At 45.9% G+C, this 72,089-nt stretch overlaps 2 protein-coding genes and 1 long non-coding RNA gene across 4 annotated transcripts; 1 reads left to right on the forward strand and 2 right to left on the reverse strand.

Moving 5' to 3' along the window:
- Positions 1–2,443: 2,443 nt before the first annotated feature.
- On the reverse strand, positions 2,444–5,927 carry LOC146075354 (uncharacterized). Its single transcript, XR_014473561.1, has 3 exons — positions 5,546–5,927; positions 3,512–3,722; positions 2,444–2,607 (listed from the first exon to the last, which is right to left on the reverse strand). It is a non-coding gene; the product is annotated as an uncharacterized LOC146075354 (long non-coding RNA).
- Positions 5,507–12,832, forward strand: BOLA3 (bolA family member 3). Its single transcript, XM_083184507.1, has 4 exons — positions 5,507–5,723; positions 6,495–6,618; positions 9,310–9,398; positions 12,223–12,832. Exons 1-4 carry the CDS (start codon positions 5,685–5,687, stop codon positions 12,286–12,288), a joined length of 318 nt encoding a protein of 105 aa, XP_083040633.1. The 5' UTR covers positions 5,507–5,684; the 3' UTR covers positions 12,289–12,832.
- Positions 12,833–25,645: 12,813 nt separating this feature from the next.
- On the reverse strand, positions 25,646–47,132 carry MOB1A (MOB kinase activator 1A). 2 transcript variants are annotated; one of them, XM_083184508.1, is made up of 6 exons: positions 46,973–47,132; positions 44,871–45,037; positions 39,489–39,582; positions 38,297–38,430; positions 30,012–30,175; positions 25,646–27,405 (listed from the first exon to the last, which is right to left on the reverse strand). In XM_083184508.1, the coding sequence occupies exons 1-6, from the start codon at positions 46,984–46,986 to the stop codon at positions 27,328–27,330; spliced, it is 651 nt and encodes a 216-aa protein (XP_083040634.1). In that variant the 5' UTR covers positions 46,987–47,132; the 3' UTR covers positions 25,646–27,327. The 2 variants fall into 2 exon arrangements, with proteins under 2 accessions (XP_083040634.1, XP_083040635.1); XM_083184509.1 differs by having other exon boundaries at positions 44,871–45,034; positions 46,973–47,131.
- Between the last annotated feature and the right edge of the window lie 24,957 nt (positions 47,133–72,089).

Genomic DNA, 72,089 nt, shown 5'->3' on the forward strand with positions numbered 1-72,089 from the left:
CAGTCCCTATTTGCTCTTACTCCCTCCATATCCAAAATGTTTGAAACAGATCAGTGTACCTGTAAAAATTGCTTTCACTTTCTGTTACATCTTTTAGCACACAAAGGAGTAAATTGGTCTGTCAAATGGCCTCTAGTGGTCAGTGGCGGTACTTCACCTCATAGAGGTGAGAAGTAGTTAGCCTATATATATATATATATATATATATATATATATCCGCCAGTGGTGTGGGCACCGGGGGCGGCCAGCTGACATCACCGGATTTCCCTGTACGAGAAGGAGCTCATTTGGGAGGATTCATCTGGTGCTATCTGTTTGGGATAATTATCCAATATAAGACTACACTAAAAGAATTGGTCCAGCACTGAATGCTAAGGATATTTGCATATTTGCACATTTATCAGATAATAGGCTAACATAATACTATCCTAATCCCCATTGAGAATACTATCCTAATCCCCATTGAGAAAAACTATCTCGGGATCCCCTTAAAGAATTAGGACGGTTAGCTGATCCAGTTCCAAGGAAACTTCACTGTAACGTTATAAGGTCAAAGTATAACACGTCTGGATACCTATTGGAAGAATTTGAACTATTTCCCCTGATGAAGTCTATATTAGACGAAACGCGTTGGGACATTGTTTGAACCACTTAAGAGTCAAATAAAGAACCTCTTGGAAATCCAACGTCTTTTGGTTTTATGAACTTTGATGTGACATATGGACATTTAATTCAGGCGCTATACCACCATTTGGGAAGTGTATTGTGGGTATTGTTTCCTAGCCCTCAGGAAACCTGGTGGTTAAGCAGCCGCAATTGAAGTATAAGTTGTTTCTAATATTATTGTGCATATAAGCGCGAGAGGAGTATTGGGGATAATATATATATATATATATATATATCCGCCAGTGGTGTGGGCACCGGGGTCGGCCAGCTGACATCACCGGATGTCAGCTGCATGCCCTCTTCCCTCAGAATATGCATGCATATCTCAGGTTGCTCTGAGCAACCTTAGATATGCGTGCACGTTCCACATCATTTGAGTGATGTGGGTGTTCCCCCCCCAGGCTACATAAGGATGTTTATGTAAAACATCCATTTGTAGCCAGTGCGTGCGAACACATGCTGCGAATGGGTGGTGGCCAGGCCACCATTCGCAAGGCGGGGTTTGGTTGACTCTCAAGTATGCAAATTGGCATCTGAACGAATCAACCAGAATAATCCGCTACAGCACCCCTCAGCCTCCACATACTAACTTAATAGGGGTTGGGGCTGCAGGAGACACTTGGTAGATCATAAAGCAGAGGATACAAATTGAGATCCACGCATGCACATGAGACCGCTTGCACTGTCTCGTGGGGGGGAGCTGCTTTTCAAAACAGGAGTGTGCCGCCACCAATTTGTAGGCCAAGCTCTGCATCTTCTAATGCACATTTCTGTTGCCTATTCTGAGTATGATTAGATTGAAGGTGGCCTTACTCTACTGCGAGAAGTTGCAGCAGTGTATAGCCATCCGATCCCTTTTGAGCCACCGGGACCTTAACAGGCGGCAGTATCACTAGCGATACATGACATGAGGTTCTTCTGCGTCTGATGCATCATATGTGACCATGGGGGTTATTCTAGTCCATTCTTTCTGACAAAATCCTTCTTAGATGGACAAAACCATGTGCACTTCGGGTGGGGCAGATGTTACTTGTGCAGAGAGAATTAGATTTGGGTGGGGTTTTTCTTCAAAGTGAGATCTATATTGAAGTGTAAAATCATGCAGTCAGTATTTTCCCTGCACAGAAACAAAATAACTCACCCAAATCTAATTCTCTCTGCACATGTTACATCTGCCCCCCTGCAGTGCACATGGTTTTGTCCATCTAAGAAGGATTTTGTCAGAAAGAATGAACTAGAATAAACCCCCATGTTCCTTGCCACAGGGAGGAGGGTCGAGTTGGAGGTCCAACCTCTGACGTCAAACGTATGCTATTTAGTCCACTTTTACCCAATTTCTCAGCCTGATCCCTCGGAATCAGGTGAAATCGTCCCATATCGCATAAGTGTATGGGGGTCTTAAAAGTGCCCATACATGTGGTAGTTTGGGTGCTACGTTTAAGCATTCAATGTGGAATTGCCCACTTACATCCCACTTTTGGAAACAAGTACAAGGGTTTTCAATGACTTTTCTGTTAAACCACCTTCCGCTGACAGCAGAATCGACACTTTTGGGAATCTTTCCCCCTAACGTCCCAATTTTACCAGATAGTAAGAAAATTATGTTAATCATCTCAGCGGGAGGCCCGTAAATGTATCTTCCACCAATGGATCCAAACGGAGCCCCCCACAGTTCAGTTATTTAGAGTGAAACTTTTCCACGTATTCCACATGGAGTGGGTGGAAGCCTCTCTCCATAAGAAAGAACGCACGGAACAATTCTTTCAGATTTGGGAGGGCTTTATCGACTCTTTATCAACTTTGCTCAAGACACAAATATATAAATGTTTTAGTTCAACGAAATGGTATGAGACCCAAATTGTTTCCACCAATTGCTCTTCAGGTTAGCTGACTCTAGAACTAATTGTATGTGGTTCTCCAGTCATGTCCATCCACAAAGATCTACAGACGAAAGTAACATGTTAAATACCTGTAAAAACATATTCAATTGTTCTTTAGCTAAATTTTATAATTTAAGAGAGCGCACTGAGTTGATTAAATAATTATTTAATGTATATAAGAAAATGTAATGTAGGGCTTGTAAATAAAGAATTTCATCTCAAACGAAGTCTACGTTTTATTGTTGAACATCAGAATTTCACTCCAATATATGATTGTAACATCATGTTTATTATGTAGTGGTGCTAGGTGGTACAATTAGAGCGCACTCCAGAAAAAAACCCCATTTGTACTTGTGTCTATCTTTGTGTCTCTCACTAACAGGAGAGCATTTCTTGGAGTTGCAGCTCGTTATTGGATGAGCGCAATACCTAAACCATATTTTGTGTTATTATATAAGAAAATGTATTAACATTTCACATGTATATTTGCACACATAGATAACAATTTATTATAAAGATAAAAAAGAATAATAGAAAAAATCAATATTCAAGTTAAATATAAAAGCATAACATATGTCCAGCAGCATCCACAGTTAACCTATAAATGTATCCACTTTAGGTTGGCTCTTACCCACTTTATATCAGTCTCCTTTAGGTGGGGAGCCTCTAGTGTTCTAATCTATGAAGTGCCAAGATAGGCACCGGGGGACAAACTCCTTAATGTTTGTTACTTTAAATGTTTGGGGATCCCAATTTGGAAAGAAAAAGTCTCCTTTTTATATACGGTGTCCGCTGTATAATGGGTGTAGTGAGCGAGGTTAGGGCTGTGTAGTGGGGGTGATTTGATGTTGGTGGCCCGCTACAACTGGCGTAGCTCTGTTGGAATATGAGCCTGCGCCGGGAGCAGATCCACACACCCCCACCTCTCGCTTTCTTCTCTGATGGCAAAGAGGCATCACACTCACCCGGCCAGGTGTCAGCACCGATGAGATCACCGCAGGTCACTCCTTGGTGCAGCCAAGCGGGTATCCGTGGGGAGATAAAGGGGTCCAGTTGTAAACGAGCAGCTTTGGGGTCAACTGGTGTTGCTGGATAGCAGATTCCATTAGGTTGACATGTTTCTCCATCCACACTATCTGATATCTGATGGTTTCCTCAGAAGCACTTGTTTCTGATCTGGATGAGAAATCAAGTGAAAAGTGTCAAACCATATGTGCTTTACCACTGAATTGTTATCTGATGTGCAAGAGATTGCAAGTGCTACACTAATGGTGCCCACACATGGGGGCAGATATATTAAGCCTGGTGATGAGATAAAGTGGAAGGTGATAATGCACCAGCCAATCAGCTCCTAACTGTCATTTTTCCTAACTGATTGGTGGGGCAGATGTAACATGTGCAGAGAGAGTTAAATTTGGGTGGGGTGTATCATATACCTTGTACCTATACCATACACTGTATGCATTAGTATACAGTAAGTGCATACAATGTATTGTGCGCGATCCTGTCGACCTGCAGTTGGCAGGGTACCGCATGCAAGGAAGCCATGCAATACCTCGCATAAGTGTATGGGCACCATTAGATACTGTGACTTTTTCCTCTGGCATCTCCTGCAACATTAGTAGATGCAGGAGAGAACTCAATAATTTTGTTAGGGCAATTGCTTCCTCAGGAGTAGGGTTACCACCCGTCTGGGATTACTCCAGACAGTCCGGTAATTATGCCGGGTGTCCGGAGTCCGGAGTCCGGTTGGGTGGCATTCCCGGACTATACAATGTCCGGGAACCGTGTTGCCACTAGGATGAGGTGAGGAGATGCGCCAGGACTGGAGTCGGGACACGGTAGATAGCAGCTGCGTGGACCTGGCTGCTCGACATGGCTGCTCGTCCTCGTATTTAAAATCTTGCAGCTCAGCAGCCAATCAGGAGTGGAGCCGGACCGCGAGCTGGCGCGAGATTTAAAATAGCCAGTGAGCGAGCAGCCAGGTCTGCACAGTGACTATCTCCCATGTCCCAGGCTGTTGCCTGATAGTGGTTGCCTGGCTGGCTGCCTGCTGCCTGCTTAAACTCACACTTGGCAACAAGCATTAACTAATGTAATGGGCATCGCAGTGTGTGGCGTAACATGTTATGGGCATCGGGTGTGTGGCATTACGGTGTGCAAAATGAAGAATAGAATTGAAAGAAATGTTAAAAAAATAAGAGTGGGCGACGCTGGTATTTATGGCAGATGTTTTGGGGATCTCTTGCAGCGATGTTGGCACTTTGGGGGATAATGACTCATTCTTGAGGGCACATGATGAGTGTACAGTAACATAGAAGCAATCCCTAGAATTACTTGTTTACTTTAGTTTCTGTACTGTTTTTTTGTATTGATAATAAAAAGTTCTTATTCAGCTGAAAAAAATAAATTAAAAAATGATGACAGGTCAAGGGGTGGGACTGGGGGCGGCTAAAATGTGTTGTGGGTGTGTCACTGTCTGGGAATCTATAAACACGGGATCTAGACACTACCATAAAACACAAAGGTGGTAACCGTACTCAGGAGAAAGGAAGTGGTGTGGTAATGGCTTATTTAATTATAAAGTGTGCAGCTGAAAGCTGTCTGGTGTCACTCACACAGAACGCAACTTCATGATTACTGCAGTAGCCCAATATGAAGCATATAGGGTTTTATAATCTACACTACACCAGCACATAGAAATACTGTAGCAGCACATAGCGCATGCGCATTCTCACTAACTCACTTGCTCCCTCTAGTGCCCTGGTGTGGCGATCGGCTGACATAGGATTAATTACGTCACTTCTCTCCGCCCTATAACCATTATATCATAACGTCAGTAATGGACGCCATGTTTTGATAGAGACGCCCGAGTGCTATCAACGGTCGAAGTGAAAAATAAAACAGAGTATACACTGCGCTTTTATGTCTCTCCTTAACCACCACTAGCGTCGTAGCTCGGGGTGGTTAAGGAGATAAAATAAAATGAGGTAGCTTGCCTTTCTTGCCCATAACAGACATGGCCGCCGTCGCGTCTGCAGGTGTCATAGTTGTGCGGCGCGAGGCTGTTAGGTCGGTGCATGGTTTTGTAGAGAGTTGACATTGAGAGTGGATCTCTCCCTGTGTGCCGGCAGGACAATGTGGGCAGCCGCCGCTCACATGCTGGCTAGGACGAGGGTGAGTAGCTCGTGGTATTGCCCCCCTGCTGAGGGCCACTCCTTTAGGGAGAGCGATTTGGGGGCTCAATAGCAGCCCAGGGTTGGTTGTGCTATTGGGTATTGCACATTTGACCATCAGATACTGGTATAGAACATACAGGCATACCTCCCAACATGACCCTCTTCAGGAGGGACACAATACAGGTACTGTCATGACTTGACCTTTCCGCAGACTGAGCAACCAGGTAAGCATTTCCCCTCTACCCCTTTTACACCAAAATCCCGGATCTGACCTGGTTTTTGGAAAACAGTTCCAATCCAGGTCGGATCCAGGATTTTTCCAGTTTACACTGCGGTGCTGACCCGCAGTTTAAATGGGGGTGGCGCTTGGAGATGACATCCTCTCCAAGCGCCGGGACCGCCGAACGCCAAGGCAAGGTAGACTGCTGGGCAGGTTTCAGCCTCTGTGCACTGCTAGCCCCCCCGTCTGCGAGGTGAATGGATGCTGCATACAGGCATTTATTCACCGCCTCTCTGACGCTGCTGTCTGCACAGTACAGCAGACAGCAGCGGAGGCTGTGTGCTCCCCCCACCCAACCTCCATACGGACTGCGGTCCGAAGGTTGGGCTCCCCCATTGCTGTAAATGGGAGCCAGGTCTGATGACCAGGCATACCCGTTTCCCTGCCCCTCAATTTATCCTGGAGAGAATTGTTTCATAGAAAGTATATAGCCGCTGTTTCCAGGTATCACAACATTTTCTTTAAAATAAATCTTTATTCCAAATACAGACGTGTGTCCTCTGCAGTGTTAGAAGATCATTTGCATCTGTGACTGAAGGGGAAGACAAGATTATGCAAGTGCTGAAAGACAAGTTTCCATTGGCCGCTTCTGTTCGGGTTGTTGATATTTCAGGTAATGTGCATTTATTTATGCTACATATAAAGAGACTGTCTACCTGCTGTAAATCCACTGTATTCCATCATTTATATGTTAGGGCAGTAGTTCTCAAACTGTGTGCCCTGGGGTGCATTTATGGTCCTTGCAATAGGCAAAACTTGTGCTTGCTGCAGTGGCGTAACTACTGTAGGTGCAGAGGATGCACCTGCTACTGGGTCAGAAATGACTGCAGTGCCTGCCACAGTCACGCTGCAGCACACAGACCATGATGCTACCAGCCCCAGACCAGTACTGATCAGTTTCCTGCACATGTGTTCTGGCTGGGCACACACAACCTGTGCTTACTCATGAGCACGGTACCTGGCTCCCAGGACTTTTCTACCGTTAAGCACTGTGGACCTTTTAACAGAGACTCCGGCAATTATTTGCTTTGGATACAAGATTTTGTGGTTCTCTCTTCTTCTTGGCTCTTCCCAAGGACAGGAGCTCTGAAAACAATGCGTGGTGCCGTGACTGTTGCGCATGCACAGTCCCCACTGACCGCTTTGCATGACGGACATATCCGATGGAAGGTATCTGGGGAACCCTGTTTAAACTATACCAGCAATGTGTAGCACAGACTTCGCATTCTGGATATTGTTATATCTGGCAGCATTTCATCCCCCACAGAAACCTATGATGTGGCTGCGAACGTGAATGGAGATATCGGAGATGCCTGCTGTGGTACCTAATATGAGGCTAAACCACCCCTTTTTTTTTTTTAATGCTTGATAAATGTACATCAGAGTCTTGTAATTCTGTAAAACAATAGTGCAGGCATGTCCAAACTATGGCCCTCCAGCTGTGGTGAAACTACAAGTCCCATCATGCCTTGCCACAGTTTTGCTATTAGGGAATGCTAAAACTGTGGCAAGGCATGCTGGGATGTGTACTTTCACAACAGCTGGAGGGCCACAGTTTGGACATGCCTGCAATAGTGCATTTAATACATTAAAGTATGGGTACTTTTGTACTATCACAGCACCCCCGATATGTGATCGCGCAATTTTTCATCGCATGCGATGCGATTTTAGCCCCCTATGCGATGAAAAATTGTATAAGCACCCTAATGGGTGCTTACAATGTTAAATGCACCCCCACGCCACCCCCCAGTATAAACGTGAACCCGAAGCGTGGCTAGCGCAGCGACTATCCACGTCGGCGTGGAGTTGATTTTATAAAGTGTGGCGAGCGCAGCGAGGGGACGCGTATACCTGTGAAGTTATGCGGGGCTCGCTGCGCTCGCCACACTTTATAAAATCAACTCCACTCCGACGTGGATAGTGGAGGTATGAAAAGGTCGGAGGACGCGTACCGCCGCCCCTCGCGGGCTCGCTGCGCTCGCCACGCTTAGGGTTCACGTTTATACTGGTGGGGTGGAGTGGGGGTGCATTTAAATTTTAAAATTGTATGACCTTGTAGAACATCGCGCGATATCACATACCATCGCATGCCTTATGATATGTGATGCGATGGGCTCCGTGATAATACACAAGTACCAAAGTATGTACTAAATGCAGTATTCTTTCATGGAATTACAAGACACTGGGGCTGATGTATTAAGCCTGGTGAAGAGATAAAGTAGAAGATCATGCACCAGCCAACTGTGTTTGAAAAATGATAGTTATGAGTTGATTGGCTGGTGCGTTATCACCTTCCACTTCATCCATTCACCAGGCTTAATGCATCTGTCCCACTGAGTGCTGTCTTCATTCCATAACTGACATATCAGTGTCCACCCTGTCTCCTAGCATCTTCCACCCTTGGTCTCCTCCTCTCTACTGTGCTGACTCCCCATTAAAGCACTAGTTACATCCCTATGTTGTTGGTTCCAATCATACAATATGTGAACAAACAGAAATTAACCTAAGGATATATAAGAACAATTTACTTTAATATTTGGTTCTTCATTTCTCAATAGGGAATGTTTGGCATAGGCGTACCTTGAAGAAAAATTCAGAATTTTTTTTTTCCTCAGTCTGATAGCACAATAAAACCTTTTCATTGCTTTCTCCATGTACATCATCTATATAATCATTAAACCATAATGTTATGATCACAGTATACATTATTTCAACTGTGTTTGAATGAAAACTCTTCACCAGAAGAATCAGATTAAGTTAATATGGACATCTAAAGGTGCGTACACACGGGGTGATATATCGCTCAATGCCCCCTTTTCATCAGCGACCAGAGATGGTCGCTGATGAAAAGAAACCTGCCGGCGGTGCCGCAGAGGTAATCAGCTGGTCGCAGGAGCAAGCTCCTGCGACCATCGATTAGAACGGGGCTGAAAACGGGAGCGCGCACCCGGCGATTTATCGCTGGGGCTCACTCCCATCACTGGCAATATGGTCGCCAGCGACCATATTCCCAGCGATATCAGCCCCTATGGCTGCCGTGTGTACACGGCTTTCATGTCATTGCTTGGGGTCAGTTGCTACCCAATCACATTCTCCATTACTCAGTTTGATGGAGAGAATACAGTTCTTCACTCTATCTTATCTCCAGAAATTCTGCATATTGTAGGTGACTAACATCTGATGTGGATACTAAAGCCCTTATTATAAGAAGTTACCCTCATAATAGTTGGTGTGATGAAGGTTGTTAAATGCTTTTCAGTAGATGTATTTTGAGCAGTATTTAAAAGAAGCCTATATTTTACAGGTGGGTGTGGGGCAATGTATGAAATCCATATAGAGTCTGAAGAGTTCAGAGAGAAACGCATAGTACAGCAGCATCAAATGATTAATGATGTGAGTATCCTTTTCTATGCTTAATCTAGGACTTGCTGACTAGCATATATATTTTTTTTTGTAAAGCTTTATTAACACACATGAAATACAAATAGACAATGGGGTAGATGTATGAAGGTTCGATATGGGGCAGAAACGGTATCAGCTGTTATCTGCACACGCTTCTCCATGTATGAAGAAGGAGAAATGCGTCCTTGTCATCGGCGCTGCAGTATACAAGATAGCGTGCTGATATGTGGGGCAGTGTATGAACGGTTGATAGCAGTGACCGTTCCGACAGGTGCAGCTATCTATATTAATAGCTGCAGGTGTCATTGACCATACACCGCACTGGGGACATCCCAGTCCTTGGCTACCTCATCTGCCGGCTCTGTGCTGCACAGGAGATCTCTCTCATGTCTGGAGAGCAGCACAGTGTATTGGCACTAGACTGATGCTATGTGGAGGGCTTTGGCACCTGTCCTGTGCACACAATCGTGTGTCTTTTTGCACTTATTAATAACTTCTCTTTACAATGAACCTCCAAAATTTCATACATTTGACTCCATTGCAGTTTGTGGACATAGTCTTTTCCCCTGAACATGGTGACACTCGCTCACTACTACTTAGTCATTTATTAAAGACTTTCGTTATGATATTGCTGCAAGCTCAAGGATCTATTACTAAGGCTTGGATGAAGATAAAGTACCGGCCAATCAACTTTTACCTGTCATTTTTTCAAACACAGCCTGTAACATCACAGTTAGGAGCTGATTGGCTAGGACTTTGGACCTGATTCAGTCCTACTTGCTGGGCTGCGAGTGTTCGGAGCCCAGGGAACAGGTAGCCCCCACCCCGCCAAAAGCATGCCCCCACCCCGCACTCCAAATACAGTCAACCTGCTAGCAACGAGTGAATGGCTCATACATGTGCACAGCGTACCTTGTGCATGCACGGTCGTTACCAACCCAGCCAAACGGGTCTAAATCGGTACCTTTATCTCTGTCCACCTCATCACCATCAAAGGCTTAGTAAATGGACCTCTCAATGTGAGGGGGGTTCACAGTTGTTCCAGTAGACACAAATGTAGATGTACATACGAAACAAGAAAAGTAAGTATAATGTAGGTGCACCGACAGTCACAATGTCTGTTTTTAAGATTTAACTTTTATTATTTATTCATTTAAAAAGGTGAAATATTAAAATATGAAAGAAATAAAGAAAGAAATATAGAAATTTAAAAATATCAATGACCACTGCTCCCCAACCTAAATTTTTGCAGGGTTCCTATTATCCCTGCATGTTTCCTATATGTTTGGATTATAGCACTTTCTCTTGTAGTTTTATACAGAGATGTCTGTGCTTATGTTGCGAACTCCTATTTTGTTACACTGATGTATCAGATTTTAATGTTACAATGCAGGTTCCTAATAATGTGTATCCATTCCTGTTTATTTAGTAAATTCTTACACATAAGGTCCTGACTATTAAATATTCGGTACTTATGAGTTATCCGGGCGCCCGATTTCTAAATCGGGTCGGATCGGGCACATCGCATCGCATCGCATGCGACCATCGGATGCGATGCGATGACCCGATTTTTCCATAGGAATCAATGTTAAAATGGACTGAGTCCATTTTAACATGGAATTCAATGGGAAAAAGGGGTCCTTTTCATACCCCTACTATCCAAGTGGGCATGGAGTCGGATATAAACCTGTGGCGAGCGTAGCGAGCCACCGAGCCCGAAGCGTGGCGAGCGGACACAGAATACCGTCCCCTCGCGGGGCTCGCTTCGGGCTCGGTGGCTCGCTACGCTCGCCACAGGTTTATATCCAACTCCATGCCCACTTGGATAGTAGGGGTATGAAAAGGACCCCTTTTTCCCATTGAATTCCATGTTAAAATGGACTCAGTCCATTTTAACATTGATTCCTATGGAAAAATCGGGTCATCGCATCCGATGGTCGCATGCGATGCGATATCGCATCGCATCTGATTGTATGCCTTAACTTAAGGCATACAATCAAAAAATCGGGCGCCCAGATAACTCATAAGTACCAAATATTCCTTATAGGGCGTTCAATTAATGAGCTGATGTGTAAATTGGAGCTCCAATTACACATCAGCTCATTAATTGAACGCCCTATAAGGAATATTTAATAGTCAGGACCTTATGTGTAAGAATTTACTAAATAAACAGGAATGGATACACATTATTTGGAACCTGCATTGTAACATTAAAATCTGATACATCAGTGTAACAAAATAGGAGTTCGCAACATAAGCACAGACATCTCTGTATAAAACTACAAGAGAAAGTGCTATAATCCAAACATATAGGAAACATACAGGGATAATAGGAACCCTGCAAAAATTTAGGTTGGGGAGCAGTGGTCATTGATATTTTTAAATTTCTATATTTCTTTCTTTATTTCTTTCATATTTTAATATTTCACCTTTTTAAATGAATAAATAATAAAAGTTAAATCTTAAAAACAGACATTGTGACTGTCGGTGCACCTACATTATACTTACTTTTCTTGTTTCGTATGTGTGTCTTTACCTAAGTAGTAGGTAGCACCTCCTCAAAACAGAAATCTAAGGAAATTTCCTACAAAATATTTACATTAGAGGAGATGTGACTGTCCCATAAATATAAGAGACTGGTGCGGGAATCATTTTTGTTTTTACAAATGTAGATGTGTCCAGATCAGTCAGGAAAACTTTTCAAATTTGGATAGATCTCCGTTCTGCTTAGAACCGTTGGCATGCTACAATTTTTCTTTAAACCAGCTCTTTATGTTATGTGGCGTTCCTTAATCCCCATTCTCTTCATTTCTAGGCTCTACAGCAAGAGATTAAAGGGATGCATGGGCTGAGAATATTCACGTCTGTCCCAAAACCCTGAAAGTGACAGAATCAGGATGTGTAATAACCACTGGGAAGAGCTGCAATATGTAAGCCCTCTATAGGGCTCTAGCGTAAGCTTGTGGTCACAAAGGGCCAGATGCACTAAGCTTCAAAGGTGATCAAATGGAGAGTGATCAACAACCAGCCAATCAGCTCCCAACTGCCATGTCAGACTGTGTTTTGAAAAATGTCAGGCAGGAGCTGATTGGCTGGCTGTTTATCACGCTCCATTTGATCACTTTTGAAGCTTCGTGCATCTGGCCCAAAGGCTGCTACAATAGAGTGTATGGAAATGTATTTATATGAAGCTACAGATATTGCACATCATAGTTGTCCTACCGAGCGAATGCTGTCATCTCCTAACAAGGTGACTACAATACAGTCTGCACACCTTTTATCTAGAATATTTCTATCTAGGTCCTAGAGCAGCTGCTGCAAAGAAACACTCAAATGATAGAGAAAATATTTTAGTACCTGTAAGCACTAATAAAGTTATAATACACTTTGCTCAACAACAAGTGTAATGTACAAAAACAAGAAGAGATACTGTGTGCCTTATTGTTTAATGACCCATGTCTGATTTCCAGTCTGTCTTATAGCCTGCCCTCCCTGCCAAGCAATCATTTCTTGCACCTTTACCATGCTGACCCCTAATTACCTAACAATCTATCCTGGGGCAGCACGGGTGGTGTAATGGTTAGCATTGCTACCACACAGCACAGAGGTCCTGGGTTTCATTTCCACCATAGTCCTAATTCCATATTCTCCCTGTACCTGTGTGGGTTTCTTTGCTCGGTACTTCTTTACTTTCACGGCGCCACTAGATAGGACAGATAGGATACTAGATAGGATACGATTTTGTATGCGATTTGACATAAGATATCGCATAAGATATAGGATAAGATTTACTATCCATTTCATTACCCCACTATCCACTAGGGTGTGGAGTTGATTTTATATAGCGTGGCGAGCGCAGCGAGCCACCGAAGCGTGGCGAGCGGACACGGAATGTATTTTATGGAATTGCATGCAAATGGCATGCAATATTGGGGACTTGCTTTGAAACAACATCCGTGTCCCCTCGCGGGGCTCGCTGCGCTCGCCACGCTTCGGGCTCGGTGGCTCGCTGCGCTCGCCACGCTATATAAAATCAACTCCACGCCCTAGTGGATAGTGGGGTAATGAAATGGATAGTAAATCTTATCCTATATCTTATGCGATATCTTATGTCAAATCGCATACAAAATCGTATCCTATCTGTCCTATCTAGTGGCGCCGTGAAAGTAAAGAAGTACCCTTTGCTCTTTATAGAAATACCCTGGTAGGTTAATTGGCTCCTGAGAGAAACTAACCCTAGTATGTAAGTGTGTCCGTCTACCTGGGTTGCCTAAATGGTTCTTATCCACCATCAAGTTCTATGATGTCACTACTGTTACACTTTACATGGTCTCTTGCATGTAGCTCATTACAGGTTAAGTATCCCTTATCCAAAATGCTCAGTACCAGAAACATTTTGGATAATGGATTCTGTATTTCTGAATATTTTTACATTTCAATGAGGTATCATGCATTTATGTTGTAAAAACACATCAAACACCTGAAATGCACACACGTGATTTATTTGTGCATGAAACAAGGTTTTAAAACATGAAACAAAATTTATGTACTATCCCAGGTACTGAACTTGGGTATCCGGACTGATCATAGACTGAATCATGGTAGACAGTCAAAAGGTCGACACACAATAGATCAATAGGGTCTAAAGATCGATATGGTCAAACGGTCGACATGGAAAAGGTTGACATGCATTTTTTTTTACAAAATTTTCAGCCGACAGGTGGAATTTCATGCCCTACCATCCTCTAAGGCGTGGTGGGAGAATAAAATAGTGTGCCGAAAGCAGCGAGGCACCGAGCCCGAAGCATGGCGAGCGATGTGAGGGGACAAGGTACATTTAGACCAGGGGTGTCCAAACTTTTTGCGACGAGGGCCAGATTTGGTGAAGTGTAGATGTGTGGGGGCCGACCATTCAGCCTGACATTCTTTGAAACATTAATCACATCAGAATGGTCCCCCAATCTGCCCCCATTCACTCTATGTCCCCCAGGCTGCCCCCCCCTTCTGTTAATGTCCATCAGTGCCTCCATTCATTGTATGTCCCCAAGCCTGACCCTCCTTCACTGTATGTCCCCCACTCTGCCCCCTCCCTTCTCTGTATGTCTCCCAGCCCCTTGTGTGAGACAGAGGAAGGAGAGTCAAAGCAGGCACTGCAAGGACAGGAGATGCTTGGGCTCCTGCTGCTGCCCTCCTCTGCTCTGCATGTTACGGGAGCAAGCTTCCCCCTTGCTGCCCCCCTCCCCAAACACTGGTGTCACTGTGATTGTGGAGTAGGGTGATATATATACGATTGCAGTAGCAGGGGTAGGATGCCAAACACATATGACTGTGGCGGCCGGCACCTCCCTCACTGCAGCAGACAGCAAGATAAAGGCGCGCTCGCCGGGGCCCCACCTTTAGTGTCCTGTGCTTCCCACATCTGATGCTCTGCTGGAGATTAAGTTTTCCAAGGAAGGGGGTATCCAATTAGATCTGAAGAAACATCATTTTTCCTGATGTTTCTCCCAAGCCTTTTTTTCAGGCTGCCCAGGAAAAAATAGTTGGAAAATGCACAGGTTCTCGCGAAAGCGCTGCTGCTTTTTGTGATTTTGTTTCACTTGTCTGTGTCAGGTAATAAAAATAAATAATAAAAAAAGGAAAAACCCATGTTGACCTAAAACCATGTCGACCTTTTCAGGTTATCGACCTTAGGCCTGTCAACCTTCAGTGGTTGACCTAATAGATGTCAATGCCATACAGTGGAGCTTCTAGGTCAGGGATGGGGAACCTTTGGCACTCCAGCTGTTGTTGAACTACACATACCAGCATACTCTGCTACAATTTTTTCTATCTGGCCATGCTAAAACTGTTGCAAGGCATGCTGGGATGTGTAGTTTAAAAACAGCTGGAGTTCTAAGTTACCCATCCCTGTTCTAGGCCAAGTCTTCTCTCAGCTGGACCAGCCCATCCCGTCCCATTGGCTCAGCTTGCATTTGTCAGATGCGCAGTCCTTTTGCATTTGAAATCTTCCTTCTTACTTGCCTATCTGGCCATCTGACACACTGTATAATCACCACACAGATTGATTTTCCCGTTTATCATTTTGAAACCTAGTTTTATACAGTTAACACTGATGCACAATTGTTGGTGTACACACTTCTGCATGGTGGTAGCACCCACGCCCACCTGTCCTACTATATATATCGGTTTGAATTAGGTTCTTGACATTTCTTAGACTGCATGCAGAGCAAGGTGAGTCCTGCACAAATGCATATCGGGTTATCAAATGGGGGGGTGCATTTCTGGGCTGTGGGTTCCCCTGGACTGCTGTGGCTGTTTGGCCTCAGGGGCAACACAGATTAACACTTATTTTCATATTTACTTATATCCCTATTTTGTGTTTCAATGTAACTCATTTCCCACCTTCACTCCTCACTACTTTACCTCTCACTACTTAATTTCTCACCTCGTTACCTCTCACTAATTTACCCCTGCTAGTTTAAGCAGTCTCTCTCTCATTTTTCACTATATTTTTTTCACTTTTGTGTTGCCTGGGGTTCACTCAGCTTCTTTGCTTTGGGGTGCCCCGCACCCTAGATTTGTACCCCCCAAAATGTTACGGACTTGCCTGACTAATGAGGGCACCTGGATGCGGTGGGCAAGCCATTACTTATGGCCATAACTATGCAAAGAACATTGCTAAAAATGCAAAGTGATTATTATTAATAATTTGGGAGTTTGAATTATGCACCTGCAACCTTGTTTTTGTATGCAGTACTACTGAGAGGTCTCCGCAGGGCCGCACCACTCATTACCGCTGTGCACCCCAGTACACCACTCCTACACACTTGTAACTCTCGTACTCACACATCAAAACTCAAATCACTACAAAATCATTCACAATAATTCAAGACAATTAAATTCTAAACATCACTATACTGTACTTCTGATAACTGGTTATACTACTATGAGGGGCTGTTTCCCAGTCAGACCATAAACTCATGCCTGAGGGTTTTGTTTTTTTGAGACTCTAGATCCAGAAAATGGTACCTACTGCACCTGTTTGAATGGGAACAGGGTCCCCTCCTTATATCTGAACAACAATATAGCATGGTATCACTATGGGGGCAGATTTAATAATAAGCGATATTCTAGTTATCACTGGTTACTTATCTGAAATGGTGCTCCAGCCAATCAGTAGGCCCCACACACGTAGTGATATACAGACATCTTTTGAGCGATGTTACTTAAATTAACTACATCACTCAGAAAATGCCCCATCATTGCTGTGTGTGTAGGGGTGATAGCGATGTCTATCCCCATGCGTTGCTGGTTATTAATCGGTCGGGGCCAGTGTTCTCACTGTGCTGTGCAGTGCTAGCATCGCTCAGAACACTCATCTACACACATCGCTACAGGTGTAGGCCCATACCTGTCACTTTCATACACATGGCAGGATGCGTTTGGTTGGAGCACCATTTAAGCTTGGTGATCATAAGAACGTCACTCTTTTGGGGCATACACACAGGGAGATTTCAGCAAGAAATGTGTTCTGAGTAATTAACTGTGGAAGATTTGTGTTAAGCCAGAGGTTCCCAACCGCGGTCTTCAAGGCACCCCAACGGTCCAGGTTATAGGTATATCCATGGCTCAGCACAGATAGTTATATCAGACTGACTGAGTTACTAATTAAGTCACCTGTGGCCAGGCATGGATAAACTTCATACCTGGACCGTTGAGGTGCCTTGAGGACCGCGTTTGGGAACCTATGTGTTAAGCAACAAAAAAAAATTAAATAATGGGAGGGAATTATTGGAGGGTGGACGAAGATCGTTCAAATCGCTTCTTAAAACACTGTAGATTTGCAGTCTCTTGCTATGTGAGCTGACCAGATATATACTGCATGCTTGAATGATCTAGAACGGCGATACGCGAGCTATGCATCACCGTCGCCATCGCTATGGGGCATACACAAGGAGCGATTAGTGCTTAATTGCTAAGCACTTGCTTAGAAATGTGTATATGGCCCATTTGTTAAATATGCTAATTCATTACTTTAATCACCTTAATACCCCGTTCTCAGTGCAGCCAAATTTCCGGGTCTAGCACGTCGACCCGGGAATTTGCCTTTTAACACAGGATTTTTGGCAGTGTGAACCCGCATACCCGGATCTCATACACGGTTAAAACCCTTCTTTTTACCCGTGTCTGATAATCAGGTATGCAGACACGGGTTGACCCGTTCACACTGCCGAAAAAAACATTTTTAAAGGCAAATTCCCGGGTAGAACTTCTTCACCTGGGAATTTGCCTTGCAGTGAGAATGGGGGTCCAGCGCGGCAGTCCCTGGCATTTAAATGCCGGGTAAAAGCCGTGTCTTTCTCACTCGCAGTGAGAACACGGCATAACTTAATGATGCTTGTGAATACATGAGGCATGGCCGGCTGCTGTTACTGCATTTATTTTACAAAGTTGTCATTTAAACCATGATTCTGACTGTTTGGGGTGATGTATCAATCCTTTAAAAGAGAGATTAGGGGTGACATTCTATGCTATGCGATTTTCTGTTTTTGGCGTTATTTAGACCACAAAATGGCGATATCGCATTTTTCTGCGAAATCGCCAATTTAACGTGATGCGTTAAGGGACAGAAATCGCATATTTTGTGCGTAAAGGTATGCGGAACAAAAGTGCGAGATTAATTCGCACTTTTATCGCATCCAGATGTTTTCCAATGCAAAACTATGCAAACCGCTTATTTAATGCTATGCGCATTTGCAAATCGCACTTTTGCGGTGTCTATTTATCGCACTTTTTTCAGACCTGGTTCTGTTTGGCGCATTTGCACACACCTCATTTTGGTCAAGTGCGCACATGGTTAATTTCCACACAGGTGCCTTCATTATCAATCCCAAACCCCCCTACCTTAACCCCAACATTAATAAGGACACCTGTGAGGGTTTAATTCATGTAGATTTGTATGACTATTTTAAAATTGGTTATCTGTCATGTGTCCCAATTGGAGGGCAAACGCAGGAGGGAGGAAGGTGGGCAAAAGATTTTGGTTGCCCCCCCACTACTGGGTACCCCACGTATGTATGGTGCTCACCTGTACCTGGACTACCTGTCGTACCAACAGGTTGTGGGGATGGTTACGCTGAACCCCATTACCCTGTCGGAGTTATATGAGCAGGTGAGAGATGCTTGTGCCCATTTTGTGGGTGCCAACTATGTAGTGTCTGTCCAGCAATAATGAATGTGTGCCCTCTACTATTTGTCCACAGCCTCCACTCAGTCTGTGACCTCATGGGCCTTGGTGCTATCACAGGCCACTTTGTCTAACAATTGTACTGTACTGTTACTTGCTATAAAGAAGTTGTTGCAGACATACATCACCAGGCGTAGCTTTTCTGGTAAGCACATGTGGCCTGTACTCCAAAATGTACCAGTGTTGGAAGTGTACTCATTAACAAATAATTGACCAGTACCACCGCTTTCCACCCATAGTTAACCTAACACCAGTCCACAACAGATGCACATGGTGGTGCTGACCTATCCCTTGCTGATATCTACCTTCTAAGTACTCTTGGTCCATGTAACAATTAAGTTTTCTGTGAAACATGGCTCACTGGTGTTGTGGAACTACATGTTCCAGCATGCCCAGACACACTACAACCATTACAGTCCAAACCATGAGTGTCAGAGCCTGCTGGAAAATGTACATCCATAACCTTTGGCAGCCAAGGAGTTATACCACACTACTTTACTGCAATCCCATAGTCATATACCATTACAATATGTTATAAATCACACATTAATTTATATAGAGAAAAAGACACAAACACAATGCAATGCGGTTTGCAAATTTTACTTGTTATGAAGTAAACCATTCTGCAATGTAACATGTGCAAAATACAAACTGTGGGGCCATGTAGACAGATAGTTGGCCTTTTTTAATGTAGAAACACTGATGTAGCAGCTACCTTCGGCCAGCATCAGGCAGCCCTACACCACTTTTCGAGGCGGAACTAAGCCCACCACGGGTCCTCACACTACGACGGGGTGGGGAAGTGGGGGAGACACTTATTGGGGTGCTGGAGACACTGCTGAGGGTTGAGGTAGTGCCACCTCCCACATTGCCTTCCTGCTGCTGCTGTATTTGTGCCTGCATAGCTAGGAGGGCATTGGTCTGCGCTGTGCATGTGTGGGTTAGGGCTGTAAGACTTTGTGCCAGGCTCCCAATATGGCTATTCTGCTCACGTATTGCAGAAGTTAGTTCTGCAAAACGGCTGTCAAGACTGTGGGCAATGCGCACTTGAGTGCCTACAGCTACCCTTACACTACGGGCCATTTTGCGCAACTGCAGGAAGGTGTCACGCATGTACCCCTGTATATTTCCCATTTGGAGGCTTTGGGAGGCCATGAATTCAAGCTGCTTGTCCTTGAAATTCACCAAGGAGTTAGCTACTTGGGAAGCAGTAGCTGGTGTATGGGGTTGCTGGGTGGTTGGGGGTGGGTTGGGTGGCACCCCACTTGGGGGAAGATCACTCTGGGATGAGCCCGGCATTTCTTCCTCTGCCGCAAAGGTGTCGACCGGATTAAGAATGATGTCCATTTCGTCTAGCACCAGTATTGAAGAATCTGTTTGGTTTGACCCTAGTTGTATAGCACCTGTGGATACAGAGAAGAGGTAAGTACTCATGCATATATAGGCCACACTGTCCTCTATACTGTTTTACATAGGCCTATAGATGGCTGACGCCCATACCTAGGGGTGTTATGCACTTACACATGTACCCCGATACTGCATGCAACAATGACACTATTAATATGTCACATGCCTAGCTCAGATTACACTCATTTCCGTTGCAATGTAGCAGCAGGAGCAGAATGTAATGTGAGATCTTGTTGATGTGACATGGGTGTGTGTACTGTATGTGTAATGGGGTGTTGTTTAGTCATTTACCTGCTTCCACAGATTCTGCAGCAACGGGCCTTCTTCTCTTAGATGCTGCAGCACTTCGGGACGGACAATCTGTACAAGGAAAGATGGCCAGGCATTATGGACCTTGCAATGGAGATGCATTTTCAGAAAACATGCAGTGAATTCACAATAATGGACAATACCCAATAGAAAAGGGCAGCATTATATCTGGACAACCCTTTGTTTAGTTTTCAGGCCAATCTTTCATTTCAGACTTAGTAGTAAACTAGTGTACACATGACAACTATAGAATATTCGGTGGTATGTAGGCATGCCAGCTAAACCTCCATTACACCACAGGGTTTTTGTACACATACATGTTAGTCTGCTGCAAAGAATGGTACACTGTTAATCAATCAGATTAGTTGTGGAGCTACAAGGGCCAGCATTATCAGCAATTTCAAAGCAGGAGCAGACATTTTCTTGTGCATGACCTTGCTGGGCTATGTAGTTCCACAGCAGCACTTTACAAAGCATAACAATACAAGTGCACATTACAGGTATAATACATTGGCATGTATGTTACAGTTTGCATGGGGTCACACTTACCAGCTCGCGGTGGCGTTTGGGCCCTGTCGGTATCCGCCACATGCATCCCAGGCATGACCTCAGGGGGGATGATGCGCTTCAGCTTCACCTCATACGCATTGTAGCTGACAGTGGTGGGGCTTCCTCCTCCAGTCCTGGTGGCCTCCTCCATCTCCAGGGCCATTTTATGCTTCAACTGGCGTTTTATATCGTTGAAGCGCTTCTTCACATTGCGCACCAGGCGCTTGTGATTACTCACTGCGTTCACCGCCTGGGTGATGTCCTTCCATATAGCGCGCTTGCGCTGGGCAGTGGTCTTGTAATTGGTTTTGCCAAGCAGCCTCTCGTACACTGGCATGATAGCCCTCACAAGTGCCACATTTTCCTCATAGGAAAACCTGACCATGCGGCCACTTTTGGTGCGACCAGCTACCACCTCCTCCTCATTTTCTGCACCAGCCATGTCACCCTCCTCCATGGCAGTGTCTTCCTCCTCCTCACCAGCATCTTCCTCCACCTCTGACATGTGGCCCTCCTGCAGCTGGTGTGGGGTATGGTCTAGGGCTTGGCTGTAGAATGGGGATGCCAGCGGATCCTCCACCTCCTCCTGCTGGGGCTGGATGGCCAGGGTCTGAGCTGAGGCTGGCCTTGCTGTGGCCATGCTGCCTGCCACACTGCTGCCTCTCCCACTTGTCTGGCTGCTGCCAGTGCTCCCTCTGCCAGTGCTCCCTCTGCCACTGGTTCCTCTGCCAGTGCTCCCTCTGCCACTGGTTCCTCTGCCACCAACTCCTCTTCCTGCACAAACGCTTCCACTGCTCCTCTACATGCTCCTTACTTCCTATCAAAGAGTGAAATGGCGCCAATGCCCCTTTATATAGGGGGTGTGATGCATAATGGAGGGGACATAGGTGGGCCAATAGGTTTGGGGGTTCTTAGTCATGCGGAGACAGGTTTGTAAATCGCACTCCGGTTGGTCCAAAACTCGCACATGACCAGCGGAAGAAATGGCGCGTTTTTCGGACTAAAAATCGCACTTTTTTCATACTAAAAATCGCACTTTATGACTAAAATGCGCCGCAAATCGCAACTCTTCGCACTTTTCAGCCTCAAATGCGCATCACATTAAATAATCGAATTTGGACTGAAAAGTGCGAGTTAGAAAAATGCGATTTGCGGCGATATAGTGTGCGAATTAAACATGCGCATTTAGCGCATAGCATAGAATGTCACCCAAAGTGAAGTTGACTATAGCAATATCATCATTTTCCTGCGCTATTTTTGGTGTGCTATTCACCATCTGCCTTGTCTTTGCCATAAGGAGGACTCATTACAGTACTTCAATAAAGCAGACTTGCCTAGTAATACACCTTATTCCAAAGGATAGACGTAACAGTAGGGATACGGTCACTAGATCGACCACTGAAGGTAAACATGTCTGAAGGTCGACATGGGGTTGGGTTGACATGGTCTAGGTCGACAGTCAAAAGGTCAACATGGAGTTTTTCACTTTTTTTTTTAAGCCAACATGAGGCATTTCATGCCCTACCATCCACTAGGGCGTGGTGGGAGAACAAAATAGTGTGCTGGGCATAACGTGGCATGCGCCTGAAGCTTGGCGAGTGCAGCAGTGCATTTTTGTAGAGCCCATGTTGACTGACATTCGGATAAAAATAGTGAAAAATTCCATGTTGACCTTTTGACTGTCAATCTTGCCCATGTCGACCTAATGCTTGTGTCAACATAGTGACCCTGTCAACCTAACCCCATGACGACCTTCGTCTTGTCGACCCTACAAAAATGAAATGTATATGTAACAGCGCCATCTAGTGTATAAACTCTAGTTGCACAAGCTTTCTACTGCATCCTATAGATGTAAAGGAACTGCCCGATGATTTTATTTTGTACTTGTTTCCTAGAACGGCCACACCGATGTTGATCGGGCCGATCGCATCGCATGCGATGCGACCAACGCGATGGTCCCGATTTTTACATTGATTGAAATGTGAATAGGGGTCCCTGGGACCCTATTTTACATTGGATTCAATGTAAGTCTCCCCAGACCCCAATTTTAACCCCCTCAACGGCACCCCACGATTGCCGCCAACCCGAAGCGTAGCGAGCCCGCGAGGGGCGGCGGTACGCTTCCTCCGACCTTTTCATACCCCTACTATCCACGTCGGCGTGGAGTTGAGAATATAAAGTGTGGCGAGTGCAGCGAGGGGACGCGTATAACGCCACACTTTATATTCTCAACTCCTCCACGCCGACGTGGATAGTAGGGGTATGAAAAGGTCGGAGGACGCGTACCGCCGCCCCTGGCGGGCTCGCTACGCTTCGGGTTGGCGTCAATCGTGGGGTGACGTTCACAATGGGGGGGGGGGGGGGCCATATACAATGAGAAATGGGCCATATTGGCCCATTTCCCTTTTTTTCCCGATTACAATGTTAAAAATATTTTAACATTGAACCCTATGGCAAAATCCGGTACATCGCGTCGGTCGCGTGCCATATTAATGCACCCGACCGACGCGATAGACCCGATTTTGCCTTTGCCGGCAAAATGGACCTGATTTCAAAGGAAATCGGGCCCATCGGGGGTAATCGTGTACCTTAAGTTAAGGTACACGATTACCCCCGATTGTGGCCGTTCTAGGAAACAAGTACCTTTCATTCTATAATAGTGACTTGGGGGTCTAGTCACTAAATTTTGGAGAGAGATAAAGTAACATCCAACCAGCTCCTAACTCATGCCTCCAAAGTTGAAGTGGTGGAGAAGTGAAACCTGGCGTGATCAAAAAGGGATGGAGCCTCGCACCACAACATTTTGAGTAGCTGGGCAGCCCTTGGCTCACTTCACTGTGAGATGTCATGTGCAGCTACTCTACAGAGCTTAGTAAATAGACCCCTTAGTTTTCTGAATTGTTCCTGTTTAATGCAAAACAGAACAGTTTTAGGTCCCTTTATGCTCTGTAGAGTCCATAGGGCTAAATTTTCCCTCTTCTAAAGTGAATAAATGCGATTCATATGCTCCCCTGGCATCCAGATACTGAAACCACTGAGGCTGGGGGAGGCCCTTTCCCCTCCTCCTTGTAGGTACCTTACCCTGCCCTGGATTAGATGAACATGTCCTGGGATCCACTAATCCAGACTCAGCAGACAATCCCCTACCCCTCATTATTACCATAAAGTAGCAGTAGTGAAGGTCTCAGGCGGCTGTGCTGCTACGTGTAGCGCGGTCGGCCTCTGAGGTCAGAGACCTGGCCAGCCTTGCTCACAACAATCCGTCCATCCTCCCCACCGCCAGCAAACACACCTTTACCATGGACGGCCTCTACCGCAGTCCCATTTAAGTGATGAAAGTAGATAGAGCGCCGGATGCTCTGTCTGTGCTGCAATATAATCAAAAGCTGCGCCCTGCACTTCTCCCTCACAGCAGCCATCAATCCCACAGTGGTGCGGCCAATCAGCCACGTGTCCTGCCCCTAAAAAGGCCACACAAACAGCTGCCTGATCCTGTGCGCACCGCACTGACTTCCCGCCGCCTTTGTGTTGGGAGTAAACCCCATGCTTCCTAGCAAACTATGGCCCAGATGTATTTCTGTGATGCCGGCTGAAGTCAGCGACGGACAGGCCATTTGTTTTAGTGGGGCATTGCTAAAGAGGCAGGATGCATTTTTCCCTCTAAAAACCAGACATGGTGCAGAGCCTTGCTAAAGCAGCCAAACAAACACAAAATCAGCTACATGTTTCTAGGTTAAATGATACACAACAAAATAGTGAAAAATTGATTTATTACAATGCTCAAAATATAGAGAAACAAAATTGAACGTAAACTATATAAAAAGACCTCTGTAGCTATTTTAATAAACAGATGTCACAACGGGGGCTGATTTACAAAGAAGCGCAAATTTAGCTATTAGGTGCACAGTTATGTGCTTGCGGGTGTGAAGAATGGAAAATGATCTGCTTTGGACAGGGAGAACGGACTAGCACAATTGTTTAGGACTTCAGCTAACCTGAATGTATGCAGCATGTGACCGCTTTTATTTGTGACAGATTATTTAATCCTGTAAAAAAAAAAAAAAAACCCTCCCCTTTGCACATGCGCCCAGATCATTCCAGCCCTTGTTAGGCGATTGGTGGGTTGAAATACTTAGTTTAGAGCCACTAAATCTATAATGAAATGCTGCTTGGTAGTGGGGAAGTGGAATAAACTATTTTATCAGAACAGTTGATGTGCGAGGAAAAAAAGATTGTGATTATAATGGAAACCGTAATATAGCTTTTAAATAATGCAATTTTATTTTCCATTCAGTCAGCGCATAAGGACACAGACTTACCTCACCATGATATGCTTATGAGTAAAGTAAACTTCACTGAAATCTCAGGGACAGCATGTACGATAAGAACCCCTTCATGATAAAGAACAAATTACAAATATATAGTTTGTCAGTTCCACATTTGTGAAAGTTAACAAATGTATCTCTACACTCACACTTTGTGGTCCTGTGAAACACTGATCAATACAATCTTCATAACAAGTGTAGATGGGGTAGTTGTCATCTCTTGGCACAGAGACAAAGCCGGAGTCTACAGCCATAAAAAATGTGGGTGTGAGACAGGTGACTTGTGGTAACATGTAGCTGGCACGTTCGCTTCTGCAGCTGTATAGGGATTGAGGACCTGACCAGGTCTGCCATCATTACTGTTGTGGCATCACATTTGAGTTCTCAATGCAAGCGCTGCCCTTTTTCTATATATGTATCCCAATTACTTATTTTACCAAAGCCACTGGGTTTAGAGACCAAACATTCTCCCCCCACACACGGAAAAACTTCTGATAAGTTTTACTGACAAATGATTAATACAATAGCAGAATTGTAGGTGTTTTTCCAAAGGCAAGCGGCAACAGCTGAATTCTCAAGACACCTTATTGTATGTACTATATAAAATCAGACATCTGTAGGTCATTCCCTAATGTAAAGCTGTCCAGGCATAGAGGACAACATGAATAACTCACATGACATCGAGCAGTCCGACTAGCAGCACTGGAGAAAGGGCTTAAGGGTAGGTGGTAACTGTGCACATGTATTGCATTGGGAGCATCCCCTAATCGCTACATCACAGTTCATTACACTGTTCCTCAAGTAATACTTCAGCATGGAATAAACCAAAACCAAGTAATACCTACAATCAAATTTTAAATCTAGACTTCATAAAGGATTTAAAAAGGCAAAAATAAAGCTAAAATCAGAAAAAAGGGTTCCAGCTCCAAATACACCAAAGAACATATAATAAAATAAAAAACATAAAAGCATTTAATATATATAGATTTCTAGGCAACATGTGAAAAAGGAAACACATGATCTATAAGCTACATATAGAATTTCAGAGACAAAGCATAAATTGCACTTGTGTAGACCCCAAACATCTACCTGGTGATGCACCAATTTTCGCAAACGCGCGTTTCGCCATCACTACACTGCACAGTGCAGCCCAGGCTCTCTAGAGAGCTCATTCTCTGCAAGGCACAGCATGGCCCGGGCTCACTGGATTTCTTACCTAATAGTATGCAAGTAAAACAGGATATTTTTTTGTTGCAGATTAACTGATAATTGCAAATCTCTTAAAAAAAAAAAAAGCATTTGAACACGGTTGGTTTGTTGAAATTCTGACTATGAAAATGTTACCCTTTATGTGAAACTTCAGATGTGGTTCTAAAAGGCCAAGTCACTGTGACAGACTATAGCCATAGGTTCTATAGAAATCACTCTCATTGGTAGAGACTATGAACAGAGGTCATTCAGAAAACAATCGTAGAACAGTGGATACCACAGAAGACTAAGATGAAGCAAAAGTGGTCTTATTTGAAAGATCAAAAAATAAAATGTAAAAACAAGGTTCATTTAAAAACTGCATTTTCTGATACTTCATTCTTAAATGAGTAAAAACAGAACAGGGTCCATTTTAGAAAAACTTGGCTTAGTAACTAAAGAAAAAGTTTTTGCATATTTAAAAACAAACAAAAAAAACCCCCCTTCTAGAGTTGTAAATAGCAGAGCAATAGTAGAAATGGAATAGAACTGAAAGAAGCAAAAGCAAGTGGTATACAAAGGCCAAGTCCGTTTCTTGACTGCTGCAAACTACCTTTAAAAACGTAAGAAATCCCCCCTCCCCACCAGAAAGTCAGGAGACATGAATAAGACCGAAGTGTCTTAATGCACATTCAGTGGAGTGTTCCTTTAAAGCATCTCTATAAAAAGAAGTTCATACAAAAATAACGCAAGGCAATCTCTATGTAAAAAGGGAAGACGTCCCAGTCGCGGTGGCCTCCCCGTTTCAGTGGTAAGTGGGCTCCCCGTCGGGTAAGCTCGTGGTAGGCAGAGGTATGAGCTGCAGCTGGTGTGTGCTGTGTGGAATCCTGTGCATCTATCGGTCTTTGGACCCCAGCTTTTCGATTAGTTCTTGAAGAGGAGCCAGCTCTCGGCGGTCAATCAGATTAAATTCCTGCAAAAAACCAAACCAAGAATACATCACAAAATATTATATCATCCTCATGCCCCGGCACTGCTCCCCTTTTTGGCAATACCTGGCTCTGGTGCCTTCTTTGTGGAAGGGGTCCAGCGATCACTCCATAGATAGTGGGTCGAGTAAGGCGGCACTCAGACATTGTTTAGTGATTTAGCAAAACGTGCATATTTAATAGACGTTTTGGGGGAACTGGTGCCGCCTTACTCGACCCACTAGAATATGTAGAATGATGTGAGCTATAACCTAAATTGAACAATTAAATACACAAAATGGAAAGAATGTGCTGCTCACACTGGCATATACTGTGGCTTCTGAAACTATGGGTTAACTGAACACTAAATTATGCTAGAACCAAAATATATTTTATAATAAGAGAGCATAGATTGTGTGCGAATTTTAATAAAGACTTGAACATCTATTTCACACGGACCATCACATATAATAATGCCCCAGGCTGCGCTGTTCTAGACTTCCCCAGATCTCGCCATATGGACTAGAGTACTTGTGCTCTTGCTGCATCCAGATTAGCAGTACCCGTCAGATTGGCTGGTGACCACCTGTGCTGGCCAGAAGAGCCAGGGACCGGTTTCTGAAACGTGTGCAGTAGTCAGCGAGAGGTCCAGGGGAAGGAGAACACGCCTGTAAAATCGGTAAAAGTGCAAAGCTGTATCTCCAATCTCCTTATTGAACCTTATAGCCACCGACCTATGTCAGGCCACTATCCTTAACATGTTTTCTCCGGTATTTTGGTCCAACATACCTTCTGATGAAAAGCTGCACATAACGATGGAGAAACAGATTAACCCTTTGAGTGCCAACAACTGAGATGCGCAAAACAGTTCTGTGTTAGATATGCAAAACTTCAGCTAAAAATGCCAGCTTCCCTCAGATTTGTTATATGAATTTAAATAAAAAATTTAGTGTAAAAAAAAAAGATGGTACTCTTTACCTAGAGGGGCGCCCATCGCATATACATCGCATGCCATTATAATGGCATGCGATGCGTCCGATGCCCGCGATTTTACATAAAAATGCGTTTTAAAATGGAAATCGCGTCGGTCGCATCGCATGCAACCAAAAAAATCGCATGTGATGCGACCGACGCGATTTTACATAGGGAACAATGTTAAATGGGTCAATTGACCCGATTTAACATAGGGAACAATGTTAAATGGCCCACAGACCACAAATAGCCACCCTGGGCCCCCCCACGATCAACGTGAACCCGAAGCGTGGCGAGCGCAGCGAGCCCGCGAGGGGCGGCGGTACGCGTCCTCCGACCTTTTCATACCCCCAACTAGCCACGTCAGCGTGGAGTTGAGAATAGAAAGTGTGGCGAGCGCAGCGAGCCCGAAGCGTGGCGAGCGCAGCGAGGGGATGCGGATACCTTCACAGGTATCTGCTGCGCTCGCCACACTTTCTATTCTAAACTCCACACCGACGTGGATAGTGGGGGTATGAAAAGGTCGGAGGACGCGTACCGCTGCGCTCGCCACGGGTTCACATTGATCGTGGGGTGGCGTTAACAATTGGGGGTGCCCAGGGTGGCTATTTGGGGTCTGTGGGCCATTTAACATTGTTCCCTATGTAAAATCGCGGTGCTCGCATCGCATGCTATTTTTTTGGTCGCATGCGATGCGACCGACGTGATTTTTTTTACCTGCGATGCCTATGATCAAAATCGTGGGCGCCCTTCTAGGTAAAGAGTACCAAAAAGATTATTCCTATAAAAAGGTAACATTACAGGTCATTATAATGAATTTCAAAATTGGTGCGAAAATTGGCAAGCAAACTCACTTGGCACGCAAAGGGTTAAGTGGCCTGACATACGCACTGACCTAACGTTCAATAAGGAGATTGGACACACGGCTATACACATTTATTTAGCTATTTACAGTGCCGCTCTCCCTCCGCCTGGACTGCTTGCAGACTACTACACAGGTTTAGAAGCTGGTCCCTGGCAGGGGAAACGTAACCTTTCCGCCCAGCACTAGAGACCGCTACTGCTCATCTGGATGCAGCAAGTGTGCCAGTCCCCGGGACACCCCTATAGTGAGATCTGGGGAGGTCATGTGTAGTGCAGGCTGGGGGAATATTTTATGCACAGACGGTGTAATGGTTAGCATTACTGCTTCACAGCACTGAGGTCATGGGTTTGACTCCCACCATGGCTCTAACTGTGCGGAGTTTGAATATTCTCCCCGTACCTGCGTGGGTTTCCTCTGGGTACTGTTGTTTCCTCCCACAATCCAAAAATATACTGGTAGGCTAATTGGTTCCCAATAAATTAACCCTAGAATGTCTGTGTGTGTGTACAGGGAATATAAATTGTAAGCTCCACTGGGGCAGGGACTGATGTAAATGTTCAAATATTCTGAGTGCCCTATATAAGAAACTGTTAATAAATAAATATGTCCCACTTAAGCAGATAAACTGATGTACTAATACATAATAGTCAGCAACCCAGGCATAATAGACACAGAAGTATCAGCATTCCAGCACCATCAGCTCTTTCTGATCTACAGCAGATTACTAATGCAGCAATTTACTCATCTAGATGGCGCTCCAATTAGGGTTCTCACCTGTACAAAGAAAATGAAATGTTTAAAAGACGTGTTGAGATGTGCTTCTTCCTGTAGCTGCATAACGGAGTCAAAGTGCTGGTGGTATATGTGGGCATATACACGGAACAGGCGCTTCAAGATGGTCTTTGCCACAGACATGAAGTTCTTTGGGAAAGGGACACCTGATTATAGAGGAGACAGGAACATTAAACTATAGTCCAACAATGGGACACCAATCAGACCTAGCAGTATCTTTCATAAACCGGCAGTAATAGAGATCTCTCTCAAGAACAGGGATTTTCACCACTGTTTGTGCTATAGCCACCTTGGTACTGGTTTCCTAGCACGGCGCCCACGATTTTCATCTTATGCCATCTTTTTGATCGCATCACATGCAATGCGATCAGACCCGATTTTTTAATTGTACAGGCACCCTGATGGGTGATTACTATGTTAAATGCACCCCCATTGTTAACGCCACCCCCACTATGAACGCCAACCCGAAGCGTGGCGGTACGCGTCCTCCGACCTTTTCATACCCCCACTATCCACATCGGCGTGGAGTTGATTTTATATAGTGTGGCAAGTGCAGCGAGCCACCGTTCCCGAAGTGTGGCGAGCGGACGCGGATTACTTCACATGTATTCTGCGTCCGCTCGCCACGCTTCGCGCTCGGTGGCTCGCTACACTATATAAAATCAACTCCACGCCGACGTGGATAGTGGGGGTATGAAAAGGTCGTAGGACGCGTAACGCTGCGCTCGCCACGCTTCGGCGTTGATAGTGGGGGTGGTGTTAACAATGGGAGTGCATTTAACATAGTAATCACCCATCAGGGTGCCTGTACAATTAAAACAAAAAAAAAACAAAAAAATTCGGGTCGCATGCGATGCAATCAAAACGATGGCATACAAGTACCAAGGGGGCTATAGCACAAAAAGTGGTGATGATCCCTATTCTGGCTTTCAGCGATTCTTGCCGTTTAACCCTTCGCCGGCGGCATTAAATAACGCCCAATGGCTCATCTCCTAGCAGTATGACAAGGCAAATGTGTGTTTGGTGGATGCCAGGAAGATAACTTCTTCACTGAGTGCATACTGGAAAGTGTTCTGTTTTGTGAATGAGGAATAATGATTTTCCTTTCCAGTTAAAGGATTCTGTAATGCTACAGCATACCAAGATATTCTGGAGAATTGTGGACTTCTAACCTTTCTTGAGCACAAAGCAGGGTGAAGCAGTGGTGTGGAAGAACTTTGCACAAAGCCCTGGTAACACTCTTAGGATAAAATAGAAACAGACCTCACCAATAGGGGAAACGGTCATCTGTCAGACCAGACTTAGGTAGACAGTCGTTAGGTCGACCCCGGAAGGTCGACATGGGCCAAGGTCGACAGTCATTAGGTCGACATGAGTTTTTCACAGTTTGAGCCGACAGGCGGTATTTCATGCCCTACCATCCACTAGGGCGTGGTGGGAGAATAAAATAGTGTGCCGAGCGTAGCGAGGCACCGTGCCTGAAGCATCGCGAGCAAAGCGAGGGGCTGCGGTTCAACTCCAACTGTGTCCATGTCGACATTCAGGTCAAAAAACTCATGTCGACCTAATGACTGTCGACCTTGAGCCATGTCGACCTTCCGGGGTCGACCTAATGACTGTAGACCCAAGTCTGTTCTGACAGATGTACCGCTTCCACTAATAGTATTGTGGAAGCATGGCTGTGAATAAACACCACCATGTTCCAAAACCTTGTGAAAATATATCCAGCAGCAAAAGAGTGAACCAAATGCATACTAATAGCCATGGTTTTAAAAAGGAGATGTTCAATACGCACATGGATGTGGGTGTGATATTCAGGTGTCCACGTAACTACACATTGCATAAAGTGATAAGAATAAGGAAGCTATACAAGATAACAGTATTGAAACAGAGGACTCAAATGGTATAAATGAAGTCAGAAAGCCAAGTACAGACTAGTCCACTAGCTCCCAAACTGTGCGCCTTAGTACCCTGGGGTTGGTAGTCCAGGACCAACGCAAATCTATGGTCATTGCAATAGTTAAAACCAGTGCGGATTGTCCACATAGTTTGATTGGAAGCAAACAGAAGATAGTCCTTTCCCTCACCACGTAACTGGCCCCAAGGATTACCTATAAACCAAGTGTACTTAAAAGTTGTATTAAGAAAAAAAATATTAATCTTCAGAAAAAAACAATTGATACTCTAGGGTGCAGGATTCAAAAGTTTGGCAACCACTAAACTAGTCAACTTAACGTATAGGAGGCATATTTTGAATATACACACACATATATACTCCCATGCTGACATTGGTTGGTCTCATACCACAATTACTGGGTTAAACATTTCTACCCTGTAATTTGTGTGTGTGAAAGGGTCAACTCGGGTCATAACAAATAAAAAAACATGGTCGAGGACCTGGGATTTAAAACCCAGATTGACCCTTTCGCACAGAAGAAATACCAGCGTTAATCCGCAAATTACCATGTAGAAATGTTTAACCCAGTAATTTGCTTTTCGGTGTGAAAGGGGGGTGTCTGGCTAGGACTGTCAAAAGCGGGAATTTTCAGACATTTCTGTCTGAAAGTGGTATCCGTTTCTCATTTGTGAACCACAAGAAATTTTTAAATTAGATAAATGGAAAAAAAATAAAAATAAAGCAGTAGTATGTGCCAACGTCCCCAGTAACTTGTAATTTCCAGAGCATCAAAAAAAAAAAAAAAAGTTAAATACAAATTTGTGGGGGCTGACTAATGCTGAGCAGAACAAGGAATTACTGCACACGCCTACAGTAACATGTTACTTCATGCCAAGAAGTGCAGAGATAGGAAAATAATGTCACTTGTATCTGATATCTTTGACTAATAAAAGTAGGATTTCCATTTTTTGCAATAATGATTTTATGGTGATCACCAGAAACATTGACAGGGTGCAAGACATCCTCATAAAAAGGTGGTATCAACATCAATAAATGACAACAGGGACATATCTCAGGGCATTTAGGGATAAAAGTCAGATAAAAAAATAAATAAATAGTGTGTGTGTGTGTGGGGGGGGGGGGGGGGGGGGGGGGGGAGTTAAAAAATAAGTGAATGAGGACACTAAAGCTGGATACACAGTAGTGCAACCAGCAATGGTGCCGTTATGCAAGAAAAACAGGTGTGTGGGGAGCGGCTGAATAATTGTTCAGATGGTAATCCAAATAAATTATATTTATTAACTCTAATAATAGCAAATGTAAAACACAATAAAATCGAACTTAGACAATGTACAACAAAATACATAAAAATGAAAATAAAGGATAGGGGAATTGTCACCTAAGTGACATATGGTGGTATTTAGCAGGATTTAAAGGTCAAATGTCATAAAACAACCATAATAGGAACTTATATTACCGATTGGGAAATTGCTCCACTGATGAAATTGTATGAGGGATTGTAGGTATGTTTTAAAACAGAAATGAAGGAGTACACTAAAGCTGGACACACAGTAGTGCAACCAGCAATGGTGCCGTTATGCAGGGCAATAAACCTTTGCCATGGACATCAGGAGATTGCTGGCACACACTAGCCAGGTATGAGTGACAGAATGATCACGGTTCCATCCCTCATTGATATTAACTGTATCGCATAAGACGTGGTGTGTTTGGCCATGCAACAGGCTAATCGCACAACCTCCCATGCAACCTGTGGGAGCAGGCAGTCTGCCGTACACTGCACAATGGCTCAGATTTGTCATTCTGATTCGCCCGGATCGAAAAAAAATCAGCAGATGTGCACCCAGCTTAAGTGAACCATAGACCAACCTGAACATTCAGGAAGGAGGAAGAATCCTTAAACAGGAGCAATGGGCTACAGATTGTAGCTGGCCGCGATAAATCCACACGCAACGCTGCAAAATTCGCAGCATTGTGTATGGATCAGAATCACCTCCTAGATTTCTTTTTCCAGCATCTATTTAGACAGAGACTCCAAAAGAGGGTTGCAACCCTAGGAAATCCCAATCCATAGGGCAGCCCTACAGTGTCACATAACGGGAACCAAGGCACTATTGTGGGAACTAGGGCACGGCTATGGGGCATAACCTTTAACAACTTCTACAGAAGATTTGGGACGGGGGCTCCTTCAAGATATTACTATGGGACCCACAAAGTTCTGGCTATATATCTGGCGGTCCCAGATTTCTCAAAATCTGTGTTAGGTACAGTGACCATTTTAGAAATATAAATGATATTTTACTTAAAATGTTATATAGAAACCCTGTCAGAATGCATGAAAGAGCAGATCTGGAAGTGTTTTAAGAACACATTGTGGTATGAAACGCAAATGTGTGCACAGGATCCCCCGTATCGCTTGCAGTCATGGGATCTGCAGTCACGCCATCTCTCTGGATAGTATTTTCTTTGGTTAAGAGTGGAGGTGATCTTTAGGAAGCAGATCCAGGCATTTATTAGTTTTCCTTAATGTTTTTATATTCAATAATTATATTGTGTGAATTGTTTTACAAATTGTGTGATCAGAATCAGCTTTATTGGCCAGGGCGTATACTAGGAATTCGATGTGGATTGCTGTGCAACAGCCATTTAGGTAACAGTTAAACAGATATACATAACACATACAGATATACCCTGGGGATTATAGACACAGGGAAAATATACTCGCTGAGCAGCACATCGCCTAGGCAGCCATCAGCGGTGCCACTGGTCATTGCAGCAGCCAGGTAGGTAGGTAACAATGAGGCAGATGTATCATTAACCTTTTAACGTTTGTGAAATAACAGGTCCCGCTTCTCCTGCATAACGAGGAGAAGCGGGCACTCGTTATGGGGAGATGTATTATCATCCCCCAAGCCGATAAGGAGAGCCGTTATGCCCAGTGTTAACGGCTCTCCTTTTCGGCGCCCCGCGCATGCTCAGTGCGCTTCTCCCCCCTGTCCGGCTCTAATGGGCATGCGGGAGATCTCGCAAAAAACGCGATATCTCCAGCGCAGCCCGAGCCAGACGCAGGGCTAGCGTTGTCCCCATAGTGGGGGATAGGACAACGCTAGCCCTGAGCGGCCGGGGCGAATTAACGCCTCGAAGGCTGTTAATACATCGCCCCGGCCGTTAATCCCTGGGGGGGGGGGATTGCAGCGTAACTCGGCGGGCTGTCACTAGCGCACGTTAGGTGCGCTAGTAATACATTAGCAAAATCTTAATCCCCCCCAGTTAACCAGCGTTAAGTGCATTTTTGCACTTAACGCTGGTTGATACATCTGCCCCACTATAAGCAGAGACAGTGGTTATATGTTGCTATGCAGTGTACGAGACAGGGGAGACACGTGGGTACATATGGCTGAGTGGCACAGTTCCTAGGCAACTCGACCGGTGGCTGGCTCTCTGCTGCAACAAACAGGGCACTCTGGGTGTTTGTGCAGCCAGGGATACCTGCTGCTGCACCTTGGTATCTTCTGTGCCATTGGGGAGTGCGCCTGGGGGGACGTGGCCTTTCATAGCACTGCCCGTTTCCCCCTGTCGGCTCAAAAAACAGTGAAAAACCATGTCGACCTAGAAATTGTCAAACTACTGGTAGGGCATGAAATACCACCTGTCGGGACATGTTGGCTCAAAAAACAGTGAAAAACCACATGTCGACCAATGAGATAGTTATAACTGTATGTAATGCAGGGCAGCTGACGCCTTGTCTGCAGCTGTTATATAGCCTGACACTGACAGCTTGTGACTGTGGCAAGTGGTAAAAGGTTACACACAGAAGAGGAACTGCACAGGACAGAGAGAACCGGCACATAACAGCACCTCTTCAGTCCTTTGTCCTGGTTAAAGCGAGCGATATGCCATCATAATAGATATCTAACTTATCAGCAACCTGCCAGTGACATGGATATATGGCTCTGCAGACCGGTCTGTATTTAGGGCTCTATATACATTTAGTAACGGCAATACTGAACCTTCTAAGGTCTATGGATAGCTGGAGCAAACCTATGCCGACCTAATGCTTGTGTCGACCTATTTTGGGTTTTGAACTAAGCCATGTTGATACAATGTATGTCGACCCAATGACCCATACCCAATCACCAGAGCCCAGGAAGGCAGCAGGTTAGGCTTTGGTGTTAGTTTCCACAAAGAAGGGGGATCAGAAGCCTCCCCAAGCAGCATTCAATTATGCCAGCAACTTGGGATAAGCAGGAGGCTCAAAAGCCTAGTGACCGGCACAATTAGGCAGACGGCATCAGAGCCAGACCCAGAAGTCCAGCAATGCCGCTTTCACAGCAAGGGAGCTTTTAATGTAAATATTTCAAATCGAGATTTGCAAAACAATTCTGAAAACCCCTCATCTATCATTTATTACAGCCTAGGAGAATAAGAATTAGCACGGAAAAGCTGAATGTATCTATTCATTGTCAAACACTTGCGCAAACTTTCATTGTGAATGCAGTGTGCCAGTAACCAATGGGGAAGCAGCCAAGTCTCGCACATAATTACAGCTCCTGGCTTCATCTGAAGTTACATTGGCCAGGTAAAGGAGTTAAAGCCCTTCTTTCACAATGTTCTCGCTTCCCACCCCTACGCTAGCTTTAGTAAGACAGACTGAGGCTTATTTTATTTTTTTAAATCCAGATCAATAAGCAATTGAGGGGTACATTTATTAAGCTCGGTGAAGTGATTAAGTGTCTGGTATTTATCACCAGCCAATCAGCTCCTAACAGTGAAGTTACAGGCTTGGTTTGAAAAATGACAAGTAGGAGCTGATTGTTTTTTAAATCACCGGCCAATCAGCTCCTACTTGTCATTTTTTAAACCAAGCCTGTAACTTCAGAAGGTGATTGGCCGGTGATAAAAACCAGACACTTAATCACTTCACCGAGCTTAATACATTTACACGAGTTATGTGTCACTAATAGCGGCACAGGAGATGTATCATAACATGCCAATTACATAAACCATTGCAGAGATGCCAGTGGACGGTCTATCGGCACAAACTACAAACTTAAGTGTGCAAATAATGAGTGTAACAAAACAAGCAACTGTGTGAGAGCACTCTTGAAACATGACTGTCTAAGGTACGTGACAGGTGGTCATAAACTATAGATAAGTTGATAATTAGGGAGCACCTCACAACACAAACAACTTCCCTTTTAAACCTGGAAATTTAAACACTAACACCCTTTAACTGCACATCACATATGGTACACAAGACATTTATACCCCTTTCAGACATACGACCCAGCAATTACCAACATTTAGAGTGCTGGGAGCACCCTGACCCCCTTTCACACTGAACAGCAAATTACTGGGTTCAAAATTTCAACCCGGTAATTTGCTGAATAACACTGGTATTTCTGATGGAAAAGGTAGTTTGATGCAACTTCACAGCACAGCCACCAATGGCAGCCTTCATATACAGTAGGTCACCCGGTCTCCCTCAGACCAAAGGGTTGAATAGCAAAGTAGAAAATTGTGACACTAATCAGGCGCTCAGTTGTAGACCACAAATTTAATAACATACATAAAAATAAAACTTTTTTTTTTTTTTTTTTACTAAAAAAGTGCATAAATGGGGAGATGCTTAGTCTGGATGTGCACCCTGCAAGGCTCTGAATACCTAGCACTGAATATGGTCCTGCCCGTCACACCAGGTAAACCACCTACTGCCAGACACATTGAGCCTGCTTGGGCTCTTCCTCAGAGGCAAGGTGACCACTCCTAACAACATCCGGTTATTTATACTTAAAATGGGCGTCAAGTGCCGCCAAAACCGGCAGTAAAAGTCTGACTTCCGGTTTCCCATATACAATAATAAACCCATAAGACCGAGTCATTTGTGTGCTATGGCATATTTCTTGTTAAAATGGAGCAATCTACAGTACATGTGCACAGTCTATGTAATAGCGACAGGCACATCTGTTCCTCCCGGCATGGCATTGACCGTAAGTGCCACGATACCGACTTCAGGTATTTGGTGGTATTTCTTCTGTGTGAAAGTCAATCCGGGTTGTAAATTCCAGAGTCGGAGACCTGGTATTTACAACCCGGCTTGACCCTTTCACACAGAAAAAGGACCCGTGCTGAAAGGCAAATCACCGGGTAAAACTGCTTCACCTGGTAATTCGGTTTTCTGTGTGAAATTGGTATTTGTGACCAGTATCAGTTCGGCAGCATTTATATGAATTTGGAACGGTTACAAACGGAATAAGACTGGAGGGACTGTAAACTAAGCAGTCCTCAATCACTGGTACTAGCACCTCACTATGATCCTCCTGCAAGCTGTAGTAGCTTTGGTTAAACTTACCAATCTTTGAGGGGAAGAGGGTCTCATCGTCTAACTGGTCCTGGACCCAGGTCATCAAATAATCAATGTACTTGGGGGCAGAACACTTTATGGGCTTTTTTATGTTGGTGCCATCTGCCCAGTGGTACTCATACCTGCAAGACATTTTAGACACATGGACAACATAGGTATTAAAAAAATACAAAAAAAAAACACACAAAATTTTTTTTTCAACAAATATTAGCATATAATAAATGTTAAGCTTCAGCGTTCTATGGGATTCCCCTTAACAATGGAATACTAGCCATCCATTCAGCCTGGAAGAGACACTTAACTAAAGCTGTAGTAGAGTCAGGCTCTTCTATGGTCATCTTGTTAGTGGTGCTTCAGAGTAGGAGTAACAGGTCAATTGATAATAAGAGTCATCCTGGCTGGTCCCTCAGGCCTTATCTGATCACAACTACAGACCTCATAGTTAGGAATATCAAAATGTATCCTTAGGACTCAGAAGGAAACTACATCATCTCTAGCAGCTAGACAGGATGACTAACCCCCAGTGGTGTGAGACATGGCTTCTGCATCCCAGGCATCTCTATTCTGAGCCATTTTCACAGCCAAACGACAAGCACTTGCAGTGCAAGATCCTGACATGAACAGATCCGCCCCCAAACATAACTTTACAGGCACCTCTGCAGGAAAGCTTTAGTACATGGCACCAACAAAAACCAAGCAGCACCCCATTAAACACGTGGCCCTGCAACCAGGTGCAGACATGCCAACCAATGTGTTGGCCCCAGTAGCTTCCTGGGGTATTGGTCATAAGATCAACAGTAATTTGATCGACAGTCAATAAGACGACCATTATTGGTCAAATTTTAGCACATGAAAAAGGTCGACCTGTTCAAAAGATTGGTACAAGCGATATGTCGACATGAAATAGGTCAACATGAGTTTTTAATGGTTTTTTTGGGTGTCTATGTTGACATAAATATGAAAAATTCATGTCAACCTTTTCCCCGCTTCCTGAAGTCTCCGGAAATGTTTCATGTACATGTGAGACGAGGGGGCAGCTGCACTGTACACTTAATGGGAGTGACAGTCATCAAAAATAGGAGAAAGAAAACCAAAAGACAACCTCCTACTTCATACATGGTAGTCTATATCCATCCGTGGCTATTTAAAGCATGTGTCACATTACAGTTACAAAACGTACCTGGGCCCGGCGGACATGACTGAGCAGCTGGTTTCTGTGCAGAATTCAGTGATTGTCCCATACAACATGTTGATTTGATTAAAGAAATCCACAGCTACAGATGGAGAGGTGGAACAAAAAAATTATTAATTGAATAGAATTTATGAAAATGGAGACTATCAGGGAGCTACAGAGATTTGTAATTTTGTAAAAAAAAATTTTTTATAATATTTAGACATGGATGCTCCTAGTGCAAAAATAAATAATTAAATAAAATGTGCCCCCATTCAAACCCAAAAGTTGAAATTTAGAAACAGTAGATACTTTGCACATGTTAGTTTATCTACACTGCAGGGCACTTGTCATATCTGAACTAAAGGACCACACACACTGGGTGACTGAGCTGAAAGCAGCTCAGTTTACTCGTTTGAGCCCAGTGTGTACAGCGAGACAGGTTAGGACAGGAGGGTAACTGGGCGTTGTTTTGTTAGTACAACTGTCCAGTGTGTTCTAATTATATGTATCCCATGCCCAGGAGGAGGCAAGGCAAACATGTTAGAGATGGATGGGAAGCCAACTAGGTTAGCACTGGATAAGTGCTAATTATCCTCATAAACAGAACTGTAACAAATCCCATTCTGTCCAGACTTTTGTTGGAACCCAAATATTTACTATTAAGCCATCCCCTGACCCTACACAGAACCAGGATCTGTGCTGCACCAACACAATTAAAGATGCTGAAGGGCCGAAGGTTCCCCAGCCCTGCCCTAGCTGGTGCACAGCTGTAGTCATTACTGTCTGTCACATTTCCCAGACTCCCTCGCTGGTGCACAGCTGTAGTCAATACTAACGGTCACATTTTCAAACATGCTGCATTCATTCCTACTATAGACCCACAGGTTGCCTGATAAACATGAACTGTTGGTAGATCTTGAGGTCAGGTTTGGCCACCGCTGTTCTAGAAGGTGCTAAATAAATAAGCAGAATCTGATTGGTTGTGTTAAGTAACATCCAATCTTCAAAAGTACTCCTGCCTTAGTACGTACTCTCACTGGTTTACTTTAAGAGATCATTGTTAAGTACAAGAATTCATTGGACTAGAATGGATACAAAAGGGATAAAATTGTCCAGAGCGCAACCAATGACAACCATATATCCATAATGATCCACGACACCTAATCAGGATATACGTATGCCCTAATGCACCCTTATTAGTTCAGTTATGCAAGTACAAGTCAGAAAATCCTATCCTCAGAACACGGCCGCAGAGACACGCAGAACATCTATTGTTACTCTACAATCTTCTATCCAGGGTTAGGGCATTAATCTAGAGCACATTTATCTACACTCCTGTTATCCCTCTCTCACCCATGCCGGAGCACACATATAAGGCTACTGCATCATAGGGTACTTGTGTATTTTGGCGGCGCCCACGATGAGGATCGCGTCCATCGTGTGTGAAAAATCGGGTCCATCGCGTCGTGTGCATTAACATGGCACACGACGCGACCGACGCGATGGACCCGATTTCTCCATAGGCTTCAATGTTAAAATATTTTAACATTGAAATCGTGTCGGTCGCGTCGGTCTTGTGCCATTATAATGGCACAAGATAAGATGGACTTGATAAAGTCCATTTTACATGTAATAAAATGGGAAATGGGCCAATATGGCCCATTTTTCATTGTATATGTCCCCGTCATGTCCAAATATAACTGACCCCCCATTGTGAGCGGCACCCCAGTATTGACGCTAACCCGAAGCGTGGCGAGCGTAGCGAGCCCGCGAGGGGCGGCGGTACGCGTCCTCCGACCTTTTCATACCCCGACGTGGATAGTAGGGGTATGAAAAGGTCGTAGGACGCGTACCGCCGCCCCTCGCGGGCTCGCTACGCTCGCCACGCTTCGGGTTAGCGTCAATACTGGGGTGCCGCTAACAATGGGGGGCATTTTTATTTGGACATGACGGGACCATATACAATGAGAAATGGGCCATATTGGCCCATTTCCCATTGTTTTCTATGTTAGATGGACTTTATCAACTACATTTGATCTTGTGCCATTTGATCTTGTGCCATTATAATGGCACAAGTCCGACGCGACCGACAGTATTTCAATGTTAAAAATATTTTAACATTGAAGCCTATGGAGAAATCGTGTCGGTCGCGTCGTGTGCCTTAACTTTAAGGCACAGGACGCGACGCGATGGACCCGATTTCTCCATCGGGTTCAATGTTAAAAATATTTTAACATTGAAGCTTATGGAGAAATCGCGTCCATCGCGTCGCGTCCTGTGCCTTAAAGTTAAGGCACACGATGCCCACGACGGGCGCCGCCAAAATACACAAGTACCCATCATAGTATTTTCAGCCTATTCATCAGTATATAACGGGTCTTGATTTTTGTCTTTGTAACAACTTTGTTCCTTTTCTCATTCACACGCTGTCTTTCAGACAAAGGTTCTCCAGTCATGAGTATCATCATACTTTAACCTTTATAGTTAGCGCAAGCACATCCGCACCTCTACGCTAACTTGATGTTGAATTGCCACTGATGTAAGTTCTACTGGTGCACCCACAGTACATTTCACCATTCATATTCTGGAGGACCAATCAGTGTTCGCAATACTGGCAAACTGTAAGGCAAATAAGCCAATCCTGCTGCCCCTTATGCCTACAGGCCACAGTGCCAATAGATGGTCACAGAAACAAGCCATGCTTTCATACAGTAATAGCATTTATGGAAGCAACTGCATTATCTCATATTAACATACTCCTAACGCAATAATCCCCGATGTATCTTTTCTCCTTTCACCCTCCAACTGTACATACAGTCCCTTTAGTACAGATGTACCCTCACACATCCAGCCTGACTACCCTATGCAGCGCGAGATGCCTAGCATGAGCATTTAGTTCCTGTGCAACTGCTAACATTGGGGGTGATATTTAATAGGATGAGAGATTCAGAAAGTGAGAGTTGGTAAGAAATATGACGTTTTTTTCTTTTCAAAGCGGCAATCATTTACACTGCAAAATCAAACTGGTTTTGCAGTGTAAATTATTGCTGTTTAGTTTTTTTTAAATGGAGATTTCTTACCAGATCTCCCACTTCTTGAAGCTCTCATCTTATTACATCCCCCACCCCGTGGGTATCTTTTTGCAAAGAATGTGTTCTAATCTTAACACAATGCTGCTAGGATGCACAAGGAGACCGTGCTGATTCATACATGACAGAGTCCACCCATGTCAAAGTAATCACATTACATTGTGAATAAGACGCCCAACACCACAAGATTTCCATGCAACCTGGCATGCCAAGGTGACTGTTCGGAGTGACAGCAAACATGTGTGAGGACATATATGTATGTAAACTCTAGATGGCATGGCTCTCCTCCCACTACTTCAAGTCTGGCCAGCCTGTGGCTCTGCAGCGGCTATGAAACTACACATCCCAGCATGCCTTTCCACAGTTTTGCTAATAGAGAATGCTAAAACTGTGGGAAGACATGCTGGGATGTGCAGTATCACAACAGCTGAAGAGCCGCAGGTTGAACAGGCTAGCTTCAGGAAGTGACCGGCTCTTACCCAAATTATCTATCCTAGCCAGAGTGTGTTGTGGTATTAAGGTTCCTATGGTCTGCCATTCTATATTGTATTTATGCACTGATATTCTGTTACTGTAAACAGTTTTTCTGTTTACGATCTACATAAACCACTGTGCAATATAAGTATATTTATACTTATTACACATCTTTCATATTATATATAGCTATTTATGTTCTAGTCTTCTGATTCTTTTTATGCATTCCTTGTCTTTTCTAAAACTAACCTGAATGTGTATTATAATCTGTTAAAAACAGAGAAACCGGTAACTCCTGCCACTTCCAAACGATTCTCATCACACAGTGGGCGGCATCCTCGTTGTTCAACCCACACTCCAGCCGATCGCCCTATTCAATGTTCCGGGGGGACTCCTCGCCGTCCTCTGACAGTGAGGATTCCCCCCCCCCCCCCAACGGCGAGGTTCGCTGTTTTGACGGCACTCGCCATTTCCACCTCGCTCTCGCTGGAAAAACCCAGTAAGATGGAAACGGTAATGCAGGGGGGGTGGGGTCAGTTGAGTACTGCCACTGTTGGGGGAACTGCTCACCGTCGCAGCTCGCCAAAGACCATTAATTTACCCAAACATGTTGTTAATGTTTTCAGAATTATGTTAAGAATCATTAAATATTTTATACATTTAGCCTACATATATTAGTCACCAAGGTAATTCTGGTATTGTATCGAATAATGTGAATCCTCTACTGTAACAATTGTTATTCCATGAAGTATGTATGCATACAATTTAACATACAGTAACACTGCGCAGTGCAAAATTGCATCTAACGACCAGTCAGTTACTGCTAAATTGAACACCGATTTTTCCTCGGTGCCGTCAAAATCCATAACACAAACTTGAAAGAAGAAAAAAAAAAAAACGCAGGCCTAAATAGGGCAGCTGGTCCGTCAGCCATGTAACATTAGACTCAGTCTGTGGTACAACAACAAACTACCCTGTTAGCTCTGATGCTAAAGAGCCTACTCAGCAGATTGTGCATTTAGCCAATGAACCATGCCTGATTTCTCACACGCTTGTAACAAAGGACAGAATCCAAAGCAAATTGTTGGACTATTAGTGGAAATCTGTCATTGTTCTCACTGTCATTGTTCTCACTTGGGAAAACATTCTGTGCATACCCAAGAGACTAATAGTGGCCATTATACAAAACAATGTCGGTCAAAGTTTCAATCTACAGTTCTTGAAGTGATACAACACTTTGGACAAATTAGATGCAAGGATTGCTAGGAATTGTCCACTGGAGCCCACACCATTTGCTAAATGCAACCTTCAGAATGCTTACTTAAATCGCTATCTAAAGCGGAGTGAGAATATGTGAATGCACTTCCTACACCTCTAGCATGCAACACAGAATAAGGGGGGTATTCAATCCCCGTCGCTATTTCCGACAGGGGAAATAGCAGCGAGCGCCTATTCAATCCTGTCCGACAGCATTGAAAAGGGAGATCGACAGAATGGGCCCGACTTTAAAAGCTGTCGGGCCCGTTTTGCCAGTAACAGCTGTGAATTGTCGCAATCACGTCCGAATCCTGACAATCCAGAGCTGTTTACAGGGACACGCCCCCTTTTCGCCAATCGGCAGTAGGGACATTGAATCTCACCTGCCAATATGAAAACAGGCCAGGGTCATGGCTGTCAAGACGGATCGACAGTCCTGGCCCAGGATTGAATACCCTAAGAGAGCTGTTCCGATCAGAGGTGGCCCTGCACATTTTCTCCAAGTACATCAGAATTTGTCAGATAAATACAGATTGAAGTTTAGTCACATGCCTGCAAATATACTCACTGTTCACAGCAATCCATTCATTGAGGTCCTCTCCCTCCGGCAACATCACAGCCTGTCTGAGGTTCCCACTGCCAAGAGTGGCCTCTGCATGTTTCAAGAGCTCATACTGATGAGAACCCTCTGGGATGTTTTTCTTGGGTTTGAAAGTTTTTGATGATCGATTACTGCTGGGTAAAAGTAGAACAAAAGGGCATTATTTTAAAGTGTTCTGCAAAGACTAGAAAGTAAAAAATGATTCAGGATGTAATTTATCTGCATCAAACACTCCGCTCCTTTCCCAACTCAGTTCTTCATTACACAATACTTTATCAGCATTGTGGGAACCTTAAGTGTTTCAGATACTAAATTTCATAAACCAACTCCCCACATACTGGAAAAGGTCCCTTTTACACCCATCTACCACCTCCAAAACGCAAAGATTAATCCTCACCATAGCAAAGTCTCAGAAGCCCACTGACCAGACCAACATTTCTAATAGCCATTAAACTAGAGCAATAATTATGCCCTCTCCATATGGAGGTGTACTATCATGCTAACAACCCACATTGCCATATTATTTACCCCATCACCACCCTCTATACGGCATTGTCAGCCACCAACATAATATACCGACTACACCCCCCCTTCCCCATTATCCACACCACCATATCAACAAGTACTGTCACCATCTCTTGTGGCAGCACAGACGGTGTAATGGTTAGCATAACTGCCTCGCAGCACTGAGGTCATGGGCTCGATACCCACCATGGCTCTAACTGTGCGGAGTTTGTATATTCTGCCAGGTAGGTCAATTGGCTTCCAACAAAATTAACCCTAGAACATCTGTGTGCGTGTGTACATGTGGTAGGGAATATAGAGATTGTAAGCTCCACTGGGGCAGGGACTGATGTGAATGGGCAACAATACCCAGTAAAGCAATGCAGAATATGTGTAAGCTATATAAGAAACTGTTAATAAATAAATCTCACCCTACTTCGCCATGTCACCAAACCCTGAATCCTTACTTTTTCAAACTACTGCACTATCCTATCTCAGCACCCCAATCTATGCCTATAACCCTCACTCTTCCTATCATGTTGGAAACACCCCAACATCCTAATTCAAAGTCACAGTACCCCAGAAACCCCAACACTCCCTACTTCTGCCCAATTCTATAAGCAAACAACCTTCAAGCCCAGCTCCTGCACAATGCCAGCTCCCTTTTTCTCCCTGGATCTACACCATAAGACCCTAGCCCCCTATTTCTACACGGTAGTGTCTAGATCCCATGCAGTTTAGGTAATTTTCCCATCATGCCCTGGGTCCACGTATACCTGGAGGGGGAATATAAATCTGTGGCGAGCGAAGCGAGCCACCGTGCCCGAAGCGTGCGAGCGTAGCGAGCCCGCGAGGGTACAATGCTGCAAAAATAAAACAAAATAAACGACACCTACATGAATTACACATAAATTTAAAAACGTTGTGAGGGCATCTAACAACTTCCGCCCTCACTGAACGTCACTTCCTGTAAGCTATACTGCATGGGAACTAGTCTCTACCATTTCTACTCCCAACACCCTGTCAGCAAGCCGTGCTCCATTACATTCTCATCACTGACCTCCCCAACCTCACTACTCCTCCTCAGCAACCACTTACCCCTCACTTTCTTCTCTACTCCTAGACCCCCAACTCTCATACTATACCACAAGCCCTGATACTCCCAACCATAACCTTCACCCCTACCCTCATACTAACTCAACCAAAACCTGCCCCCGCATCCTCATACCTTCTTATTCCCCCATACCCTGACCTCCCATCACACTCATACCTAGCTACCCGCACACTCATAAAACCCCATAAACTGCACCCTCAACACTCCTACACCCCCATACCCTGCCACCACCCAAGCTCCTAAACCCAGTAACAGCAGCACGGGGAGCCATGCACTCCACTAAAATGATAGCACACTGTATGCACAGCGCAGTGCTCGGAGTTGCCCCAGCCGCAGTAGAAGTGTGTGGCACAGCCCGCAGGCCTGACAGCCGGGGCCTCCCCTCACTTCCTCACTCTGCAACTTCTGCTTCCCCTCCCCCCTCCCGGCTGCCTCTGTGTCCGGCACTCACAAAAGGAAGCTCATGATGCCGGAGAAGGAGACTGGGATCTCCGACCCGTCCCGCTGCTGCTACGTCTCTCACTGCCCGACCGGAGGACGCCGCGATCACCGACACAGACAGGAGGACACTTCCGGCCGAGCCCGCCCAGGACAGGAGGAGCCAAATCTCGCGGGAGCTGAGAGTCAGAGAGATAGACCCGGGGAAGTCACGCCCACTCCACACAAGGGGCATAGCCTCTCCGCACAGCAGCGTACGGGGATTGGTTCGTAGGCACGCCTCTTTCCACTATGGGCGTGGCTTTTACAGGCATTTATACACACACGCACACTTCTATTAATAGTGTTATTTAAAAGGAAAAGTTATATATTATACTCTTAAAAACAATAAAATGTGTCGGAGCATATTGTATATCTAATGGGCGCTATCTAATATTTTCACGAGCTGCTGTCACAATTTAGGGGAAGTTACTTCTATACAGGATACAGTAATTAAGTCAATAGTCAAAAGGTTGACGCATTAAAAAGGTCGGCATGGACAAAATGTTGACAAAAGGTTTTTCATGTTTTTTTTTTTTTTTTAAAGGTAGTTTTTCTACCTGGGTATGGAGGGTCATTGGGTTCGGCCTTATTTAGGTCGACATGTATTGGGTTGCCAACTGAAGATCAACAGGCCTTAGGTCGAAACATGAAATAGGTCGACATGGCTAAAGTCCACAGGGTCGGAAGGTCGACACAAACATTAGGTCAACAGTCAAAAGGTCAACATGAGTTTTCCCATTTTTTTTCACGGGTGTCGACACAGTCAACATGGACATGGACATGAGCGTCTCACACTGTAACACACTGGCAGTGTAAGAGCTTGCATGTTGCATATTGACCCATTTTAGGTGTCGACCTAAGGCCTGTTGACACCTAAAATAGGTCGACCTTAATAGGGTTGACCTAATGTGGTACCCTTCAGTGGCAAACGCAGGATTTTCAGAAGGGGGTTTCCAGAGGGGCGGAGCAAAGCACGTAGATGGACACTTAGGTGACCCAGTATATGCCGAGTCATTATTATAGATAGACCAAATGTATATAAATTATAATATATATATATATATACATATATATATATATATACATACATACTGTATATATACATACAGGGGCGTCAACAGCAGTGTAGAACCCTAGGCATAGCAATGTACTGGGGCACCTACCGATCCTCCAGCGGTAGGGGTGGGATAAGCATTGATGTCCCGCGGGTGGTAGGGGGTATTATATCAACCGCTCAGCATGTAGGGCCTGGATCAGTAATTTCCACTAATTACCCCTTTACTGCACAGATGGTGGGAGATGGAGTGGGTGAAGGGGGCATTGGGCTGAATGAAGGGGCCCTGATACATAACTTCCAGGGTGGTAGAGGATGTTTAATATGCAGAGGAGGGGTGTATAGTGGAGTGGGCTTATTATTCATAATTTTCTGATGGGAGGACAGCTTGATTGACTGCAGATATCTCCAGTTCCCAGTAATAGATTTCTTAGATTTTAATGGAATTAAAAACTAGAGAATCCCTCCTACCAAATTATATTGGGGACTAGGGGATCAGAGTTCAGGAGGCAGAGCAATCTGCCAACGAGTATATAAAACTACATACCAGGTGTGTGGAGCTGGAGCAGTAACCAGCTGCTGGAAGGCTGATATCTCTGGTTGTGGGAAGAGTAAGGACAAGCTACTAGTGTCCATCAAAGGGGGAGAGACCCAGCTTTTGGAATATACCCTCAGAAAAACTCTAAGTTAGACAGAACCTGAAATATCTGACTGGGAAGAGCAATTAATAGGCTTGGATGGGGACCACTGCTTTGAAGTCAGATATCTTCGGTTCCCAAGGGCCGATTTTTAAAATTCTTATACCCATGGAAAGAGGGGATCCTCAGCTTTCAGCCTTGGGCCCTTACACTCCTGAAGGGGTTTCTGGGTACTCAGAAACCCCCCCTGCGTGCGCTACTGCCCTTATACAGTGTCCATGTTGACTTATGTCGCCATAGATACATCTTTTAAAAACCCATGTCGATCTTTTCCATGTCGACTTATTGCTTGTGTCAACCTTTAGACCTTGTCAACCTAAAGCATGTCAACCTTTTTAATGTGTCATCCTTTTGACTGTCAACCAATAGTGGTCGACCTATTGACTGTTGATCTAATTACTGTCGGTATGCAGTCATTAGATCTACAGTGTCTAGGTCAACAGCCATAAAGTCGACCACTATTGGTCAACAGTCAAAAGTCGACAGGGTCAAAAGGTCGACAGTCAAAAGGTCAACATGGTCAAAAGGTTGAACCAAAAGGTCGACATGGTCAAAAGCTCGACATCAGTTTAAAAAAAAAATTGAGCCGACATGTGTCGACAGGCGGTATTTCATACCTTACCATCCACTATGGCGTGGTGGAAGAATATAATAGTGTGCCCAGCACAGCGTGCCCGAAGCATGGCGAGCGCAGCAAGCCATGTAAGGGGACGCGGTACACGTAGACATGTCAACCTTTTGACCATGTTGACCTTATGACTGTCGACCTTTTGACCCTGTCGTCCTTTTGACTGTCAACCTTTTGACCCTGTGGCTGTCGCCATTTTGATTGTCGATCCTTTGACCCTGTCAACCTTATCACTGTCCACCTTTTGACCCTGCCCACCTTTTGACTGTTGACCAATAGTGGTCGACCATATGACTGTAGACCTAGACATTGTAGATCTAAGATACCATAACCGTACTGTGACCCTATGACCCATACCCAATGATACATTCAAGAAAAATGAATTGGTTGTGACTGTGCTTATTATTAGCCACATTTATAACATGGTGCCATATACATAATAATATAATAATATTTAATAGCAAAGGACAATTATAAACTCAACAAGGACCTGACACAAAAAGTGGAATATTCACCAAATAATTTAATGTCCCACTAGTGCATTGTAAGTTTGGTTAGTGGGCCTGATTCAGCAAGGCTCGCTAAGCAGCGGTCATTCGCTGCATAGCGAGCCCTGAGGCACCGCCCGGCCGAATGTCTGCCCCCCACGCGCGCAATCCCGAATCCCCTCGGTACCATGCGAGGGGCGCATGCGGCCGAAGGGGAGAGAAAGGGAAGAGAAATCATTTGATGAACGATTTCTCCTGCCTTCGTAAATAAAAGTTTGTCTGAATTTTATTTCCTCCGCAAACCACCGAAGACAGGGCGGGGGGCGACTTCCTGTGATGTCAGCCGCCCATCTCCTGGCAGACATCAGCCCGCCTGCCTTCCCATGGTCCAGCCCCGTTTCTGCCACCGTCAGCACCCTGGCCTGCCCTCGACCTTTTAACCCTGTCAACCTTAGGCATGTTGACCTTTTGTCTGTGTCGACCTAAGGCCTGTTGACCTTCAGTGGCCGAGCCATTGTATGTTTACCTTAATGGTGTTGACCAAGTGACCCTTCCACATAGATAAAGCTGCAGTGCCCCCTGCAGCCTCACCATGATTGTCTCCTGAACACCCATGAGAGTGCATGAGGCCAACAGAAGCTACCATGCAAACCTGGCATAACCAAGCATGTAACCCCCATGGCAATGAGCATGTAACCCCCATGGCAATGAGCATGTAACCCCCATGGAAATGATCATGTAACCCCCATGGCAATGAGCATGTAACCCCTGTGCAACAAGCATGTAACACCACTGGCAACGAGCATGTAACCCCTGGCAATGAGCATGTAACCCCGGTCAACGAGCAAGTAATACCTGGAAATGAACAAGAAACCCCTGGCAAAAAGCATGTAATGTCTGTCAATGAGCATGGTAACCCCAGGGCAACCTGCATGTAACCCCTGGGCAATGAGCAAGAAACCTCTGGCAAGCAGGATGAACAATGAGCATGTAGGGCAGTTAGTCCTGCTAGGGGCATTATGTTTAACCAGCTCTACAGCTGGCGCGCGTGTGTAAGCAGCACTGCACGGGGCATTATGTGTGTAAGTGACATTCATGGGGGTATTATGCATGTAAGCGGCACTAAAATGCCATGGGGGGATGCAAAATTTATAACTACGACACTGTGTATATAGAAGAAGTGCTGAGAACACTGGCAGGGAGAAGATGCAGAAAGCTGCATCTTTTCCCATGAAACCCCTGGTAGTGAATAATTAGAAGCCTTACTGTGGGGCATTTTTGTGTGTGGGACAAATAGTGTCAGCAGCCTAATAACTCTGTGTGGCATATTATGTAAAAGGCATTTTGGTTGTGATATAATATGTAATTGGCATTACGGTGTGTGGCATAATGTGTAATGTGTGACATAATGTGTATAAAGCATTACGGTGTGGGTGTGTGGCATAATCTATAATGGGCATTACGGTGTGTGGCATAGAGTGTAATAAGCATTGCAGTGTGTGGCATAATGTGTAAAGGGCACTACAGTGTGTGCCATAATGTGGTCACAATCCCTATTGTCCTGTAGCCACTCCCCTAATTTCATTTGAACACACCCCCTCATGACACGTGACCATTCCCCTTTTTGGTGCGCACCTGTAAGTACCACTAAGAATACATTTCTACTTGCACCACTGCCGGTATGTTAACATTCATAAAACACACATGACAAGTCTCACTAAAAATGTCTAACACTGAAGTACATTACAATGTTGCCCCCAACTGGTCTATAAGTTTTGTGCAGCAACATAACAGCATACACTTGCAGTGTAAGCACAAACGTTTCTGAAAGCATGTCAGAAAGTGTCTTTATCAAACAGATCCAGTACGGGTGGCTGTCCTTAATCTCCAGGAACAGAAGCTCAATAGTATATTCCTGCCTAAATACCAGGGAGACTATGCAGATATATGCAAATATAGACAAGTTTGCCTGTAAGTAATTGTCAACATATGTACAATTTCATTTTTCTTGCGACCGTTCGATCGACCGAATACACGTTCGGCCATCCAAAACATACGACCGTTCTGCGCGTACACATATGTACAATTTTACTTGCGACGTCTGATGTACTCCTGTCCAAACAATCGCAAGAAGAAGTATATGAGAGACCCTGTAACCCTTTGCCTGCTGTTTTAACTAATGTGTGTTTAATGCCTCACTGCCCAACACTTTAGAGGCATCACTTTAAGACATTAATCAATGTTGAAGTTTTAATAGTGTGTTATGGTGCCCTGCAAAGAGCTTCCAGTTAAAACAGCAGGCAAAGGGTTACAGGGTCTCTCATAATGCAGCATACCACCGTGCTTTGTCAAACTGTCAAGCATATCGATCGAACATGCGTACACACTTCACTTTTGTTCCGATATGGAGCCGTCCTGTCGGATGAAATATTAAGCAGCAAAGAACCTTCGACCGACCGACCGTGGACGGCCAAGAGCGTTTTTGTCCGTTTATCGATCGCACAGCAGCAATTGGGACAGCGTACACACCTATACAATCGAACGACCGTTTGCCCCCAGATTGGAAGAATGGCCAGTTTTTTTAAAGCGGCAATCATTTACACTGCAAAACCAGTTTGATTTTGCTGTGTAAATGATTGCCGCTTTAAAAAATCTGGAGATTTCTCACCAAATCTCTAACTTTCTGAATCTCTCATCCTATTACATTTCACCCCAGGACTGAATTGAGATGGGAGAACTTAAGTGAACCTGTTTTATGAAAGGCATATCGACATACCTCCCAACATGACCCTCTCCAGGAGAGACACAATGTTCTATTCCTGGACTTCCCTCTTACTGTATGATTGCCCAGTGGCGTAACTATAAATTTTGCTCCCCCCTGCTAAAAAATTTGTGGCGCCCCCCCCCCCCCCTCCCACACACACAAAAAATATATATATATATATTTTGCCAGGATGCATGTACTCACTAAGAGAGTGGAGAGAGACAAAAGGACAACAGAAAGAGAAAAGACATGGGAGAGTGGGACAGCAGAAAGAGCGGAGAGAGAGAGAGAGAGAGAGAGAGAGAGGACAGCAGAGAGAGGACAGTGGAGAGAGAGATAAGGACAGCAGAGAGAGAGAGAGATAAGGACAGCAGAGAGAGAGAGAGATAAGGACAGCAGAGAGAGAGAGATAAGGACACCAGAGAGAGAGAGAGAGATAAGGACAGCAGAGAGAGGGATAAGGACAGCAGAGAGAGAGAGATAAGGACAGCAGAGAGAGATAAAGATAAGGACAGCAGAGAGAGATAAGGACAGCAGAGAGAGATAAAGACAGCAGAGATAGAGATAAGGACAGCAATCATTTAGACAATCAGTGTACCATAGAGGCAGCGGCCATTGTCCCGTGGAGGCTGCAGTGGGAAGCAGGGCATCACATTAGGGAGTGCAGGGCAGCAGTGACGGTGGGTCATGTGGACGGTGGAGGCATCAGCGGTGGGTTACACAGAGGCTGCAGCGGCAGGTCCAGAGAAGGCTATGGCTGCAGAGCCCGTGGCAGGACTCAGGAGCACTGGGCAGTAGAGCGTCATAACACTGCGGGCGGCCTGTGTTTCATTTCTCACACCGGGGCAGTCACCAGAGCGTGACATCAAGCCCCGGCAGACTGGAGGGGGAGGGTCCGCACAGGGCTGCTCTGTACCTTACTCAGTACAGTCACCGGGCACTGGCAGATAAGTGGTAATTGCCGGGGGAAGGGGGGGTTGTTGGGCGTCGGGCCGTCAGCGCAGTGTGCACCGGGGATCATAGGTGCCGATTTATGTTTTTGCTGGTGGGTGCTCAAGCCAAAAATATAGGGGAGTGGCTTCACGGGGAAGGGGCGTGGCCACAAAATAATACCAATTTACAAAGTTGTCTCCAATATTCATTACGGCAGCAGAGTTACCCCCATATTACTGTTTCCCCCGGACCACCTATCCACATATGCCTCGGCCTCCAAATGTGCCTGTTCCCCCATATATATACTGGACCCCACCTCAACCAGCACCAGGGCACATGCAGCACCCAACACCAGGGCGCACACCTCAACCAGCACCAGGGTGCACCTCGCACTAGGGCTCACACCTCACCCACCAGCACCAGGACACAAAGGGCACCCATGACTGAGGGAATCTGTGTAAATGTAAGTTACATTGTTAGTTAATTGTTAGTTACATTGTACACTGAGGCTGGGGATCATTAGAAACTAGAGATTACTAGAGATTACTACAAGTACAAGTCTCCTACCTAGGACACAGACTCCGTGGTTCAACAGGACATGGTCAGGGGGATCTGTGAACTCCGACTCTCCCTGCATGCTGTCCCCTCCTCTGAACAGCCGCATTTTCTTATAGAGGCACAGTGCGCGGGGACCGGGAGGTACTGTGACATCTGGCAGACAGCGGCGGCTCTGGCTGGAATGGTCAACCCCCCCTGATGGCGACCCTGCTGTCCCGGAGCCGCCAGATGGGGAGGCTGGGGAGCAGGCGAGCAGACCTTCCGGCGCCCTCCCTACGCCCCTGCTCCTGTGCCCCCTTCTCCTTCAGCAAGTGGCTGTGGGTCCCGACTGCATCTTCTCCTGCCTCCTCCTGTACTCTGCCGGCTCGGGATGTGACGTGCTGGCATCACACCGCGCTCTCCCCCACCCTGCGCTGTACTGACTCAGGAGGAGTACAGCGCAGGGCGGGGGAGAGCATGGTGTGACGCCAGCACGTCACATCGTGAGCCGGCCAGAGCATTGATATGGGTGGGCTGAGCCAGCCAGCAGTTGACTCGACGGGCGGTGGGACTGGACCGGAATCGGCGCCTATGCCGGGGATGCGGGGTGGGTAGCGCCGCAGCGGCAGTATAAAGTGCTGGATGCCGGCGCCCACACAGACAGCGCTGCCACTCGCTCCCCCAAGCGGTGGCGGTGGCTGCCTTAGTGTAGTTACGCCCCTGTGATTGCCATCAGTGGCGTAACTCCCGGAGGCAATGGAGACATTTGCCGCCGGGCGTTAGCCATCAGGGGGGGCACAGAGAGCACTAACCCCGGCCACCGCAGCAAGAAACCCCGGACCCCCCCTTGCGCCACGCGACTACTGCAGCTGCCACTCAGATCAGATGCTGTGTCTGATCCGCGCCGCGCCGCTGCCCTCCCTCTCCTATTGCAGTAGCGCACACTCTGACAGCTCACGTCAGGTGCCTGCTGCAGAGCTAGTCTGGACAGCTGAGCGACGACTCAGCTGTCCAATGATGTGTGAAACTGCAGCCTGCGGCACCCTGATTGGTTGGTGCGCAGGCTGCCCGGAGGAAGAAGGCAGGAAGGATCCCTCAAGCACGGATCCCGCTTATCACAGCAGCCAAATTAACAGTAAGACTTGCTGACTTTTGTTTTAGGCTATGCATTATCTATATATGTGTATACATACACATATGTATATGTATATATATATATATATATACATATATATATATATATGTGTGTGTGTGTATATCTATATATATCTATATAGATATAGATATCTATATATATCTATATATCTATATATATATATATATATATAGATAGATATTATAAAAAAAAAATGTTGGTTGGTAGGGGTTAGGGGGCACCACCATCTAAACCGCCTCCGGGCGCCCCTTATGAACTTACGCCACTGATTGCCATCACCTGTGTTGCACAATTTAATTGATAAGAAAGGTGTTCACCACAGGTGATGGCAAACATACATTATGGCCGATATGTAATAGGGTGCGATTTTTGGACTAGTCCAAAAATCGCACCATATCGCACAAAATCGCACCTTTCCAAATCGCATTTTTTGCCGCAAATTCGCATATGTAATGAGATGCGAATTTGCGGCAAAAAAGTGCGATATGGTGCGATTTCGGGCGCTTTTTTAGTCCTGAAAATGTGCGATTTTCCGTCATGAAAATCGGCACATTTTCAGTACTGTGCGCTGTGTTGTAAAAAAAAAAATAGAAAAAAAACGGTGTGCGCTCCCCCCCTAAGCATTACCAGCCCCGGGCTCAAAAAGCCGGTGCTGGTATCATAAAATCAAAGGAACAATCAAGTTGGGGTTCCCTGGATTTTATAAAACCAGCACCAGGCTCAAGGTCCGGCGCTGGTTCCCAAAATACGGGGGACAAAATGACTAGGGGTCCCCCGTATTTTAAGAACCAGCACCGGACACAACCAGCCAGCAGGGTAATGCCACAGCCGGGGGAAACTTATTATATAAGCTCCCGCGGCCAAAGCATTAACCCCCTGGCTGGTCAGCATGGGCAGCGGTCCTGGGGAAGTGGGGACCCCCCCAATGAAGGGGTCCCCCCCCTCCAGGACTTACCAGCCCATGCTGATAGTCCGGGGCTGTCCTCCATGCCCCTGGGCTGTGGGCATGGAGCTGATGATTTGTGTAAAATAAAGAATGAAAACTATTGTTTTACACTGGCGAACTATGAGTCCCAGCAAGCCTACCCCGCATGCTGGGACTTGGGGAACCACTGGCACTTGTAGTTCTGCAGTGAAAAAAATAGTGCACAAAATCACACTGACACCCTGTAAAATAAAACTTTAATACACACAAAACACACACACACTGATACTTACCTACCTTGAGCCCGTAGGTCGGTCCCTGGATCCTGGGTCCGGGCTCCGGGGCTCCAGGGCAGAAGAGTCCGGTTCCGGGGCCTTGGTCCTGGTTCCGGGGCTGGTCCTGGGGTTCCGGGGCTCCTGGCGTGAAGAATCCGGGGTCCGGGATCCGTGGTAGTCCCCAGGGGTACCTAAGGAGGCAAATCCTACTCACCTGCTCCCCGGCGGCGACCTCTGGTGACAGCGCTGCTCCAGACTGGTACCCGGCTTGAAGGACTTTGCCCGGTGCTGAGATATTTCCTCTTCGCCGTCTCTGAACAGAATGATTTCTCGGCCAATCAGGAGCCGAGAAAGTCGGCTCCTGATTGGCCAGAAATCATTCTGAATACAGACGCTGACGAAGTAACATCTCTGCTCTGGATGCGCTGAGATGTTACTTTGTCGGCGTCTGTATTCAGAATGATTTCTGGCCAATCAGGAGCCGACTTTCTCGGCTCCTGATTGGCCGAGAAATCATTCTGTTCAGAGACGGCGAAGAGGAAACATCTCAGCGCCGGGCAAAGTCCTTCAAGCCGGGTACCAGTCTGGAGCAGCGCTGTCACCGGAGGTCGCCGCCGGGGAGCAGGTGAGTAGGATTTGCCTCCTTAGGTACCCCTGGGGACTACCACGGATCCCGGACCCCGGATTCTTCACGCCAGGAGCCCCGGAACCCCAGGACCAGCCCCGGAACCAGGACCAAGGCCCCGGAACCGGACTCTTCTGCCCTGGAGCCCCGGAGCCCGGACCCAGGATCCAGGGACCGAGCTACGGGCTCAAGGTAGGTAAGTATCAGTGTGTGTGTGTTTTGTGTGTATTAAAGTTTTATTTTACAGGGTGTCAGTGTGATTTTGTGCACTATTTTTTTCACTGCAGAACTACAAGTGCCAGCGGGCCCTTTAATGCCCCGCATGCTGGGACTTGTGGTTCCCCAAGTCCCAGCATGCGGGGTAGGCTTGCTGGGACTCATAGTTCGCCAGTGTAAAACAATAGTTTTCATTCTTTTTTTTACACAAATCATCAGCTCCATGCCCACAGCCCAGGGGCATGGAGGACAGCCCCGGACTATCAGCATGGGCTGGTAAGTCCTGGAGGGGGGGGACCCCTTCATTGGGGGGGTCCCCACTTCCCCAGGACCCCTGCCCATGCTGACCAGCCAGGGGGTTAATGCTTTGGCCGCGGGAGCTTATATAATAAGTTTCCCCCGGCTGTGGCATTACCCTGCTGGCTGGTTGTGTCCGGTGCTGGTTCTTAAAATACGGGGGACCCCTAGTCATTTTGTCCCCCGTATTTTGGGAACCAGCGCCGGAACTTGAGCCTGGTGCTGGTTTTATAAAATCCAGGGAACCCCAACTTGATTGTTCCTTTGATTTTATGATACCAGCACCGGCTTTTTGAGCCCGGGGCTGGTAATGCTTAGGAGGGGGACCGCACGCCAGTTTTTTATTTAAATTTCTTTTTTAACTATTTTTTTACAGCAGAAGCATGCACAGATCTCAATGATCTGTGCATGTTTCTGCCTAACTCGCCAGTCAGAAGCTGGTCTATTTTTTTTGCGATTTTTTTTAAGCTCCCATATGCGACTTTAGAACTCGCATCCTATTACATATGCGAGTTCTATAGTTTACTATGGGAAAACATCTGGATGCGATTTTCAGTGTGCCTGAAAATCGCATCTTTAAAATGTGCGATTTCGCGGTAAAAAATGCGATTTTTACCGCGACTCGCATCCTATTACATGTGCGATTTTTAGAAAAAATGCGATTTTGGTCAATTTTGACCAAAAATCGCAAAAGTCTAAAAATCAAACCCTATTACATATCGGCCTAAGTCAGGGTTGCCTACCTGACCCTCTCCTTCAGGGAGAAAATGCTCTGTTCTTGGACTTCCCTGGTAATGTATGATTGCCATCACATACTGTACCTACCAACATGATCCTCTCCAGGAGGAACACAATGCTCTGCTCCTGGACTTTCCTCAAAATTTATGATTGCTGTCACCTGTTTTAAACAGGTTCATCGCTAAGGGCGGTATTCAATGAGGCTGATTCGCCAGGTTTTTATGGCGATTTTGTGCTGTGTGGCGAATTTCTGACTAAAACGCAAGGAAGGATTGGTGGTCTGCGCACTGTCCTCGGTTGTGCGGTGCTAGCTGCTGCACTTTCCGGATGACCTGTCCGGATATGTTGCAAAGTTTCAAATGGGGATTAGTGCAGCGCTCTGCTCCTAGGTGTATGTGTGTGGGAATAAGTTGAGTGGTACAGTGTTGTTTAAAACTTTTACTTCAAAAATAATTCAGATACAGTACAGCGTCGATACAAAGTATAACATATATAATACAAAATTCATACAAATTAACGTTTCTGTGGGGATTGTAGCAAGCAAGAAGTAGCAGAAGGCTGTGACACAGTGCTTCCTTGCTCTCTTACTACTGGGATTTTTTGGGGTCACTTTATGGGTTGGTGCTGGGTGGGTTAGGGTACCGGGGTGACAGAGTCCAGTAACGGTGCACGGTGGCGGCGTCCCGCTCGTCCGTGATAGTTAGTGCGGTCCTATGCACTTGATGGTGGATGCGCTCCGGCTGGTAGCTGGTAATTGTTTCCTCCACGGGGGGGGGGTGTTTGAGATCGACGTGCTCGTTGGGGTGGTGGTACGGCAGCGAACGGGTTTCAGTGGTGGCAGTGGGTCTGGTCACTTCTTGTGTCCCGTCGCGGCAAAAGTGCTGCTTAGGTTTCGGGCTAATAGCCTTCTGCCTTTGCAGTCCTGTGCCACGGCCGGGGACGTGAAGTGTATGGCAGCGAGCGCGGGTAGGAGGCGGCTTGGGTAACCCCTTCCTTCCCGGTACCTGTCTTACGGACCCCCGCCTACTCACCCTGGCTTGCTTCTCGTCTCTCTCATACGGCTCTCCCCACGTGTCTTCTCCGCTTGTTGTTGGTCGCGTCTCGGCCGGTGCTGATGTTCTGCCGTTACCGCTGTCTCTCCTGGGTGTTCTGTACCGCTTGGATTGTTCTTGTGCTTTGGGATGTGCTCGTATGGTAGGTGTCTCCAACGCGTTTCGGCCTTCTGTCTGGCCTTCTTCTAGGGAGTTTTTACCGTTTGTCTGTGTCCACTCTTATTTATGTGTTGGGGGCGGGTCCTTGCGTCCTGATTGGTTGTGCTCAGGTGTGTTCTTTTGCTGCTGATTGGTTCTTGTCTCTATCACTTCATTTAGGTACGCTGTGCTGCAGGTGTTCCGTTTTCCGAAGAGCACATGAAGCCTTCGCCACACTGAGAGAAGACAACCCTCCAACCAACAATGAAAAAACATTTTGTGACACCTTCCTACTACTAGAGAAACTCATCAATAAGGAAACTAGAATATGGTGGGATACACAGAGCCTGAACTGGTACATTGAGAACAGAATAACACCGAAAGGACTGAGAATCAAAAAAGCACCAACGCACAACAAAGAAGACCCGACCTTCATGAACAAATGGAACGCAATCCTCTCGGAATGCTCCAAACAACTCATGCTACTACTGATTGAAGAGAACAAGGCAAAACTTTCACATTTGGACAAGGAAATCACAAGACTAGACAAAAACCTTGACTGCTACAAAGAGCAACCAGAATTCATCACCCTCTCTGATCTCACGAAAAACCGCCTAATAAGAAATGAAACAAAGATCATCAACACCAAAAAGAACAAAATAATAAGGGACAAATACAACCTCAGAAAAAGCAACAGAAAACCAGACAAGCAGAAGACAACAAGAAAGAAGAAACCTAAACAAACCCTACTACCAACACCAAACCAAGAAAGAAGGGGCACCAAACAAAAGGGAGACACCCCAGTATACAAACGTTTGAATCTGACCTATCAACAATATATGTCAAAACTCAACTACAAAGCGAAACACACAAAGGCGCAAACCCAACAAGAGATAGAAACAAATACAGACCAGGACACAACTCGGAACAGCACAGACACAGAAGAACCAGACTCAGAGGACTCTTTCTCAGTGCACAACTGCGAGCTTGACCCCCACTACACTAGACTCGCAAGAGCATCACTAGGACTAGGATGGAATGACAGCAACGCATCAGGACTACCAAGCACGATACACCAAGAATGGGAAGACGCCAAACTACCAACAAATACCCCAGAAACATGCCTAAGCATGAATCAGGAAGAAAGTTTGATAGTGACAACAAGCACAAGATCCACCTACCAAGACCCACCGACAATAGAAAACAACCACAGCACCATAGAGGAACTACTATCCATCGACCTGACACCCCCCGAATCAAGAAACATAGAACCAGAAGACATCAACCACAAGACCGACACAGAAACATCGAGACATACGGACACGGTACCGAACATCTCAGACGAAAACCCAGAACAAGGACCAATACATCCCCTTTTTTTAGTAGCAACATGGAAGAAAAAAGCACCGAACATACAACCAAAAACAAAGTCCAGAAGTAACAAGGACAAACCCACAAAAAAACAAGAAGGGGCTGCAGAGGAGGCCAAAAGCAGAAAACTGAGATCAAGAAAGACCAACCACAAGGGAGGAAGATAGGGGAAGGCATCTTCAACCTCAGCACCCACACCCTAACAGAGGAACACTTAACAATACTAGACAAGGGCCTAAAATTCGCGCCTTCAAGCAATCTAAACAAATTCTAGACCTACCTAGATCTCCACAACTTCGCACGAAAACTATCACTCAAAAAATTCTTTGCCAACAGCGTACCAACAGAATCAAGGACACACACAGAGCAAAACAAGCACACGAACCTCAGACCTCACTCAAGTTTCTATCCAAGTCACATGAATGGACCACAAATCAACACCTTCGTAAAAATGGTAGAAAAAGACATTGAAACGCTTGAAAACAAGAACAAAAACAGAAGACACAATGACAACCTAACCAAGAAGGAAAGAACATCACTACAAGAACTACAAGATCTCAAATCCATCATAACCAAACCAGCGGATAAAGGGGGAGGAATAGTGATTCTTGACAAAACAGACTTCATAAAAGAGGCTGCAAGAATTTTAGACGATCAATCAACATACACCAAACTAGATGGAGACCCAACGAAGATATACCAGAAACAACTGAACCCACTGGTCACAAAAGGCCTCACCACTGGGATCTTAAACCAAAACAAATTCAAATTCATCCAGAACAACCACCCAGTCATTCCAGTCTTCTATTATCTACCAAAAATACATAAAAACCAAACACACCCACCAGGCAGACCAATAATCTCGGGAATCTCATCACTTACATCCAACCTGTCAGAATACCTCTACACAATCCTGCAACCGTATGTTCAAGAACAGAAATCATATCTGAAAGACACAACCCAAGTCCTCAATAAACTAGAAGGAATCAGATGGGACCAGGACCTATGGCTCGTGACCTCAGACGTCACATCACTATACTCAGTAATCGATCACCAGCAAGGAACAGACAGCATACGGTACCACCTGGAGAATGACCCCTCCCTAACACACGAATATTGCAACTTCATTATAGACAGCATCAGATTCATACTTCTGCACAACTATGTATGGTTCGAAAGTCAATTCTACAGGCAGACCACGGGGACCGCAATGGGTACGAAATTCGCACCAAGTTATGCAAACTTGTTCATGGCCTGGTGGGAGGACACAAACATATGGAGCAAACACGAATGGGAGGACAACCTGATCCTATGGACCAGATACATAGACGATGTTCTATTCATCTGGAGGGGATCAGAAGCATCACTACACCCCTTCCTAGAACATATGAACAGGAACAACAACAACTTGAAGTTCACCACAGAGTACAGTAAAACCAACGTTAATTTCCTCGACCTAGAAATCTTCATCGAGGACTCAAAACTCCACACTAAAACATACAGAAAACAGGTAGACGTCAATAGCTTCATCCTCTCCACGAGCGGACACCATCCCACATGGCTAAAAGCAATCCCAAAAAGCCAATACCTCAGGATACGCCGCAATTGTTCAAAATTATCTGACTTCAAGGAACAAAGTGATGTACTGACCACCCAATTCAAAGAGAAACACTACAAAACAGAGCATTTGAAGACGGCGTATGAAGAAATAGAGAACACGGAGAGACCAAAACTCCTAGAATACAAACAAAACAAGAAGAACACCAGTAAACAACCGACAGAAGCACTTTTCATTACCAACTTCTCCAAACATGCTACAGAAGTACAGAAGATTCTAAGAAGACACTGGCCACTCCTTCTAGAAGACGAACAGCTAAAAGAACATATCCAAGACAAACCAAGAGTCATCTTCAGAAAAGCACCCAATATAAAGGACAAACTAGTGCATAGCTATATACCACCAAAGCAGACGACACAAAGCACACTCACAGGAACAACCCCAAAAAATGGTTTTTACCATTGCGGGAAATGCGCAGGATGCAAGAACCAGAATATAAAAAGCACAAATCCCTTCACAGAATTCACAGCAGCAACAACAGGCAAAACATACAAGATAAAAAGCCGAATCACCTGCGAGAGCAAAGGCGCAATATACCTCCTGGAATGTCCCTGCCCCAAACAGTACGTGGGACGCACCACCAGACCCATAAAGACACGAGTTAATGAACACCTACGCAACATCAGGAAAGGATTCGAAGACCATAACCTGTCACAGCACTACAAAACACATCATAAAAGCAACCCCAACAGCCTGAAATTCATAGGAATAGAATCCATACCACCGAATTGGAGAGGAGGAGACTACACAAAACTCATCAACACAACTGAATTAAGATGGATGTACGAACTAAAAACCCTCAACCCACGTGGACTCAATCTGGACAATGAGATCAAATCGATAATGGGAAAGAAGTAAAGGACAAAACCCTAACACACAGGGACAAGCCCACAGGAACACCAAAAACTGCATCCCCACTAGCTCTCACACCTCCAAAGTATCAACACCAATGTATAACCCTATTCCTGACAGGCAAATTACCCAAATCTCACTCAAAAGCACTATCACTGCGCATCACCTTTTTTTTTTTCCCAAATTAGGTCACACCACTATATTGATATATTATTCTGTGCCCCCACACCAGCTACCATGTGCAAACACCCCAGTTCCGAAGATTTGGCATACCACTTTATTAATATATGATTTTGTGCCCCCACACCTGTTACCATGTGCAATCACCCCATTTCCCAATTTATATCATACCACTGTAATAATATATGATTTTGTGCCCCCACAACTGTCACCATGTACAATCACCCCTCAGCATCCACTGGAATAGTACATGTCAGCTGGATATTGCCTACACCAACAAATCACACCTGAAGGACCAACATAGAGAAATGAAAACGGAACACCTGCAGCACAGCGTACCTAAATGAAGTGATAGAGACAAGAACCAATCAGCAGCAAAAGAACACACCTGAGCACAACCAATCAGGACGCAATGACCCGCCCCCAACACATAAATAAGAGTGGACACAGACAAACGGTAAAAACTCCCTAGAAGAAGGCCAGACAGAAGGCCGAAACGCGTTGGATACACCTACCATACGAGCACATCCCAAAGCACAAGAACAATCCAAGCGGTACAGAACACCCAGGAGAGACAGCGGTAACGGCAGAACATCAGCACCGGCCGAGACGCGACCAACAACAAGCGGAGAAGACACGCGGGGAGAGCCGTATGAGAGAGACAAGAAGCAAGCCAGGGTGAGTAGGCGGGGGTCCGTAAGACAGGTACCGGGAAGGAAGGGGTTACCCAAGCCGCCTCCTACCCGCGCTCGCTGCCAGACACTCCACGTCCCCGGCCGTGGCACAGAACTGCAAAGGCAGAAGGCTATTAGCCCGAAACCTAAGCAGCACTTTAGCCGCGACGGGACACAAGGAGTGACCAGACCCACTGCCACCACTGAAACCCGTTCGCTGCCGTACCACCACCCCAACGAGCACGTCGATCTCAACCCCCCCCCCCCCGTGGAGGAAACAATTACCAGCTACCAGCCGGAGCGCATCCACCATCAAGTGCATAGGACCGCACTAACTATCACGGACGAGCGGGACGCCGCCACCATGGACCGTTACTGGACTCTGTCATCCCGGTACCCTAACCCACCCAGCACCAACCCATAAAGTGCCCCCAAAAAATCCCAGTAGTAAGAGAGCAAGGAAGCACTGTGTCACAGCCTTCTGTGACACACAGACATTTTCATTCTGCTACTTCTTGCTTGCTACAATCCCCACAGAAACGTTAATTTGTATGAATTTTGTATTATATATGTTATACTTTGTATCGACACTGTACTGTATCTGAATTATTTTTGAAGTAAAAGTTTTAAACAACACTGTACCACTCAACTTATTCCCACACACATACACCTAGGAGCAGAGCGCTGCACTAATCCCCATTTGAAATTCTGACTAAAACGGTGAATCACCCTATTCAATGACCAGATGGCGAATACATTTCAAGGTTTTTTTCGCCATGATTCACCGAGTAGCAATCGCTATCTTTTTATAGTGAAGTGGAAGGTGAACTTTTAAAATAAAGTGTTTTGTTTTTTACAATTGGTGTCAAAAAATCTGGAATTTTATTCTGAGGAGGGGCATGCTATTTTTATTTATGTGCTGTAAGCACATGAATATATATTTAATTAAAAAAAATTATTATTATTTTTTTTTTTACACAGACCAGCCACCAGCAGGGGGCCGGAGCCAAGCCGCTCATTAGATATTCATATATTCACTTCACCCGATCATTACATATGCATGATCGGGTGTAGTGAATATACCCGGTCCCCTGCTGGCACCCCCGGGGGGCAGCCTGTGCTGCCTGGCACCCGGGGAGCCCACCTCCCCCCCACAAACGTTCTGGGGCAGGCAGGGAGACTTCCATCTCCCTGCCTGCCACCGTCCTCAGGCTCCCTGCGGCGTCCGCCGCAGGAGCTCAAATTCGCCAGTCAGGGGCAGCGAGCCCGACTCGTTGAATACCGGAGCCGGCGAGGCTCCGGAACGCAGCGAGCAGTGGCGAATGTGCAGCGAATCCTAAACAGGATTCGCTGCACGTCGCCGGTATTCACATTGAATACCGCCCTAAGAAAGGTGTTTCACCACAGGTAATGGTAATCATAAATGTCGAGGAAAGTCCAGGAACAGAGCATTGTGTCCCTCCCGGAGAGGGTCATGTTGGGAGGTAGGCCATCACCTGTGGTGAAACACCTTTCTTATCAATTACCTAGCTCCCCACAGGTGATGGCAATCATATATTACCCGGAAAGTCCAGGAACAGAGCATTTTCTCCCTGAAGGAGAGGGTCAGGTAGGCAACCCTGACTTAATGTATGTTTGCCATCACCTGTGGTGAACACCTTTCTTATCAATTAACCTGTGCAACACAGGTGATGGCAATCATACAGTAAGAGAGAAGTCCAGAAACAGAGCATTGTGTCCCACCTGGAACGGGTCATGCTGGGAGGTATGTATATACACAGTACTACAAGCAATACTGAATGCAGCTCTACAGCTATTGCAGAACTAGAAGTCTCAGGATGCCCTGCTGGCTATTGTCACACCCAGGGCCGGCGCCACCACTAGGCAGCTCTAGGCATTTGCCTAGGACACCGGCCACTGGAGGACGCCGGTGTGCAGCACGGAGCAGAGAGGTGAGTGGCGCCGGCGGCCTCCTAAACCCCCCCGTTACCCTGCCGCCGCATCACACCTGGCATTAAAACCCCCAGCGGGCCCTGTACAGCGGCCGGGGAGGGTAAGCACTGCAGCGCCTCAGGCCCCCCCCCCCCCCCCGAAGAGCCGCGGCGGCATGCCGCCGCAATCACCAGCACACCCCCTCCTGTACAGCGGCTGGGGGGGCGGGTGAGCACCTGAGCCTCTCCGGCACTGGTCATACCCTCCAACATGAGCCATTCCATTAGGTACAAAATGCTCTGCTTCTGGACTTATTCCTTAATTTAGGATTGCCGTCACCTTTGCTGGAGCGACGTTATCATCACTAAACTAGTTCAACACAGGTGACTGCAATTATCAATTAAAAAGGGAAGTCCAGAAACAGTGCATTTTGTACCTAATGGAATGGGTCATGTTGGAGGGAATGTATTGTGCCGTATTGTGACAAGGAATCGCATACACTAGATAACAAGCCTTGATCTTTATTTTGTAGCAGGTACACAGCTTACCAGGTAATTAGCATAAGCAAGAATGGTTACAGTATTGCAGCATACAGGTGTCACAGAATAGTACAAGCTCTTCAGAAATCTCCTGTGGTCCCTACAGCAGCCCATACCCTGGACTATCACTCAAGCTGTGTACACACGGGGGCGATAGGGGCTGAAATCGCTGGGAATATGGTTGCTGGCAATAAATGGCCGGGTGCGCGCTCCCGTTTTCAGCCCCATTCTAATTGGTGGTCGCAGGAGCTTGCACCTGCGACCAGCTGACTACCTCTGCGGCTCCCCCGGCAGAGGTTCCTTCTCATCCGCGACCATCTCTGGTCACTGATGAAAAGGAGACACTGAGCAATATATCTCCCCCGTGTGTACGCACCTTTAGGCAGCTATTCCGCCATAAAGAGCAATGACCTTCTGCCAGGGGCGTAACTAGATAATCGTAGGCCCCATAGCAAAAGTTTATAAAGGCCCCCTATTTAGCAACTGATGGTGATAAATATATGTAAAACATATTACAGTTTTTTATTCATTTATTTCGAAATATGGGAAATAAGCAGAATTAAGATTTTTTTTTTTGTATGGCTGTTGACAAAAGTGCTAAAAAAATATTGCTTATAACCAGAATCTACAAAAGAAATATCTCTGGGGCAATTAGTCCAGCTGACCCCAGAGATAGTAGCCTGGTGTGTTAATAGATAAATAGCAAAGTAGAACCATGTCCAAAGCACTGCTGTGGTGAAATGAGCAGTGTATTGTACCTATCTCTGCCCTGTGGTTGCCACCTTGCCAGGCACTTTCTATTCTACACTACCAATATGGTATACTGGGGCAGATGTATTAAGCCTTAACAAGAGATAAATGAAAGGGTGATAAGGAGAGATAAATGTCCAGCCAATCAGCGCCTACCTGACTTTTTTCAAACACAAGATGTAACATGGCAGTTATGAGGTGATTGGCTGAACATTTATCTGTCCTTATCACACTTGCATTTATCTCTTGTTAAAGCTTAATACATCTGCCCCACTGTACCCAATGCCTCTGATGCCTTGTTTCTTTTCTGCTGTTATATTATAAATGTTAAATCATACTTATCTACTTTATTGGACTCAAGAGACACTGATGTGCAGTTCGGGAGGTGGGAACAGATGCTGACACCATCAAGCCCCGCTCCCATTCCAGTAAAATGCCGCGATTCACAGGCATACTTGCCTACCCTCCCAGAATGGCAAATCGGGTCCCCCCCCTGGGTAAGGTGGGCAAATCTCCCGCATCACTGCCCCAGCCCCTGCTTTCCCTTCCTCCCTGTATAAAATCCAGAATTTTGCGGGTCCGCGGGGAGGGGGCAGGGCTAAAATGACACCAATTGTGTCATTTTGCGTCATTTTAGCCCCTCCCCCAATCCGTGGACCCGCAAAATAACGCGGCTAACTGTCATGGGGGAGGGGCTTGGTGACGAGAACCTCGTCCCACCCCCAATGCCTAGCCTTGTCCTCTCTGGGGTTTTTCTAGTTCTAAAAAGTAGGAATGAGTGGGTATGAGCCCCGCCCCTTCCCGCCTTCCCGAAACGGCTGTGGGGTATGCAGGGGTAAAGAGAGTATGCGGAAGACTTGCCCACCTTTCTAGGAGGGCCACACGATTTTTAAAAGCTTCTCGGCCACTCCGGGAGGGTAGGCAAGTATGTACAGTTGTATTACTCCCTGCCTGATGATACAGCCCACAGACGTGCCAGGTGGAGCACATGTGCCTAATGTACCCAGGCGGATAGCCCTGCTGTACAACAACCAGATGAAGAATAAAGGTTTATTTCCTGGAGTGTTAAAATAGTTTGTCCACCAGCCAGGCAATACGTAGCAGGCTCACAGCTGCACCAAGCATTTATAGGAAGGCCACGTACCAGCTCTAGTTACAGAAAAAAAAGGTTTCGGCAGAGTAGCACACACCCCCTCCACTCTCACGTCACACGTAATGGTGGTACAGACATACCTGGGATCCGAATGGTCATCCGACAATGTCTAGGTTGACAGGACAGCACCATATGGTCCACATGGCCAAATAGTCAACACAAATGTACATAGAGTATATAATGTAGTCAAGCAAAAGTATGTTACACAAAACTGATTTCCATCATATAATAAAGACATAGGCATCACATATATTAGAGGAGTCTCCGTTATCAGCTAGTTAATATCCCAGACTTGCAAGTAGGTTGTGGCACTCCCTGCTCCCTGGTCTGGAAAACCAACATTACTTGCCATGACTTGTTCACTGCAATGAATGTGAGTGCTCTTGGCAGCCACATATGGCAGAAGGCATTGCTGCTGCTCTGGGTGTCAGGCAAAAGTGCTGAGGCACTCCTTCTCTGATAACAGGGGCTAGGGGAGTATTTGTCTTACGGCCCAGCAGGGCCGGCACTACCCACTCAGCAGCTCCTGCAAAGCAGGGAGGCGCCATGCTGAAAAGGCGCTGTCTCCCTCCCTGCTCTGCTAAAGCTGCCTCAGCCCTCACTGTCACTGCCTCCTGCACGGCGCCCGCAGCACCTGTCTGACAGCGGGTGGGCGGCAGTATAAAGAGCTGCTCCCTGCTCCGCGAGTGCACACAGCCTGCACGCCGCCCACAGTGCCTATCTGACAGCGGGCGGCAGTATGGAGAGGCTGAGCAGCCCCCCTCTTCCTCACGAACACTTGCGCTGAGGCATGTAGCGCTGTCTGTGAATGCCTGGATGACATGTCATGTCCGAATCTGCCCCCTACCCATTGCTCCCTGCGCCTGTCAGCTGTCAATCAAATGACTAACAGGCAACAGCTCTGCCTCTCCTTCCTTCCCTCTTCTCAGTGTGCTGTGCCAGTTCCACTGCCAGTCCTCAACACTCCACCCCCTCTATCTCCTGCCTTCTTCCACCTCCTCCTTCTCTACCCTCCTTTTCCCCTCAGTCACGAGAGGGGTGTAATGGCATCCTCAGCGTCCTGCCTAGGCATATAGAAGAGGAGGGACTGCACAAGAGTTAAACAGCAAAAGAACCATGAGTCTTTTATTATACATGTTTATAACACATTTTTTAATAATTGAAGATTTTTTTTTATATTAATTTAGACACTTTTTAAATAATGGGTGGGGTTATGTGTCTAAAAGTGGCCAAACACGCTGCAATAGCAGCGTGCTATGCGATGTGTGCTCCTGCGGGCATCGCATCGCACAGTACAAAAAGTATGTGCTGCACATACTTTGTGTACTGCTTTTGGATCGCATTGCACACACATTGCATACATGCCGTGTGATAGGATGCGATCTAGCACATAACGTATGCGATTCTCGCAGCATGTATGGGCACCTTTAGTGCCTGCAACATTTTGCGGACACAGCACTGAGATGTACATGCACCCGAGATACTCCATAGGATCGCATTTTACATACGCTCCCACAATCAGGCTGCAGCTTGTTGCAATGGCAATGTGAAAGGGCGCAAAATTTATGGTTTGCAGGAGGGCGCCGGACACCCTAGCACCGGCCCTGCGGCCCAGCATGGTGTGGGTACAAATTTAGATAATAATACTGATGGCTGTAGATATAAAAACAGATGTCATGCAGACACATGAATACTTGGCAAAGACAGGATGAAACTCAGTGGTGTGAAATAGGCCTCTTGAAGTGGCATTGGACAGCTGCTGAGGGTTCAAATCTCCTCTTTGCAGTGCGTGATGTGGTTTTACCATCCTGCTTGCTAACTTATAGTAACTGGAGTATCCTCAGGACCTAAGACATCTGCAGGGCCCGGGTAATGAGTTTCCATAATTGTTTTCCACAGGGGAGACTCCAGGATTTGGCCACACCTACTTCATTACCCAGGCCCTGCAGGTGTCTTAGAGGTCCTAAAAATACTCAAGATACCATAAGTTAGCAAGCAGGATGGTAAAGCGTCTGTAGCCGCTGCTCCCATCATAACTTGCACCCACATCATGTTATACTTGCCTATCTTCCTGGAAGATGTGGGAGGCTTGAGATATTTGTGGTAGACTCCCGCAGCCCTGGAAGTGTAGGCAGCCAAACCGCATTTGCTGCTTCCTCATTAAGTGGGCAGATTTGTATGTTATACCCCTTTTACACCAAGGAATAACTCAGGTTGGACCCAGGTCGGACCCAGGTCAGCGTTGGTGTAAAAGGGGCCAACCCAGGTCCAGTAACACTGGTCTCCTACCCAGGTCCTGACCAGGGTTGAACACTGGTTGGACCTTTGTCGTGGGCGGTGTAAATGGTCCCAACCCAGGTTGGGACATCCGGGTAGTGCTGAAAGGATACCATAAAGTGCTGGACGCCTTTACACAGTACGCTGCAGTGGCAAAAGCCAGCATCCAGGAAGGATACGGGCAGTGCACACAGAAATCATAATTTGATGCAGTATCATTTATATTATTATTATTATTTTAGGGGGTTAGGGGGGGGGGGGGGCTGGGGGGAGCACATGGGAGATTCGGTCTGTTGCTGCTGGGGAGAGCACATGGGAGATGCTGCACTTTTATACCGCTATGTGTGCTTGAGCACTGAATAAAACTTTTTGGAAAATATTTTACAAAATAAACCAACCAAAATTTTTCAATGCTAACTAGTCATGTCTTTTTATTTTAATTTTAAATCATTGAGGGAAAGTTGGATGGCAGTTTATCAGTCCTAAAATGGACATTTTTAATGTCATACATAGGGAAAAGCAGTGCTGACCTGGGTCCGACCTGGGTTACAGTGCTGTGTAATACCCCTTTTAGACCAAAACGCCGGGTCGCACCTGGCTTTTTGGACCCTGGTTGAAGCCGGGTGCGACCCGGCGTTTAGGGGCATTTACACCGGACGGGCTTAAACGCCTGCACCCCCTCCCGCCCCTTCCCGGCGCTTGAAGATGACAGCGTGATGTCATCTTCAAGCGCCGATCGACGCCGCCGTACCCGGAACGCTGCTGGGGGCAGCACAGCACTAAGGTAAGCTGCTAGGCTGCCCCCAGTCCCCGCGCGCACCCCCCCGCCATTGGACAGGAGGTGAATGGATGCCGCACACAGGCATCCGTTCACCTCCCTCCCCCGCCGCCGCTGCTGTCTGCAGAGTATAGCAGACAGCAGCGCCGGCTGTCAGTGTCAGACTGACAATCCGTCCAACCTGCGGACGCTGCGGTCCGCAGGTTGGACGTTCCCCATTCATGTAAATGGGAGCCGGGTCATCCGACCCGGCGTTCCCATTTACACCGCCCTCTACCCAGGTCCTAGCCGTGTTCTACCCAGGTCAGGACCTGGGTAGAAGTCCCGTGTAAAGGGACAGGGCGTTAGGGATTTACACCGCCGAAGATCCGGGTCTGACCCACCGCTGACCCGGATTTTTCGGCGGTGTAAAAGGGGTATTAATGGGGTATGAAGCTGGG

This window comes from Crinia signifera, chromosome 4, assembly GCF_055691185.1.
Source record: "Crinia signifera chromosome 4, ASM5569118v1, whole genome shotgun sequence".
Lineage (NCBI taxonomy): Eukaryota > Metazoa > Chordata > Amphibia > Anura > Myobatrachidae > Crinia > Crinia signifera.

Excerpts from the sequence above, each read along its gene's own strand:
- BOLA3 (XM_083184507.1), top strand. The coding sequence starts at position 5,685 with ATGTGGGCAGCCGCCGCTCACATGCTGGCTAGGACGAGG. Across the intron at positions 6,619-9,309 it reads TCGGGTTGTTGATATTTCAG|GTGGGTGTGGGGCAATGTAT; the intron begins GTAATGTGCATT and ends TATATTTTACAG. Across the intron at positions 9,399-12,222 it reads AGCATCAAATGATTAATGAT|GCTCTACAGCAAGAGATTAA; the intron begins GTGAGTATCCTT and ends CTTCATTTCTAG.
- MOB1A (XM_083184508.1), bottom strand. Across the intron at positions 38,431-39,488 it reads GTCATGTCCGCCGGGCCCAG|GTATGAGTACCACTGGGCAG; the intron begins GTACGTTTTGTA and ends AATGTCTTGCAG. Across the intron at positions 27,406-30,011 it reads ATTTCATTTTCTTTGTACAG|GAATTTAATCTGATTGACCG; the intron begins GTGAGAACCCTA and ends GGTTTTTTGCAG.